We start from the raw sequence: 67,005 nt of genomic DNA, 5'->3' as shown, positions 1-67,005 counted from the left end.
ATACTTGGATAAACTGTAGATGTAGTTTTACAGTTGGTGTTCTGATCAAACACAGTGTTCATCCTTCACTAGAGGTTTTTAGTGTTTCTTTCTCAGACTGAAAAGATAAAAGAAAAGCTCTCAGTTTAACCAAAGCCTTCATTCACCTTCTTTTACAACTGGTGAAGTGGGAGGTAAAGAGGTGGGGCATGCATTTCCCTCCTACTTCTCATGTGAGTGAAAACCTCCATTGCTGTCTGATAAGATAAAGGCTTAGCATGTGAATGAGAGGAGTCCCCACTGCTCATTCACCTCAAGGTTCCTGTCATAAAATGATTAAAGGCTCTTTGCTGTCTGCTCATCCCCCTGTGTGCGTGTATGGCACTGTGTTACACTAGCTTTAAAGAGGAGAGGGGATCTCAGGGCTTAGTTTAGGTAAATGTCCTTGTCCTCACAGTGCCACCACTCTCCAGGGCCTTATGCCGTGGAGACATTTGTCTACCAAAGTGCAATTCCTTTTTTTAGAGATTTAACTTTATTTGCTAGAGGTGAAAGCCAGTTTTCAGACTTGCAGCTCTTACTCATTTTTGTTTTTCAGTTGTCTGTTTCCGATGATGCATATAGAGAGATGTCATTGTTCTGTGCAGCCGTTGCAACTGAAATAGTTTGACTATACACAGGAAATTGATGCCTGATTAATCATAATGCAAACCAAAACATGAGTTCAACTGGGTGTGGAAACTCAGTTTGGTAGAAGGAATGGGTGGTTTTACTAGAGGTATAATGCCAACTGCCATTATATGCAGCTTGAAAATCCAATCCAATGTCCAAGCTTGTTTCTGTATGTCATGAAAACAAGTTGATTATTGCTCCAGATACTCAAATTGAGAGAGCGATAAGTTGTAATGCTCACAGCTTTACGGAAACAATAACCTCACACTGTGCTTTTTTTTTCACAAGAAATGCGTAACCAATGACTTGGTTCCCTTTCTGTCAGTAGAAAAGGTAGCGACGTGTGTGTCAATGATGGATGTATAGGGGTTATGGCAATGTAAAAGGACTCAGCCCTAAAATTAGTGGCGGTGTGTCAAGGAAAATTAACTCCGAGGGTCCACTGGCCTTTGTGCAGGTGGATAATAGAGCCACGCATCCGAATGAAGCACCCCTCGGCCGTGACCGAGCCCCTCTTTGTCTCAGCAGCAGTCCTGCTATTGTCCCTCAGTGCTCTGATGTCTTTCTCTGCTTCACGTGGCTTCCAGACACATTCTGGACAGAGTTTGCAGTAGACCCCACTAATAATAACACCTCAACATCAGATCCTTGAAGTTAAAGGCCCCACCCTGATCTGTACCTGTATCTGCGTGTGTGGATAAACTGATGTGGGCATGTGGCTGGTGAGAGTTTGTTATGGGGGTTGGGATGGTCACATATGGGAGAGGAAGTGGGTTAACGGTCACCAGGGCAGAGAGGCCTGATAGGATTGGGGCTCTGTGGACGTCCATGTTGCCACTCAAATGTCATGGCTAACCAATTGTGTTGCTCACGAGCTTGCAGCAGATGCTCAACTGTGAGTCACAGGATTAGACAATATGGTGCTTTTGTTTTTATCATTGCAGAGGTAGTTTTCAGCTCACTAGAACGATTACTTGTATCCCTTAATTGATAACCTGTTCTAAAGGATTCTACTGTTGGATTTGGTTTGAAGCAGACTCAAGACTTCCTTCACAACAAACCGTGTGCTTTCAGAAGCTCGGATCCGTGGTGGTTTTGGTGTTTGGTGAACTGTTGTTCATAATTAACAGATAGATGGGCCTCTACTCAAAAATAAAGAAAATGGGATTAATGTCTGTCAACCTGCTACATCATGAATCTTTCTTATGTCAACAGTCTGCTATAGTTGTGACAAGTTAATCTCACAGTCCCACCGAGGGAATTTTAGAGAGGGGTTTCCCATGTTGTGTTAGCCAGTCTCTGGCTTTTATCCTTAAAACCGCACCACACCTTCCCTTCCCTTCCCTTCACCTTCCCTTCCCTTCATCACGAAACATTTCAGGCAAGGCAAGTAGAAGAACCTCCTCAAAGCTTCAGGTGAACGTAGTTTCATTGAATATGTAGCTAAGCAGGAGGCTAAGTTAGTGTTTATTCTCAGCATATTCAAACCTTTCCGTCGCTGATTAAGCTAACACACCTCTCCAATATTGCTGTTCATCAGACATTCTCCAAAATGAAATCATGTTTCTTTCACAAAAAAGATGTCACGTATTCAAGCACTGCTATCAAAGGGAGATATCAATCATTTGTGCTTTCCCTCAACTTTTATCTTCCACGTCTTTCTGCCAAACAACTATCCAAGGAATGTCTCCCTGACCCCCAACCTCCCAGAGAAGCAATGCTGCCTTCTCACCCCACCCCCAACTACAGCACTAACCCCTGCATCCTGCAGTTTAGGGTTAGTGGTGGTCAGTGTGTTAGTGGAGCTTTGTGATGTGGGTGGGAAAAGGGATTGGGTTGGGGCAGCAGTGTGGAATGCTGTTCCTCTGGAGGGGGGATGGGTTGAAGGTTATCCTCGTCAGGTTTACCTCTCAAACACAGCAAAAAGACAAAGCAGCATTACGACCACGGTGCCTTTTTAAGCAGGCCAGTATGTGTGCAACACATCAGTAGAGTGGGAACAGCAAGCTTTGTAGTGCTTGTTTGTTTATCAGGTGAGACATAATGATCACCATAAATGCCTGATAAGTCCTATTGGGCTCTGATGGTATCACACAGTGAGTGTGGGTGGGGGGATGTTCTCAAGCGTCAAGGTATCCACCGGTTCAATGTGGGGGTGATTTGGTTACTGGTCGTTCAATATGGCAGATTTTGAAAGACACATTTTCACTATATATCCTACTAAGAATTATCTGCTGTATTTCTGTGATGAGGGGAAAAATTGAAACATTCACTCACCCCTTTGAGTCTTCCTGACATACCAATTAGGGGCTTCACAAAAACCTAAGTCACCATAAGAATGGAGTTCCCCAAAATTGATGCTGACTCCTCTTTCTATGTCATCTTTCAGAGTAAGTTGCACATGGAGGGTTTCCGTAGCCTAAAGGAAGGTGAGGCAGTTGAGTTTACCTTCAAGAAGTCATCAAAGGGCCTGGAGTCGCAGAGAGTTACCGGACCAGACGGCATCCACTGTGTGGGCAGTGAAAGGAGACCCAAAGGCAAGAAGGTCCAGAAGCGACGTTTAAAGGGAGATAGGTAAGAAGGGATGATCTGGGGAAGAGAAGAAAAAGCATTTAATGAATTCTAGCAGTGCAATTTTCTAAACCTGTAAAGAAAGACTTTTCAGTTAATCTAAAACCTAATTCAAAATGAATCACCAAATTTGGAGATACATTGTTTTAATTGGAAAGCGGAGGATTATGCACATTTACATTACAGACCCTTAGAGGCTTTATTTCTCAGGAGTCCACAAACGGTCATTGTTGTGTCCAGTTTGGATCAGATACACAATGGTGTTTTAGTTTTTCCCCATTTTCCTTCCTCTTCCTCAATCCCAACCCCCACCTCCAGCCCTAGCAAGGGTCACACCAGCAGGCTTGACGTGTGACCTGGATCAATAACTGTTTAAATCTGCTGGCCCCCAGTGAATTCACACCCACTGACACTCTCTCTTCCTAAACCATCCTTTACCACCAATGTGATAGTCATTCCTCATTACCTTAAAAGAAGTGATTTTATATTTTCGTTTGATCTGAATCTCTACAAAAAAGTAGTTTTGAGTTCAGGTCCTGTGAAAGTTATAAAAAGCCACAAAAAAACGTAATGATCAATCTACAAATATATTTTTATTCATGAAACGTTTCTTCTGAAGATTCAAGGGTTCCATGCAAAGGCAACAGTGTCTCTCCAAGTGAAAGAAAGAAAAGCCAAGGAGGCCTTGATTTTTGGGTCATTCTTTGAATATCAATACAGCATAGGGTTAGAGGTGTATCAATTTCACCCCCTTGTCAGTTGTGATTAGAACCAGAGAGTAGTCAGTGTGAGAACAGAGATCATTACCGCCTCAAAGAGTCCTGGGAGGCCTGCTGTAGCTTAATAACTCTCCGTAGACCACACTGATCCATGGATAAGATATCATTCCCCTCTAGCATATTGTATTATGCAACACTAGATGGTGTTTCATGTATGTATGATTGATTGATGAACCAATGTTTTGCCACCAAAGGGGGTGTGTGTGTGTGTGTGTGTGTGTGTGTGTGTGTGTGTGTGTGTGTGTGTGTGTGTGTACCATTTAATTGATAACAGATGTAAGAGCCCGGGCAAGGGGGTGAAAGGTCACTGTTGTCATGGCAACAATGTATGAGTAAATGCGAGAGGGCTGGGATTGGATTGGGGGTTAGAGAACTGAGGTGAGGGCAGGGTTCAGAGGTCATTACTGCAGCTTTTTTAGACAAAGAGACCACTTCCCCTTGCCTCCTGGTGGATGCTGATGTAGGGAGCTTCTGTGATGTGAAGCTATAGACCTTGACACCACCCCAACGGCCACACTGACCCCTCGGCAGCCGCCCTGTTTAAATGTCATCTGCTGCTACAATGGTGGCAGGGGGTCCACAGTGGCACAGAGTGACTGCCCCACGCCCACCACCCATCTGTCTTCCGCCCCTGCACGCGTGGCCATTCTATAGATTATGTACGAACAGAGGTGTCTGATGGCACCCGTAATGGCTCCAGCTGACCCCTTATGGTGTTCATTTCTAAAGTTCAATGCCGATTAAGCGATGTCTTACTTTGACACGATAGAGTCCAAGGGAAGCTATTGGCAGTGCCAAACTGACAAATAGGGCAAGCTCTTCATGATACAGTGAGATAATAAGTCATGGTGATCATACCAGGTCCATGGAAAAATAGGAGCCCTGCCACTTCATTCTTGCAGTTAGTATTAGTCCACTTCAAGTCCTTTCAGAAACTCCTGCTTGCTCAAAGGTTGCTAATAAAATTTAATACATTTTTGTTGTAATTTGTGACCATCTATGAAACAATGACATGTTTTGAGATGTTCCAACCTGGTGTGCTCCTCCACAAAGCAATGTAGTGTGACCTGGAATGCCCTTGAAAGATTTATGACCAAATGCAAACTGAAGTCATTCCAGGTGAAATGTTTCCATCTAGTGGCAAACAGGTGTAACTTAAAGTCCCCCTTCACTCAAAAGTGCTTTGGTTATTGTTACTTCATTAGACTGTTTTACCTTCACTGTCCAGGATTGTGTATGTGCATGGGTTTCACACTATAGGGATGTGTGTTTTATTTTATTTATTTATTTTTTTTTTTTAAGATTATTTTTTGGGCTTTTCCGTCTTTAATTGATAGGACAGCTAGGTGAGAAAGGGGAGATAGAGAGGGGGAAGACATGCAGGAAATCGTCTGAGGTCGGACTCGAATCCTGGACCTCTGCATCGAGGCATAAGCCTCTCAGTATATGTGCGCCTGCTCTACCCACTGATTCAACCCGGCCACACAAGCATGGTTTTGTGACATCACAACTAGTTCATAAGCTTTGCATCCAGTGGTTAAAGTTTTGAAATTTTGGATTTTTCAATGAGGGTAAAGGAGTAGATGTGTACAAATTTAATAGAATGTGTGACCAAATGCTCTCTGCCCTTGTAGGTGCTACAACTGCGGAGGCCTGGACCACCATGCTAAAGAGTGCAAGCTACCACCCCAGCCCAAGAAGTGCCATTTCTGCCAGAGCATCGACCACATGGTTGCAAACTGCCCAATCAAAGCACAACAGTCCTCACCGGGTTCTCAGGGAAAACCGTCCTTCTTGAAAGGTGACGAGGAGGAGCACAGCCTTTCGGCCCCGCCACCCGAGACCTCCGATTAAGCTATAAATTGGGCAACACTGACGACGGGGAAGCACAGAGGCCAATCAAACTGCTTTGATGGAGAGACGGGACACATGGATCCCCTTCCACCTGTTGAAGCTGCTTTTGGAACTACCTCAGGTTAAAAAAAATTGCTGATGAAGAATGTTGCTAACGTTTTGTTTGTTTGTTTTCAGTTGGTGTAACACACAGGAATACTGCTGTATTATTGCACTGAGGACGCTTTCTAAATGTTTGAATCACTGCTGTTTAAGAGGTTTGAGATTGTAGTGAGCAATGCCATATGACCGATTATCTTGATGAATTTGTAGAATGTTTTCTTTTATGTGAAACTGTGCCCCTTCTGTGGGCATTATACCTCTTCTGTTTTTGCGCAATACTCAGTGTGTTTAGTATAGAGTTACACTTTTGCTGCCTTACCATTAAGTCTTCTTCCTGACTGTTACACCTCACTATCCGACAAGGCAGAGACGTGACAGTTTGTACCTCTGTAATGAATGTTAGTTTGCATATCGCATGGGGAAGGGGAGGGTTTGTGAAAACATGGGACGGGTTTTAGGGTATCGCTACAGGCAATGTATTGGCATTTGCCGATATTGCAATTGACCATCCAGTTTTCCTGGGGCCAAATGAATGTCAGACCATAAGTGGTTTCCAGCTTTTGGTCAGTTAACTTTCTTATTACATTATTTTCATCCAGAATTTTGCTGGCTGTCTAAAGGTGCACGGTCTACCTCATTGTTGCTTGTCTGCTACTAAACTCATGTCATTCTAACCGCTGATGGTAAACCAAATGGAATACAGCTTTGGAGATTGTGACTTAAATTGGGATTAAGTCAAATCCTTTTTGCACTACAGTATTTACACAGCATTGCCATTAGTTGTAATAGACCCCATTAAAGAGTAACTTAACACTTCCTGAAAATGGTTAATGACAGTTTCGGAAAAAACTTGAGAAATTTTCTAACACATCCCCTCCAATTCTGACGACTTAGGTATGGGGAGAAGGTGTTTCAATAGCTGATGGAGTAGACTGGCCATTAAAATCTCTTGAAACTCTGACCAGACCCCACCTGGATGTGGTCAGTTATGCTTTTAAGTCTTGCTTTGCCAGACCTATCTCCACAGCGCTGTGGAGTAAGGTCTGGCTACACCACGTTCTGGGATAGGAGGAAAAAACGCTCTGGGTTGTTTGCATTTCTTTAAACCAATCGCTATGGCCTTGGGCGGCGCTAAGTTCCGGATGCAGCGAGGATGCCTCGGCAAAATCGTCTCAGAAAGGAACTTGTTTTGGTGAAACATTTGCACCCTGCAAAAGTAAAAACCACATACAATATTAAAGTAATACAGTTAATAGTAAACTGACAAAACAACTTGAGCTATTTAAGTTAGTTGGATACATGGTTAAACGTAATTTGCTCTTCCCAGTATATCGTTGTGTGTACTTTGTCCATTGCAATCCCTGCCAATCGGTCCCGAAACGTTCCAGTTAGATAGTAAATGCTGTTAACAGTCTTTGTAAATCTTAAAAATCAGAGGTTGTTCATGTTGTGAAGGGGCTACACACTAGTTGAAATTAGGTGTGTGATGTAGCATGGCACTGCAGCTCCACGCTACATCACAGCTGCTCAGTGTGCCAAAAATCCTATCACCACTGTTTGGCATGGAAAGACTGGGTGTAGTTACTCATTAAAGTCTCAATCAGAGAGGGAAGCAAAATACTGTTTTTTTTTTTTTTTTAGCCTGGTGTTAAGTTACTCGTTAACTATTTTTGGGAGCTTAGTAAACTTTCCATCTACAGTACTCATTGTATTGGCTGCTGTGTAGGAATACTGCTGTTTTACAATTCCCCCAACTTGGATTTGATAGAATTCCAAACAATATGATACTAAACCTAATACATCATCACTTCTAATAAGATACTTGACCTGGACTGAGTTACTGAAGGGTCCAGCTAGCTCTCCTCTTGATACTTGAATAAAATGAGGCAGAATCAGACATGATGTTGCCAGTGGCAAGGCTGGTGTTTTTGTTTATATCTAGTGTGATCCATTTCTAGGTTGTTCTTTAAGACGTTACCTCCCTATAACCCTTAGTAGGGTAATAGTTAAGTAACACCAAGCCTGCACGGAGGAGCATGTAGAACTAGCTAGCTAATCAGCATTTTACTCCCGTTTTACAGGAGAAGCTGACACGACTTTTACACCCAATTAATATATATGTAAAATTATTCTAAAGCCTTTAAAAAAAAAAAAAAAAAAATCATACTAATTTATTTTCATCCAGTGCTGCCGATTCTCCTTCTGCTCCAGTTGAAGCCTCTCAGCAATGAATGTTCTAGTAGACATCAAACAACTGTCATTCAAAGCTATATATGACTTGAGAATATATTTGGGTAACACATTTTTAACACCGTTACTCGTATTACTTTGTACATATATGCTTGTTTATTCACTGTCATTGTCCTTATCAATAATTCAATGCCGTATATATACAGTGTAACAGTAATATATTTCAACACACGAGTAACAGTATACAGTTACATACTGTACAGGTACATAGTATTATGAGGACTGATGTAAACTGTGAGTTTTATTTCCTTTTTGCCTTTTGTATTTTTTTATTCTTTTTTGTTCACAATGAGCCTTTCAGAAGAGAGGCCCATTGTTATTCCTATCTATGCCAAAACCAATGCAATGTTACTCTGCACTAATCATGTGTAAGATGCATTATTTTTTTATATTCAGTTTAATCTCTCTTTGAATATATGTTCTATATTTTATATTGTATCTTTTAGATTTTTATTTACCACAGTCAGTCGCTGGTTGGAAAAAAACAACTCCCCTCTTAGGCTCATCTCAGGAATTGCCAATCTGAAAACTCAGGGAATACTTCAGATTGATTGGAAGGAGTCAAGGAGTGTTTATTCAAAACAAAGTAGAGACTGCGTAGGACAAAGATGCCAAGTAAAATGGGTTTGAGAATGTCTTGGCGCAACATTTCTTAAACTAAGATTGTGACCAAAAAAAAAGCAATGATTACAAATGATGTGAAAAATTAAGATTCACAAGCTTTTTGACTCTTACACTTTGTCGACTTTCCATGCACCCAGGGTGATGATGTTCTTTATATTTTCTCCTCTTTGACATAAATTGCCATGATATAACATGATATGAAGAAATTTGTCCGCTATTGTATTTCTTTCCTCTATAATCGTTGTAGATGGGGATGTAGTAGAATATTGTTAAAGGGATTGGGGCTAGTAGTATATAATCCAGGGTTGTCTCACCTCAACACATAGCCAATACTTGGTGTTTTCAGACTATCAATGCTTAAGACAAAAAGAATGTGTCATGGATTACTTAACAAATACTGTTTCATACTCTGCTGTTACGTGGTGTTTATATAAGTTTAATTATTTAAAAAAAAAAAACTTTTGATAATTACACTCAGGATATGAAAGGATGGAAAGATTGTTAAAGTGCTCTGATGAGATGGAATGGTTTACTTTTCTGTGTATTTTTAATGTTGGATTTACCACTTATGATTGCAGTGACAGTATATCCTAATCCTATCCTCCTTTCCCTCGATTTAAAAGGACACACATGGGGAACTTTTATCAATCTCTGTAATGAACTTTCTTAAAAGTCCTTGAAACCACTGACTAACTGATCTGTTAAACTCTTAATTGGATTGTGACACCCACGATTTAGATAAAGGTTGAATAAAAGTGTTGTGTTGTAATGTTTGCAACATTCTGCTATACTTTAGCGATGTTTTCAAAGTATCATTTGGAAACTAAAGTCCATGAAAGACATTCTGATTGAAACAACCTTGAAAATCCAAAGACTTGTAAGACTGTGTGCTCAGGGCAACATTTGAGGCACATCAAAGCATTCTGTATCACAGTATGTGTGCTTTTCATGGTACAACTTGTTTGTGATCATCAGCCATTTAATTGGTGGTGGTGTGTCTTATCAGGTAAATGCCTGAGCTACTTCCAAAAAATGTGCATTAATTACTGATGAATGTTTCAATGTTTACTGCCATAAAACTACATTTATCTTGATCCATCTTGATTTAATGGCTAGTTTGTCAATGATGAGCAGCATGTAGGCTTTTCAAAGTGTTACTGTGATTATGTTTCTATATGTAAAGATCTGCTCCATTTCCTAATAAATGTCATATTCATGTCTTGAGTGCTTATTTCCTGCTCTTACAACAAAGATTGTAAATAACTAAAATTCTTGCATTCAAAATCTTAATTAAATTATGTATTATCAGCAATGTTTACTGTAGTATCAAAAGTAAAAGTACTCATGCACAATGGCTGCTTACAAAGAAGGATATACCAGCCAAATGGATGTCTGGTGTACAATGTCACACAATACAATACATTAGTTTTTAATGCATATTGTCAACGTTTATTTTCAAGTTTTATTTTGAGGGTCTTTTAAAGTTATTACATGCTGTCTCAGCTAGCAGTTAGCCGACTTAGCTGTTAGCTAAACTAACGTTAGCTTGGCTGTCGACCGGAAGCGTGGAACAGATCGTGCAGTGTCGTAAATCCTCGTACAACCGCGCATGCGCGAACATTTTGCGCATGTGCAGAACGGATCGTGCAGGCAGAACGGATCGTGTAGCGACAGGAGGTTCGCGGTCCGAGGAGAGGTGTCGGTACACGATCCGTTCTGCACATGCGCAAAATGTTCGCGCATGCGCGGTTGTACGATGATTTACGACACTGCACGATCTGTTCCACGCTTCCGGTCGACAGCCAAGCTAACGTTAGTTTAGCTAACAGCTAATTCGGCTAACCGCTAGCTGACAGCTAGACTCAGTCTAAAATAACGTTATCTCAACTGCCGTTAGCCTCCACAGGCAAGCTAACGTTAGTTTAGCTAACAGCTAATTCGGCTAACTGCTAGCTGAGACAGCATGTAATAACTTTAAAAGACCCTCAAAATAAAACTTGAAAATAAACGTTGACATATATAACAAACACCTAACATATATAACAGCTGTTACGTCAGTTCTACTTTACTTGTGCTCATTTAAAATACAATCACTCAATACTTGTCTTTATTGTTATTACTGTGAAGTTTTACTGTAGCTGTAGCCTGCTTTTCCCATTACGTTTGAGTTAACGTTATTTTAGACTGAATCTAACTGTCAGCTAGCGGTTAGCCGAATTAGCTGTTAGCTAAACTAACGTTAGCTTCCCGGTGGAGGCTAGCCATAGGCTAGCGTGGAACAGATCGTGCAGGTCGTATGGATACGTAAAACAGTATTATCTGTTATTTTAGACTGAATCTAGCTGTCAACTAGCGGTTAGCCGAATTAGCTGTTAGCTAAACTAACGTTAGCTTCCCGGTGGAGGCTAGCCATAGGCTAGCGTGGAACAGATCGTGCAGGTCGTATAGATACTGTCGGTACACGATCCGTTCTGCCTGCACGATCCGTTCTGCACATGCGCAAAATGTTCGCGCATGCGCGGTTGTACGAGGATTTACGACACTGCACGATCTGTTCCACGCTTCCGGTCGACAGCCAAGCTAACGTTAGTTTAGCTAACAGCTAATTCGGCTAACTGCTAGCTGAGACAGCATGTAATAACTTTAAAAGACCCTCAAAATAAAACTTGAAAATAAACGTTGACATATATAACAAACACCTAACATATATAACAGCTGTTACGTCAGTTCTACTTTACTTCTTTATTGTTATTACTGTGAAGTCTTAATTTAGCTGTAGCCTGCTTTTCCCATTACGTTTGAGTTAACGTTATTTTAGACTAAATCTAGCTGTCAGCTAGCGGTTAGCCGAATTAGCTGTTAGCTAAACTAACGTTAGCTTCCCGGTGGAGGCTAGCCATAGGCTAGCGTGGAACAGATCGTGCAGGTCGTATGGATACGTAAAACAGTATTATCTGTTATTTTAGACTGAATCTAGCTGTCAACTAGCGGTTAGCCGAATTAGCTGTTAGCTAAACTAACGTTAGCTTCCCGGTGGAGGCTAGCCATAGGCTAGCGTGGAACAGATCGTGCAGGTCGTATAGATACTGTCGGTACACGATCCGTTCTGCCTGCACGATCCGTTCTGCACATGCGCAAAATGTTCGCGCATGCGCGGTTGTACGAGGATTTACGACACTGCACGATCTGTTCCACGCTTCCGGTCGACAGCCAAGCTAACGTTAGTTTAGCTAACAGCTAATTCGGCTAACTGCTAGCTGAGACAGCATGTAATAACTTTAAAAGACCCTCAAAATAAAACTTGAAAATAAACGTTGACATATATAACAAACACCTAACATATATAACAGCTGTTACGTCAGTTCTACTTTACTTCTTTATTGTTATTACTGTGAAGTCTTAATTTAGCTGTAGCCTGCTTTTCCCATTACGTTTGAGTTAACGTTATTTTAGACTGAATCTAGCTGTCAGCTAGCGGTTAGCCGAATTAGCTGTTAGCTAAACTAACGTTAGCTTCCCGGTGGAGGCTAGCCATAGGCTAGCGTGGAACAGATCGTGCAGGTCGTATGGATACGTAAAACAGTATTATCTTGCGCATGTGCAGAACGGATCGTGCAGGCAGAACGGATCGTGTACCGACAGATACGTAAAACAGTATTATCTTGCGCATGTGCAGAACGGATCGTGTACCGACAAGAGGCTTACCCCCTTGATTGTACCAAAGAATCCGTAGACGGGCTTTGATTGTACCATGTATCTACAGTAACAAATAGCAGGGAATTACTGAGTTTATCCACCAGAGGCGCTTTTCTCTATTTATATTTTCAATGACACAATCTCATAGGTAAAATCCAATATGGCCGTGCAGGGAGAAGAATGCTAGCAAAACTCACCCTTCAGATGACAAATATTACTTCATAGTGGTATTGTTTTAATATGGTAAAGTGAACTCGTGAGTCGCAATGTGGCTGCCATTTCGCATAGTCTGTTTAAGAAGCCAGACAGTTTGCAGAAGAAGCTTTGCTGCTGCTCTTTTAAAATGTTCAAGGCACAAGGATAACGGTAACGTTACTGCTAACGTTTCTCTCTTCAGTCATTCAGCTGGACTTGCAGCACAGCCATGCAAGGCTCTTCTGTTCCGAAAACATGGAAACCCTTCTCAAGTCGTTCAGTAAGCCTTTTAAAATAAACATATCGTTTTATTTGTTTGTGTGACCATGCAAATGCAATAGCATACAGTCAATATGTGGCTAAATATGCTCTTTAACGGAGGTGCGGTCGTTAACCAAACGTTAATTTGCCAAAGCAACCAGTTGGTCTTCTTTATTGAAGTATTTTCTCTTGTAAATTTTTTTAAATACTGTTAAAAACACTTCTGATAAAGTATAAATCTTATCTTTGTGTCGCTTGTCCAAGTAAGTTTTCAAGTGGAACTTCTTCTTCGCCTTTTCGTGGTGTGCGATGATGGACTCATTCATTGCTGCCCCGTCAGCTCGGAGGGCAAAAATACACCTACTGGTACTTTACGGTTAATCAGAACCGCAGTTGTAGTGGCTGTTTTCCCCTAATGGCCACAAGGGGCAACAATAAGCACATTCCACACTCGAAAACACAATATATACTTATACAGTCTATGATATATAGCTACACATATATGCTTTATCGGAAGTGTTTTCAAACAAACAGTAAGACGATGAGTAAAAAATGGTATGGTGGTGCAATGCAATGGTTGGGAATTACCTTTAACCTCGTTAAACTATTATTAGCTTCCTGAGTAGAATGTTGAATACTTGTTTAAAAATGGCATAACAAGTTGGAAAAATGTCAATCAAAATTTCGCACACCCCAAGATGTCATATGCAATTGCTTGTAATGTTCTACCAACAGTCTTAATCCCAGTGCTGATCAATTGACAACAGATGAAAGCAACAAATTCCCATATTGAGAAGCTGGAACAAACAGATTAATATTTCAAACAATTAATTGATTTTTAAAATGGTTATTGCTTTTCTGTTAATTGACTAATTGAATTAATTATCTATCTGTGATAGTCTGATGTGCTGTATTTAATACATTAGAATGCTGTCAACAAACCAAAAAACAATATGGAGTATACATATGCTTTTGTATATGTGAGTTTATTTGGTTGCCAGGTTGGAAGGTGTAGATCTGCCCCCCATGGGTGCGAAGGATGTCCTGGTTAAAATGCTGGCAGCTCCAATCAACTCATCTGACATTAACATGATTCAAGGTATTTGTTTTTTTGGTTACCTCTACACTAAACAGCAGCACCCAAACAGTAGCTCAATTTGAAAGCAGCTCTACCAACACAGTATTTATGTTTTTAGGTGTTAAGATTAGTGGTTTATCTGACATTGTTCATCAGGTACTTATGCTATCCTGCCTGACCTCCCAGCAGTTGGGGGCAACGAAGGAGTGGCCCAGGTCATAGAGGTGGGTTGCCAGGTGAAGTCCCTCAAAACAGGAGACTGGGTCATTCCAAAAGATGCTGGTCTAGGTAAAAAAAAAAAAAAAGAAAAAAGCTTGAATTACATAAATGAGTCCACACATTCACAATTATGTCTCCCAACATGAGCTCTTAAGAGTTTTATACGTTTGTGTGAACAGGGACGTGGAGGACAGAGGCAGTTCTAGCAGAGGATGATGTCATCTCGCTGTCGAATGACATTCCCTTGTTGTCTGCTGCCACACTGGGGGTGAATCCCTGCACTGCCTTCAGGATGCTCTCCGACTTTGAAGATCTCAAGCCAGGTAATCATTTCCACACACAGGGTCAGAACATTATTTTTCTTGCATAGAACCATAAGCCCCTGGATTACACATACAGGGGTAGACATAGAAGGAGTCCCTTTATTTTACTCATTATGTTCCACTTTCAAAAGAAAATGTTGGTTAAATTGCTCTTTTAGCAAGCAGATTGATGATCTGCCCCCTGGTTGCAGAGACTATCAGTAATAATGTAACAACCAATATTTTAAAAGAAAAGAAAGTTTTTTTTGTTAGCATGTGTGTTTCAAAATACCACTAAAGCACAGGTGACTTACATGAGTAGTCCTCACTTCGGTCAGTGAAGTTAAAGCCACTTCCTTGGTCAAGTTTATGGGCTGGTATTTGCAGCGTGACCTTGCATAGGAAGGAATCCTGCACCTTCAAAGTTCCATGAGTGTCCATTAACCAACAAGCAAGCTAGTAGACACATGACGGGAACAACGAGACCAATTTAGGTGCTGATAATATACAGATCTAAATGGAGATTTGAGGATGCAGTATTTCTGCCTACGTTATCTCTGAAAACATGACATGCTGTGCAGTAGTTTTAGCCATCATGTGACAGTTTCCCCCAACCTGCTGTCCTTGCAGGGGATTCTGTGATCCAGAATGCAGCCAACAGTGGAGTTGGGCAGGCTGTAATACAGATTGCTGCTGCGAGGGGAATAAACACTATCAACGTCGTCAGAGACAGGTAAACAAGTATATTAAGTCTTTTCAGGAGAGGAAACTTCTCAGTCCTAATCATTGGCTCAGGTAATCAGTTCACCTGACTGTGAGATAATGGGTCTAACGGTAACGGAGGGAGAGTTTTGTGTGCTAGAATTTATGACTAATGCACTTGTTCATTGATTCTTCCTTTTCAAAGGCCAGAGTTCACACAGCTCAGTGATAGGCTGAAGGCCATGGGAGGAACTCATGTGATCAAAGAAGAGGCACTGAGGCGGCCTGAGATGAAGGAACTGTTCAAGGTCTGAAGACATCCTAAAAAATAGGATCATGTGGCTTTAGCTATTGGTGAAGAAGCACATTCATAATTATGTTTTTTTTTCTTTTAAAAAGACCTGCCCAAAGCCTAAACTGGCACTGAATGGAGTCGGAGGCAAGAGCGCAACAGAACTGCTACGTCATCTACAGTGAGGATATTGAATCATCTTTGCTGACACGATCTAATATCTTTCACTGAAGAGAAAATCTGATCGGAACATGACATAATTCCCATATATTCCAGGTTTGGAGGATCTATGGTGACATATGGAGGGATGGCCAAACAGCCAGTTACTGTCCCTGTGGTAAGATGAAGTCTCCCATTACATTTCACAGAGATACTTTTCTCTCAGCACGCTTACTTAACTTGTTCTCTCCAGAGTGCTCTTATTTTCAAGGATGTGAAGGTTCGGGGATTTTGGGTCACACAGTGGAAGAGAGATCACTCAAGCGGTGAGTCGGCATGGGGTTTCCTCTTTCATCAAAAAAGTCTCTTAAAATGAATTTAATGCGAAATTATACAAACTTTCTCTTTAGATGGGAGGGCATTCAGAGCCATGCTAGATGAACTGTGCCACCTCATTCAGCAGGGAAAGCTGACAGCTCCTGTCTGCACCGAGGTGGGCCTCCGAGACTACAACAAAGCTCTGGACACAGCTATGCAGCCTTTCACCTCAGCTAAACAGGTCCTGATCATGTGAACAGACTCATCAACTAATCAATACACTGTCATGACCAAAGTGTATGAACTGAATTGTAACCCCAGGACTGCAACATTATTGTTTGTGTCAATCAAATACACTGCTCAAGCACATACTCAATAAATGTGTCTTCACAGCAGGTGCAAAGTCCAGCATCTGTCACATTATGACATTTTGAATTCTGCTACGTTTACTGACAGTAATTAAATAGACATTAAATCTTTATATAGTGATATGGGATAACAGGAAGCATGATATAACCCAGATAATGCAGCTTTATCTGATATGTTTAGTAACAAGTTGGATTGTTTTTAAGTTATATAGGCATGAGTAATTGCAATTTGATATTAATCAACAGATTTACAGTCGCGATAATACTGATACTTGCGTATTAATTCTTGCTGCTAAAATAACATTCAACCAATAAACAACTGTTTTAGCCATTTCTGGTTTTATTAAATAGATACAGCAGAGTTTGACAGTTAAAGCTTGGGGGAAATAAACATTTGACAAAAGTCTACTTTAGCCTCTTGAGCCACATAAATACCACATCATTTTTTTTTCTATTGACTGGGAATACAGTATTAAACCCAGCACCAATAAACCAACGTCAAGAGGCCACATCAAAGATTGCTGAAGCCAAAGGTTGTTGTTTCCCTGCTTATGTACAGCCAGTGCATGACTCACTTACATTATAGATGGCATATGATTTAAAAGAGGAAAACCTGTGATGTTTACTGTTAAATATTTACAGGACCACAGTGATCCGTGATAGATGATCACTACCAATTGGCAAACACCAAACTTACAGCCATGGAGAGGACCGGTAGAAACACACCATAAATGGCAGCGGTCCCTTCTTTTTCCAGACAGTGTTCATACCTGTCAAAGTCTACCTCTCTGGCTGCACACACGTGGTCAACACGGCAGTCACTGTTACACTCTGTCAGATCATAGCTGACAGAGTTGAACTCATAGTACTTTTGTAGGTAGCAGCGGCTACTAGCAATGCGCTCCAGAGCCTGATGCATGGAGGCTGGGGAGGCGTCTGGCACTCTGAAGCTCTCTGTGAGTCGATACTCTTTCTCCCAGCGTCCACGTGCTGCATTAGCACGAGTGAGGTTCAAATAATGGGTCACCACATCCTGAGTGTTCAAAGATGTGGTTTAAGAAACAGAAACTGGAACAATAAAAGTGCTAGGTGCTTATGTGGAGACTGTATATTGCAGCTTAGAAAGGGTCCTAAACATATTTAAATAGAATTTATACAGACTGGTCCTGACCTACTTTGACTAGGAGTGTTTGGGTGTCATATTCAAAGACACGAATCCCAGGGTTGTTGGCTCCATCCGTGACTCCAGGAAGTGATGTTTTCCACGGTGTGACACCTGGGCTCAGGAACATCGTACTGATAGGAGAGCCTGTAGAAACAGAAGGGCCATCACCTCTGATTACCACAGTATTATGTGCCAAAAGGTAACATTTGGACACTTAATGTGAGAAGCACTGTGCGACGCAGTCCAGAAATTAAAAAGTAAATCACTTAAATACCAACCAAACACCCCAATGCAAAACAAGGAAAACCAATAGTACTACAACAGTCTAGCCTTACCCTCTGAGTTGTAGAACATTCGGAAGCTATCAGTATGATGATGACCAAAGAACTGTCCAAGTATGACTGAATGATGCTTCTGAATTAAATCCAAGTATAGCTTGTTGAATGAAGGCATGAACCATGGCTTATTTCTCTTCTTCTCAAAGAAACCCGGGGGAACATGGCCAATGATGTACACCTAGTAAAGAAACCAATGTAGAGTTAGCAAAAATGATCTATTTTCATTCCCTGTAGTCAGAGTTTTACTATTTCAATTCATCTTTTTGCAAGGCATGAGTTAAATTGGGCTGGAGCACCTTCAGATTTAGGGAGTGTTTTGGTTGTAAAAATGTTGATATCTTTTCCAGGAGATAATCATTCATATAGGGGATGTAAACTGAAAGTATTCTTCCTGTTAACTATGGTAACCAGCGTTAAAAAGAACGATGAGGTATTCATTACTCACTGATAGATTTATTGATCTCTAAGCAGTAATTCAAACATGACATTAAATCCAATTTAACCACTGTTGCAAAGCACAGATAGACAAGATGCTTTGCCTTTTCTTTGTTGTTGGCAGCCTCTGTAAGAACCTGATCCGCCCAGCTAAACTGGCCAGCTGGGTCGTCCATGTCCTGGGTTGCCTTGTTCTGGTCATAGTAGAGATTAGTGTTGAGGACCAGCATCCTGAACCCTGTTCGATTCAGCAGCTTTTCTGTGTAATATCCACCTATGTAAAGAAAAATATTGAAGAAAATGCATGACACAATTGGACGTGTGCTTTCATATGTATAATGCCATGCGTCACAAGGTGTTTTAGTGATTCTTAGAAAAGCAATTGTGTTAATATCAAAATAACATCCAAGTATCACAGGAGACTCCAACCAACCTTTTTTAAATGTTCCACGGGACTCTGGATCCAACCAGCCTTGCCACATTTCTGCTGTTTGGTCATAGATGTAGTTTGGCCCTGCAGGAAGCTGGCTCTTAGGGTGGTAGTCATGGTTGCCCAGGGCAGGGTAAACTTTAGTGTCTAAAGAAGGTTTTATCAATAACACGAGTTCGTCAATACTGCAACACTACAGTTAATGTTGATCTCATGTTTTCTCCCTTAAATACACAGGATGTCTCTTGACCTCACACTTACTTGGAAACACCTGATTTATAATGTGGGTAAGACTGCTGATAATGTGGAGCACTGCTTCTTCTCCCAGATCCTCATTGGGTACATGTGGTGTGTCGTCTCTGAGAAGCAAAACAATAACTAGTAGATAGTTTTAGGATTACATGCTAAACGGGTAAAGTGATTATATTTTGGACCCCACAGTTGATGAGGGTTTACTAAAGCAGAGTCTGAATATAATTTACAAAGGAGGCCCACAGGCAATATACTGTCACTTGAAATACTTCCAAGCTGTGTCCCTATAGTGCATGATATCTGGTTAAAAACAGTACGAAGCTGCACATGCATTTCTCTCTGGAGATGGACTTGGGACTCAACAAGCCAGCAATAAAGTTACAATCAACCCTAAAATGGATACATACCCTGTCCATAAAATAAAGTCCGGGTCTGGTAGAATATTCTTCATGGCGTACACAGAGGAGTTTATAAGGAGCCATGGTGAGTCACAAGCATAGTCTCCAAATTTCCCCGCATTGGCCGCAGGGCGTGTGCCACTTGATGCGCACACAAGTTCAGGATTATCGGTCAGATTGTATGTTGGGTCCCAGTGCAGATCCGTGATGTGCCAGAAGTTTCCTGGATAAAAACGAATCGCAATACGCACATGATGTTGTCCCTGCACGATAGAGTTATTCAAGAAACATCTAGCCTAATTTTATACAACAATAACCAAGCTACATACCTGACATTGCAACGACCTCTTTTAAAAGTAGACAAGATAGGAGCAGCCTTACTGTGGACATGTTGAACTCTTTGAGGAAAGCAAACAAAAAAAAAAAACGTCAAGGTATGAGAGGTAAGTCTTTAAAGGGCAAAACAAGATAAGATACAGCTATTCATGACGTGTCTTTGGTCTGAAGGTGGTACGTTTATTTGGCTACTCATAAGACACTTTATATTGTGTTCCCTCCATTGTTAAAACTTTAAATGTAAAACGAAGATTATCCACCTACCTCTGAATAGCCCAATGTGTAGGCTACTACACCTGTATGGCGTATAATTAAGAAGTTTAAACGTCAATATGCATTTTTCTGAAAGGAAAAATAGCCGCAAGATTAACTGATTTTGGCAGCAGTCCCAAAACACACCTACTGTAGGCCAACTAGGCTGTAACCGGTAGATATGAAGCAACATAGGCTACAAATACTCCAAAGATTTTTATTTAGATATTGATACAGTGTAAAGACTAGACCAATATATATTTATAGGCTTATTTGAGAATGCCATAAAAAGGCATGAGATCCGGGTTCTTGAGTGCCGAATCCCATGTGGGATAAAAATAAAATATCAAAGCCCTACTTAAGTTGCCTTTTATGGCGTGCATTTCTTGTTACACTGTAAATGTAACATTTCATTGAATATAAAAAAGGCAGAATTATGTGAGATGGGGTTGTAATTTAACGGTAGATAATTAATTTCTTTGAAATTGGAATTGGAATAGGCCTATATTTCAATGTCGACAGTAAGATATTACTCCAGAAGAAGAGTTGTAACGTTAGGTAGTTCTCTTAATACATAGGCTACATGATATAGACGTAGTATAGGCCTAAATATACATTAAGCCACCTAACGTTTACTAGCTAACTGAGAAAAGTAATCAAGTAGGCTAAATGAGACTTTGAAGTTTAGTGTTTCGGATACGTTCATACAACAGTTGACACGGATGCAGCGATAGCAAAAGTTATTGTTGGACATTCATAGTAGGCTACAATCATGGATGTATTAAGAGAACAACAATCAATATTTCCAGCAGGACGAGAAGGCAGCACAGGCTTGGATGACAGCGCAATACTATTTATCCCCGACCCATGCCTTTCAGGCACTCTTTTCTCCGAGGCTGTATACCGCCCCCAACAAGCTATATCAACCGAGGTTTGTAATTACACGCTTACGGTATGGGTAGGGCCATTGTTGATTGTTGGAACCGCTACAAATACGGCATTTGTCCTCCAGAGAAGAACAACTGTCTGACAAGCCAGAATCAGGGCTAAAAACATCCTGGGTGACAGCCAACCGTTGGGTAGATTTCGCGGGACTTCTGCTACGCGCATGCGCGGTGTATTGAGTGTTTGGCGCGCGGGACTACACAAGGAAATCTACAGCGTGCGGTTGTCCCTGCTACACAGTGTTAATAACATTTCAGTTTAGCTTTTATTGATTTAATAACAAGGAACCAACATGTGGAACCAGGGTAAGTTTTATATGCGCACTGTTGCGTTCATAAAGTGGTCGAGTCGGCTTGTTGACGTTGTCTGGCTGCGGCTAACGTTAGGTTGACTAACTTGCCTCTTTGTTGTTGTGACTTTGATGGTAACGTAAACGTGAGTTGATGAAAACGACTGTTCTAGCTGAATGGGAAGAGAAAACCGCTCCTTATATCAGCTGTCTATGCCTGTCTTGCTTTTTCAGGAGGGCACAGTGAGAGTATGGGCGGAGGTTACACTCAGTCTCCAGGAGGCTTTGCATCACCTGCCCTATCCCAGGGAGGAGAGAAGAAAGGGGTTTGTAACGATACTGAAGACTACACTACAACTTCTTTTAATTCCAATCTAAACTTGAAACAGATGTAGAGCCATACAATTGTGCTTAACATCAATCAAAATAACGTTATCCCAAAAGTTGCAAATTCACATTTTAAATAGATTAGGTTTATCTTATCAGAAACATAGCCTTTCTTTCCCATTTAAATATTTGTTGACATACTTCTGTGTAATTATGGAAACACTGACTGTGTGTATATGTTTTGCAGAGAACCCGTGCCACACAGATAATCCCCTGCACAGTGTCTCAGATGATGTCTGCTTCCCAGGCTGATGAAGCCTTCAAAGTAGGAGATGTGGAAGTTTCCCAGGTAAGCTGAAGCAAAGCAGTGACTGCATGGTGGCAGAACATAACTATTTTGTTCAATAGTGTCTGATGGTGTTATTGCATAAGGCTGAAAGAGTACTACATTCATCAGTTGATCTCTATTGTTTATTATATCATGTTATCAAACGTTTTGGCTTCTATATGGGGACATGACATGACATTGATGATGTCATTAATTACCTTTTTTGTCCAACCACAGTCTAAAACTCAAAGATATTCAATATACAACAATACAAAAAAGAGTAAGTAAGCAGTAAATCCTGATTTGAAAGCTAGAACTAGTAAATGTCTGGCATTTTTTGTTTGGGAAATTACTTAAAGGGATACTTAATCTTGGGCTCTGGGAAAATATAATGGGCACTTTTCTCTATTTTGTGACATTTTTATAGAGAACGACGATTAATCAATCAAGAAAATAAGCGTCAGATCAGTCAATAATGAAAGGGATTGTTAGCAGCAGCATCCCTAGTTGTCAAAATTATTGGTTTGGAAATTAGGCAAAATTATCATTCTTCAAGAATTCTCAACATTAGATTAAGTCATCTGGTATCGTCGGGCATCTGGTAAGGATGCCCCCTGGGCGCCTCCCTAGGGAGGTGTTCCAGGCACGTCCAGCTGGGAGGAGGCCTCGGGGAAGACCCAGGACTAGGTGGAGGGATTATATCTCCAACCTGGCCTGGGAATGCCTCGGGATCCGCCAATCGGAGCTGGTGAATGTGGCTCGGGAAAGGGAAGTTTGGGGTCCCCTGCTGGAGCTGCTACCCCCACGACCCGAGACCGGATAAGCGGACGAAGATGGATGGATGGATGGATGGATAGATTAAGTCATTGTGCAAGTTACAACCTCCCTCCTAAAGTTTCACTCTGGATGAAATAGGCGGGTACGTTTCACCTGCTCAACAGTGTGGGTCAACAGTGACGAGGACCACAATGCTGCCAGAATAAACCATTAGATATTGTTGGAGAAAGAGGAAAATTGCCCCAAAACCCCCCACATTTTTTGGGGACAAATTATGCATTGTTTGGTGCATCATGTACTTACTCAAGAGATGCTACACTACAGCATGTTGACTACTGAAATGTTAACCTTCTTGATCTCACTGTTGGATAACAGTTCATGTTTTATGTCATAGGTTACCATTTTGGGTATTATCAGGAGCACAGACAAATCCATGACGAACATCCAGTATAAGATCGACGACATGACGGGTGCTCCCATGGATGTGAAGCAGTGGGTAGACACAGAGGTCAGCGACGGTGCTTTTATCCTTGCTCAAACAATTACAAAATATTCCGCTGTTTTATTTCATCTCAGTGACTGAGAGAATCATGAATCACTTGTCTGTTTAAATATTAAAACCCAATACCAATAGTGATGACACGCAAGCATTAGTGTGCATAAAAGTCACATAAGTGTAAAATGTGCAATATATACATGAGTAAAGATTAAAGCTAGGTTAGAGACACTCATACCATTATGAATTAAGATTGAAAAGGCCAAGACCAAATGTAACATGATATTACGTGCTGTGGCAATAATCCCACACTTTTTGCCACAAGAATGCACTAACTCAACATATTCCTGTTGGAAAAACTAAACATTGTTTTATTCTTGCTTGTTCAGAAGCTGTAGCATATCTTTCGTTGGTAAACTACTCAAATTCAGCCCCTTAGCAACCCTGTTATCTTGGTTTGTGTAGGATCCCGGTGTAGACAGCACCGTCCTGCCTCCGGGCACGTATGTCAAAGTCTCTGGCAATCTGCGCTCCTTTCAGGTGAGTTTACCGTCCTAACGTCCTTGCGCGGCCACGTGACCATGTGACCTTTACGTTGCTGGTAGATATAAGCTTGTTTCATGAGCAGCTGTATTGTACTGAACATTTTATGTTTTGAAAGTGTTATTCTAATGTATAGCATAGTACAGTATGCACAGAATTCAGCGTTACTGAATCTTTGTCTTCCTGTTTCAGAACCACCGATCTATCGTGGCATTCAGTGTCAGGCCCGTTGAGGACATGAATGAGATCACCTCGCATATGCTGGAGGTTGTCCAAGCGCACATGGCACTCGGCAAATCTCAGACCATGGTGAGAACTCCTACGCTTAAACCTCATCAGTCTGTATTGTTTGCTGCTGCAAACCCATAATTCAAGGAGGTCGGGTTAGCTATCAGTTCTTCTTAATAAATAAATAGTACCTATGTTAAAGAATGCTTTGCTAAAGTTAGTACTGGACAAATCGGCTAAGTTTAAACATGTCATCATTTAAAAAGATACTGATAATCTGACATAAACAAATCAATGTGATGCTGAAAAGCGGTGCTATTATTAAAAGGCTGTTTGTCGGACAACTTGTATCTGAGGAGAGTATACTGTGCCTGGTTTCAGCATGCATCAACACTGGTGTGTAGTCAATTTAGCTTTTCTCAGCGTTTTTAACACCAGGGGACATGTTTACAACAATTTAGTTCTGTTTCTCTTTCAGACGGGTGCCGGAGGAAGAATGAGCAGTGACGTCATGCCCATGTCGCGACCGGGCAACCTGGGAAACACGGGAAGCATGGGAGGGGGCTATGCAGGTGCTACCGACATGACTAACAATGGGTTAAGCACAAACCAGAATCAGGTGAGCTTAAATCATGTATCAATAGTAGAATTTTAAAATATACTAGTTTCAGAAAGGTTTGCTCCATTATTATATATGTAAACACAGAGGGACCACTCAGTCAGTGTGTCCTGGATGCTGACCCAACACTGACAATGAAAGCCTAAATTGTCGTCAGTGTACTTGACATTTACTGTTAATTTGTTAATTAAAGTGCCCATATTATGAAAAAAACACTTTTTCTGGGATTTGGGGTGTTATGTTGTGTCCCTGGTGCTTCCAAACACATACAAACTTTGAAAAAAATCCATCCATGCTGTTTAGAGTGAGATACAGTTTCTGAATGTGTCCTGCCTTCAGTCTCTGGGTGAGCTGTTCAAAATCGGCACGGCTTGTGACGTCACAAGCCGAAACGAGCAGGCTAACCGCAACCATTAGCTCATAGCATGCTAATGCTAACGCTAGCATGCTACCTCGTTCTCAATAGCAATGCACTGCTACAACACACACAAGTTCACCATAATCTACAAAAGAAGTACTTACATGTGCGCCCTCATTTAGAAGTCTCCCAGCTAATCCTACCTTGTAACTGACTGAAGTTGTAGAAACAGCCTTTCTTTTACTGTCTATGGAGCTAGCTAGCTGACATGATCTACATCTGAGCTACTGGGCATGTGCAGTGCAATCAAAGATAGTACAGAAGAAGAAGAAGAAAAGCGGTCTCACTCTGTAGCTAAAACAGAGACCAGGTGAAAAGAGGATCTGCAAGCAGTGAGAGAGAGCACTGCAGTACAACACAAATATGGTGTTTTTTGAAAATTAAACCATGTAAACCTATTCTGGTACAACCTTAAAATACAATTATGAACCTGAAAATGAGCATAATATGGCTGCTTTAAATATATTTTTAAGCTTTACAAACACACGAAAAAAGCCGTTTAACAATGATCTGTGAACATAAATATGTGACAGTCTTCATCAAAGCAAGCTGTTTGCTAATAAAAAACTAATGTGAACAAGAACATAAACTGTCAGTGTTTTTGTCAGTCCTAATGCACCGAGAAAAACGTTGCACTACACAATGCTAAGTTTCTCATACTTCCTCTCCCTCTTAACTGTAACTACTGTCACAATGACATAAGAATAGCTTACTCAGAAAAAAAGTAATGGATTCACAAATAGAAGTTTCTATAATTGAAGGATGCTTCTGTATTTGCAGTTTGACGCTATGTGCATGTTTTAATGTCTTTTCATCTCACAAGGTTCTGAGTTTGATAAGAGGCTGCCCAGACCCGCAGGGCATCAGCATTCAGGACCTAAAGCAGAGACTCAATGTCATGAGTCTGGCTGTCATAAAGTAAGAAAAGTTTAGTTCTCTTTTCTTAGCTAGCTTGACCACGGATGTCTTAAGTGTGCATTCTCACGCCATCTGAAGGCATGAGAATAATCTGAAAAAAATGATCTGTTGCAGTAAGGGGTGTTAAAAGGGGTGTAAAACCTAAACCTATTCCAGGAATCTCCCCGCTATTGACATCTATGGAAACCTTGTAGCTGTTCTTTTTGTCCAGCTTTAAAGGTCCAGTGTGTAACATGTTTAGTTGTTCATTCTCAAAAATTTGTGTTGCCAGTTCACAAACTTCTCCTTTTTCAAGAATATTTACCACCACCATCAATTCCAAGTATTCCTCTTGGCTTGAAATTTTACATTTGCGTTTGCATGAACTGGGGTAGACGCTCCATATTCATGCGCCATCTTGAAATACGTTAGCCGGTAAGGGACATACAGGACATGCTGCTCTGCCTCTCGCGTTTTCGCTGTCACATGATAAACTGAGAGGTGCTGCTAATGGGTAACGTTGTTTCCCGGCCCTGGCAAGTTTGAAGAAGGAAACGTGGAGGACCACATGTAATCAAAATCCAGATTTCAGGAACAAGAGTCTTCTTCTTCACCCAGAAAAAGAAAAAGGATATTGAAAAGAGCAAGAGACCGGCGTCATCAGAAAAAAGCGTGAAGGCTACCGTAGCTGTAATACGTACTTTGAACTGCGTGGTGTGAGAGAGTTGATTGCGATATATGATCTCAACGCTAGATGGGAGAAATTCCTACACATTGGACCTTTTAAAGACTATATGTGACCTGGCTTTAAAATGACCAGTGAGGACCACTGCCAGGTTGTTTGAGGCCAGCAGTCCAATTTTTTTTTATTTCTTCTTCAAACTTTGTTTTGCTGTCAAACCTTTCAAAAAAAAGAAGCTACATCTTTATAAATAGAGTGGAAATCAGAAGCTGCAGGCCGTTTTAAGTTGAAAAGTTGTATGTGCTTTGCTTGAAGTTTATATAAAAAAAGGGCTTCAAAATATTCATATTTCTCTTTGTGCTCTAACAGGCAAGCAGTGGAATTCCTAAGCAACGAAGGTCACATCTTTTCCACCATCGATGAAGATCACTACAAATCAACAGACAATGATGATTAGATTGCTTCACCTTTTGGCACCAGTTATTTGAGTTAAACCTGATAGAAGTCATTTGGTTTTTAAAACTCATAGCTAACAACTAACTCACAATAACGCAGAACTGAGTGACATTTTTAGAATCCTTCTCTGTTTAGGTACTGTGGTGGGTGTTAGTTGAACAACAAATGGTTTAGGTTTGGGGAGATCTTTCGGTTTACACATATTCCTGAGGTTGCTTCTGCTATTTTGCAAGTCCCAGAGGTGTTGCTGTTGAAGAAGCCGTTGTTGGCAGTTAATACTGTTATTCTGTATTTTCCGCCTCCATTGTAAAGCATTTTTTTGTAATTTTAAAGATTTGGAAAGCAAGTATTCAATTTATTTTTGTCTATGTAACTTACTTTTGCCAAAATTAAAGATTATACTAAATACAGTTGGGTCATCTACCAGGAACTCTTTTGTTTTATAATTTACACAGACACATTTGAAATATTTTTCTAACCGTTCCAATATAGTCTGTAAAGTGGGCTTTATTATTCAGGCCCTTTCACCTTTCCACATTTTGTTGCATTAAACCTTAATTGTAAAAAAATCCCATCCATACACAAGCCCAAAATGATGAAGCAGTTTGTGCAAATTTATTAAGATGTAAATACAGAAATTACTCTTTTACATGGACATTTACACAACCAGATTTTTGCATATTGTATTTCAAGGTTACACTTTTGGTGTTTGTCTTTACTTTAAGTCCACCTGTGGGGTGTGGGGGCACTGTGTGATGCAAAAATGTAGACCAACACATCTGTCGATACGGTTCCTCTGGTTCACACAGTAAACAGGTTTTATCAAAATTTGAATAAACCAAGTAAGTCTAAGTGCATTTTGTAGCCACTGTTTTATGATGATAGATGTCTAAAGTACAAAAAAAGTCCAGACAAATCTACAGTATGTTTGTACCTCAAAAGAACTAGAGAGGTTACACAACATTACCTTATTTTGTTATTTCTGTGGCAGTGAGTCAACACCTCCAGAGAGTAATTTCAATGAAATAAAAACTACAACAAAAGCAGGATTTGATAAAACGTGGCACCTTCTTGTTCTCTCACATAGTTTGCTGTGACCGCTGGGAGAGCTTCTGCTATTGCATTACTGTTACATGAGCCAATAAGTAGCTACAGAGCTGCAATTTTGTGGGGTTTTTTAAGGTTAAGACTGCTTCCTAATAAAGACTGTATACTACATATATATATATATATATATATGTATACTGCAGGAGGTTCCCATATACATTAAATGCCTGTACAATAAAAATGTATACTATTACGACCTCTGTGAAGCTTATAAATATGCATTTTTGCAATTTGTTTTAGACAATGTATTTTTAAGGCTGTTTTTGTGGTGTTGTATTAAAACTGGGTGTTGCTGTTGAATACAAAAATACAAGCTACAGCCCCCAGAACTACCATATGGTTAGATCAATGCTCTGCTAACAAGTTTGAACAAAAAGCACAAAGGTGCTGTATTAAATACTACAACAATAAATACTACAAGGGTACTGTTTTTTCAATCAAAGTTTGTGGGTGTTATACCGTACAAGCACGGCAACAGCCACTTACAACCTTGAAGAGGATGAAGTGGGTTGAGCATAAAAATGAATGGACGAAGAATGAAAGTTCTGTTGACCACATAAAAAGCAGGGGTGTTGGATGTTGTCTCGACACCAAACTATCTCACAGGTCCTCACAGATGCAATATACTGTCAGGAGTTTATTGCTGAATAATGTAATACTTAACTGAAATATCTAACCTTGTGTTAAACTCATTATTATCAGCATGAAATGAAATCACAATATTTAGGATTCAATGGACAGGTTGCTTGGTCTGACTGCAAAGTCTTTGAATATAAATCTATGCCTTGGTACATTGCCATAAAATTATTAAAGATAAGGGCGCCCACTGCCCATATGAGATATTTTGCTGTTGCGGTAATATTTAGTAAAACATGACGTTCTCTTGTGCTTTCTTCATCATCGTCGTAAAAGTTTCGTCTACAGTTTCATAGTCATGGTCGCTGTCCACATCTGCTGCAACGTCACACAGTGGCACTGGGGGGTAAGAGGGGTACGGTTTATTGATCAATAATATTCACAATATTTTATATTTTTTCACTGTCAGCATATATAACTAAAAGACAAACAAGACTAGGTCAAAATCAGTATATGGCTGGACCGTGTATGGTCAATATTCTTAATTGTGGCCAAATTGTTACAGGAATAGTCAGCGGTTGTGTCTATGAATATAGATAGGCCTATTAAATGTTCATCTGTAGTAGTGCTGACCCATAGTATTTTCATGTCATTGCGATATGGACATGTGTGAATGAATAAGGAAAATCAGTTTATTTAGGGATGGGTACAGAAACCCAGTACTTTAGGCTACGGGCCCTGGGGCTTATATATTGACATTACTGTTGCTGCTAAGTCAAATTTAAGTTCAACTGGCAAAGATATTTTTACTTTCTCCTTACATGTGTAGGCCTACTCCTTTTTGTTATTTGAGTAGTTTATCTGTTAGCGGTCCGCAATTTTGCTGTTGCAGCAATAGTCTATATTATTGCAAGAAAACACACTGATAATCTATAATAAACAATATAGAAGACACATTATATATGAATTCAATGATCTGATTCTGATAAATGATCAAATGTGCTTCCCCTGCTTGCCAACCCTTTTGTTTTTCCTGCCACTCTCCTCGCTGTTCAAAATGCACTATTTGCTCCTGCTCTACTAGTATTTGCTACAAACTTCAGAGCCCCTCTGTTTCAATATGGTCTCTGTTTTAATAACTATATATTCGTGACCTGTTTATAAATGTTTACATCTTCAGTTGGAACAAATAGGCATTGGGTTGAGTGCCACAGACAGAGAGGGCAAGTTAAAAGGTATTGTTGGTTTTGATCTTTTTGTGATATTTGTTTAAAATAATAAAAACTAATTCTATAAAAATATAGAATACCATCAGAATTAGTGTTGCCAGTATGGTTGAAACCTAGGCAATAGAATATGCAGAAAGAGCTTCACCTTGAGTCTTACCCTCCCTTTGCACATAAGTGTTTGGCAGAGCCTTGCCTGTTGTCATTTCAGCCGCTGTCTGCTTTCGGGCTACGACTGGTGGAGGTTGATCATCCAAGATACCCTAAGAGGAAGTCAGAAATATTCAGCGTTAATGCACGCTTGACTTCTTTATTACAAAGAAAAGTGGAAGTATGATGTGTTTGCATAGTCTGTGTCTGCTTCTGACCAGTTTGAGATTTCCTGAAAGTCAAATAGTGAGAAAATGTTTTTGCCAAAGACAGAAGTCAGGATGTGCTGTGTTTCAAAGAATAGCTTGAGACATATGACAGGAAGACCTTGTAAAAATGACAGCTCAACCACAATATATTCTAAATATCTCTAGGGACTGTAAAACGTGCATGTAAAGCCATACTGACCGGAGGAGGGGGAGCTGGGGGCCTTTTTTTGCTGTTTAAAGTCAAATCTGCTAACTCCTTGGTTGGAATGCTTTTGCCTGGTTTGGATTTGCCTGCTTTGGATGACTTCCCCGAGGATTTTGATGATTTTTTTGAAGACTTTGAAGATGACAGATTTCGCTTTGGTGGTCGAGGTGGCGGAGCTGCATCTGAGTTGCCGTGTTTGCTAAATTCATAAAAGAATGTGTTCGTCACCTCGGTAAGGCTATCCACATGGCACTTAGGTGGTTGACCTTTGGGCCATGGCAGGGGGTCCTTGGTAAAAAAGACAGACATAGAAAGCCACTGGGTTGGGATCTCGAAGCAGTGGTCTGGCGTTTGTGGAAAGCTCGCCTGGATGGTGGGCTCTAGCATAGCCCCCTCTATTCTGAGACTTGGAAACCCAACTAGTGGATCAGTCTCGAGTTCAGTATCCCGGCTCACTACTTTAACATCCAGCGGCAAATTAAACTCTTTACCCAAGTCCCTGAGTCTGTACTTCTTGTTATCAGAGAGTACCTCCACAAAGTGGCCCTGCATGTACAGAGGCATGAGAATATCCTCTCTCTCATCCTGCTGCTTGACCTCCTCTTCATCATCATCATCGTCGTCATCATCTGGCTCTTGGAGGCGCTGACACAAAAGAGCCTCAAAGGACTGCTTCTGTCCCTTGCTGCTTTCACAAGGCAACTCCATAATTTCGCAGCGAACAACCTCCAGCTGTTCGCCCACACTGAGGGCAGGCAGGCCCTCCTCCTCAACTCCTTCACAGCTCCTTGTTACGCTGACCTTCAGGCCTGGTGCCTGGATCGAAGCAACATACAGCTCATACACTGAATTAAACTCTCTTGGCCGCCTACGAAATCGTCCACCATATTGCTGAGATGCCAGGAAGTACTGCTGTGCCTTTCGGCTCTTCAGGTTGGATAATAAAACCATAGCTGAGGTTCCTACCTTGTGGAAAATTAGCTGGCTGCTCTTACTAAGTTTTGGTAGCCAGCTGCACTTGAACAGAGAGCTGTTCTCTGCTCCTTCCAATATCTCTACTACTGTAGGGAAAGAGTTATCTGGCTGGGCGTGGACCTCCGTCAGACTGAGCGGGGTCACAAAATGTACATCCTTACACGTCTCAGTGACATCGATCACATCCACCTCTAAGCTGGAGGGAAACTTCAACACGTTCTTCCTCACTGTACAGGAAATGAGAAAAATTATGTCAGAAAAAGTAATAGAGGCACTTGATGAAATTAAATTAACCAGAGTACAGTATGTTGTATCAATGATGGAAGACGTATTCAGAACCTTTACCAGAAGCAAAAGTACTACTAGTAAAAGTAGCAGTACAGTGTAATATAAAAGTAAATATTGTAAATATAAAAGTACAGCTATATTATCACCAGCAAAATGTAGTGAAAGTCTCACAAGTAATTGTGTGGGGAAATGGTCCATGGGAGTGTTATATTATATTACAGTAGGCTATATTATATTACTGGCCGCTAATTTTAACTACTTTATTTACTGTTGGGTAATGTTATCTATAACAATGCATCATATTTAATGAGATGATAATTGGTTTTGTAAAATCTTCATCTGCCCATAACTAGCCTATAAACTGGGAGAAAAATGTAGTGGTATAAAGTACAGTATTTGCCTCTCAGGTGTAGGTGAGGAATAAAGTAGCATTCAGTGGAAACACTCAAGTAAAAGTACTTCAAATTCATATTTGAGTGCAATACAATGTGGATTATAAACAGAAATGTGAAAATAATAACCATTCTGTAGGCGTAAGATGTAGATAACTTAATAACTTATTTTTAAATAAAAATGAAAAAGTACGAAATTCTCACAGTTCATGATGGCGTGGACCTGGTATATTGGACTGAGGACAAGGGTTCGTTCACCCTTGGTGGTGTTGATTAAGTGAAACTTTCGACTACGCAGGCAGGGCGAGGCCATGATCTCCTGCAGGGTGAAGCGCTCCTCACTTTCACACTCCCTGAACTCCCCTTGGGAAGAAAGTGGTATACACACTTCCGCAGAGGCTTCCTGTTGTCCTTGAACATGGCAGCGCACATAATCCTCCTCACCCTCATGCCGCTCAATGGAGAGCACTGTCAAAGCTCTGTCGGCTCCCAGTGTGTAATTGCCAATGGTAATCTTGAAGCGGCTGGTAAAAGTGAAGGGAAGGCAGGACTCCAGGCCCACAGGCCTCAGGCTCAACATCTCCTCGATACTACTGTATGGCATCTCCTCCGGAACAACTTTGAACAAACCTGAGAAACAGCAACAAGTGTCAGTGGTCAGCTACAAAACAAAAGTAGCTGTTCTCACGAGAATCTTGTCTATAGCTCAGACAAACCTGTGTGGTTGATAGGCAGCTCAAACTGCTCATTGTTGCTGATGTCGTCACAGCAAACGGATAGGAGCTCAATGTTAAGGACCTTTATTAGATCCCCAGTAGAAAAGCACACTTCACTTCCAGAAATTTCATATATAGAACCTGAATCGGAGAGTGAGCAATAGAGCAAAGAAGGAACTAAATCATAAGATCAACATTCCACAATGAGCAGACATATCAAGCATAAATAGCATGTTTTCTTATTTGTTTCAACTGTGACACAATCTTAATTTAATTACTTAATTACCAACCATGAACAATAAAAACATTTCAACTAAAACAAATGCTCACTATCTTATTTGCTTACAATAACGTCTGATTTGGGGCTGGCAAGAAAGGAAACATGTATAATATATAGATATAAATGTATGCAATAGATACAAACAGACACAAAACAAAAATCCAGACAGTTTATGATTTGTAGCAATCTAATCGGTTCATATATTCTCTTATCTTTTCAGCTTTGACTTCATCTACCCTCACAATTTCAGTTCACAATGAATAAAACAAACAAATGCCTACCTTGGAAATACACTCCAGAGCAAACTTGTAGAATTTTTGGCAGACAAGTGTTGTCCAATGAAGCAATTAATTGCTGAAGTGGCAAAGCAGTCGTGCCTGCCATCACTGTTGCCTCAGTGTGCTGCTATCAAAACTGAAGGCACAACAGCAAATGACATGCAAAGCATAAAAGGAGGTTGCTTTCACAGTCAAAAACCACAAAAGTGAATGAGGAAGTTACAAGAGCCGTTTGCACAATGCTTGCATTTACAGGCAGAGAACAAGTAATATGACTTATGTATTATTATACTGTAAAGTGAAAGATGTCTGAGTTATCAAGCCTGATTGCAGTGTAAAGCCTTGCTATCACTAATAGACCAAGATACTCTACGATATATACCTTTATAAGGAAATGTGTCACAATGTGCATGTGTGTGTGTGTGTGTGTGTGTGTGTGTGTGTGTGAGTGAGCGAATGTGGAAACTGCAAACTTATTGCAATGTGCACACATAACATCCCAAGGGATAATGTACTCCACTCAAATGGACAAAATCAACTATTTATGAAAATTGTTTCAAGGTCTAAATGATCCAAAACACCTCATCTTTTTTTGCATGTCAAGCAGATGAACAACCCAGCTGAGCCAGAAAAGGGTTACCTGAGCTCTTGATCAAATGTCATTTTAATCACTGTACCAACCACATCCAAATACATCCTGGTTCCAGTGGCCCTTCAAAGTGCCACATGACATATCAATGCAGGGAATTTAACCTACCGTCTCTTAAACTACCTCAGACACATAGTAGACAACACACTCACTTCCTTTTGCTACTCTGCGCTGTGGAATAAACCAAGCATATTCCCACCTTGTGACATGACAAGACAGCCCCCTCACAGCATTTTACAAAACCCACAACACTTTCCAAATTAAGCACTCAAAGCTCAGCCTGGTCTGTTGGTTGAACCTCTTAAGGGGTTTCCCCCCACCCCCCACCACCCCCCCCCCCTTTCCATGGTCCAACTTGGTACAGTCACTTATCAAATGCTACATTGACTAACAAATACTTGTGTAAAGAAAATTGAGGTAGCCTATGTTATTTTCAGAAACCAGAGAAGACACAACCCCTACCACAGTCCTTGCAACAAAATTATGACATCTGAGCAACTAGTCTTTTTCAGCTTCTCAAAGACTAGCTTCCCACAACTACATGAATCATATACATTTCAAAAACATTTTACTGAAGCATACCTAGCTTGTGTCAGAAATTTGGGACCTGAGGACCCCTAGTGGATCTTGAGGAGAATAAAAGTTGTTCTTTACTGTAATTTCCTTCACTAAATGTTAGCACAGTGAGAGTATAATCATGATACCCAAGCCCAATTTCAATTGAAAGTATGGACATGATACATTTCAGTAAATATATTTGGTGGTCTAGTTTGGATGTAATATGATAGAATTGTAAGACTACAACTCCCAGTAACCCAAAATGACGTTTACCCAACATGCAGCTTGGCTATGAGAAGATAAGGCAAGATGGCGACTAAAATAATCAAAGAAAGTGCTCCTCCTTTTGATTGTCCAACATGGTGAGAAAATGCACATGCCGAAGTTGTAACTGTTTCTTTGTAATGCAATACCAGATGCAAATGAGCAAAGCAGCATTCACTCATTTATATAACTGATCTTTTACTGAGAGAGAAGCTTGTAGTTACTGTAGCTAACGTTAGCAGCCAAGCTAGCATGCAAGCTAACCTATTAACGCTGCCATTAACTTGGCGTTGGGTGGTGTTTTTTTTTCTTTTTTTCAAGAAGATGCTGCATATGTTTGATTTTAAGAGTGTCAGTTATGAACAGGCGTCCAATCACATAGAAAGGACATTTTAACATGTCTTAGCCTTTGCCTTGTTCTGTGATAGCATTGCTCCTGCATGACGACCGCTATAAACGTTTCCATGAGCTAACGTTACACACTGTATTAACAATAAACCTTTAACAATGACAAGAGAAACAAAGCTAGGATATTCATGTATTGCTTGTAATGATCAACGTTGCACAAATGGCCGTAGTGTAGACTATATAAATGTTGAACATGTTCACCACACCAACTGTTTTCTTTCAGGGCAGGCAAGCCGCCCCAAGGGCTACATCTAGATGTGATGAAGGGAGACAAACTGATGGAGGTAACTTAAAAATGTTTTACTTCAGGTCACGGTGGCCTTGCCATCAGCTAACTGTTGTTGTAAACTCGTGTTACACCATGTAATGGATCACATTGTGGGTTGTAAGTTAGTTGAATGCACCAGATACGCGCCTGACAGTCCACTTTGTCCCAGATGTGTTGCACACTGGAATTTTCTATGGCTGCATGGCTACAAACGGTGCAAGAGCAGCATCAGCTCTGAGATTTAAGCTTTTCAGTGGGAAGCATCAGTGTTAAGTTATGGCTCAGAGGCACAGAGACATTTCAGACTGTTTACAGATAGTTTAAGCAGTTGTTTGAATGACCATGATTCACTGAAACTGTCTCTCGCTGTAGAAACTGATCATCGATGAAAAGAAGTACTACTTGTTTGGGAGGAACCCCGACTGGTGTGACTTCACCATCGACCATCAGTCATGCTCCCGTGTCCACGCTGCCCTGGTCTACCACAAACACCTGAAAAGGGTCTTTCTCATAGACCTCAACAGCAGTAAGACATCATTCACAATCACAGTCACACTTTATATGTGGAACCAGAGTCTGGAATGGTTTGACATACACATGCTAAGGGCTGAAAAACTAACAAAACTGACCTGTAAAGATACTTTTTTTTTGTGATCGATTTGTCGTTGGCAAGAAAATGAATTGGCTATTTTGATAATTGATTAATTCTTTAAGTAATTTTTCAAGTAAAAATGCTAAACATCGTCTTATTCCAGCTTTGTTTTCTTATGTCCCTGTAAATGAAATATTTTTCAGTTTGGACTTGGACGAACAAAAAACATACGCATTTGAATATTTTTCTTTTGGTAATGGGTTTACTTTTCTTTCTTTTTTTATACAATTTTCTGACATTTTATAGACATATCAATGAATCACTGTGCAGCACATTACATTGCCACCAGAAGTGAATCATATTTAATTCAGTTTCACAAGAATGTAAACTATGAATAATCTGTCTTAACATAAGCAAACGTCTTTGTGTGATTGTCCCTGTATTAGCACATGGTACTTTCCTTGGACACATCCGTCTGGAGGCACACAAACCTCAGCAAGTTCCCATAGACTCTACAATATCTTTTGGGGCCTCAACAAGGACCTACACCATCAGAGAGAAGCCTCAAACCCAAGGCCCGGCTGGCACAGGAGACAGTAAGACAGGAGAGGATGAGGAGCTGAAAGGACTGCTTGGGCTTCCAGAGGAAGAGACGGAGCTAGAGGTACATTAGTTTCTCGATAACAATATTCTCAAACATGAACTACATAGAAGAGAAAGAAAATGGCTGTGTCGTGTATCTTAATTATCACATTTTCTTGCCCACAAATAGCAGTTCTCGGTAGACTGCTAATAGACCATAGACTATAAAAATAATGGACGTGGCGTCAGTGACGTCACCCACCCCTGCCGGGCTGAGCTGACGCGAGTAAACGGGGACCTTCACACTGGCGCCCTTCCATCTGCATGTACGGCAGACGGAGCTGGTTGAAAACCGTCAAAACTTACGGTTTTGACGTAAGTTAAAGCTAGCTAGCTTTGGTTGGCGAGGTGCTACCAAATGCTAAACAAGACATTTTTTTAGACAACCAACACACAGTGAGAGGGTTAGTTTTATGATGAAAACAAAGACAACACCCCAAAACAAGTTCACAGCTATTTTTTATAATTCTACCTGTTATTATCCTGCTCAGTCTGGTTACTGTTGTGTTGTAAAGTAGTAATATCTTGATATCAATGCAACCACATTACACACTTTTTTTCTGCATCCTGCCAGAATCTGACAGAGTTTAACACGGCTCACAACAAGCGCATCTCCCTACTGACCATTGAGGAGGGTAATCTGGAAATCCAGAGGCCAAAGAGGAAACGCAGGAATTCCAGGGTTACCTTCAATGAGGAGGACTCCATCATTAACCCAGGTACGAGTCAGAGTAAAGGCGATATTGAAGTAAACACAAAGAACCACTCATACCTAATAAACAACTCCCAAACCATTTTTTTTTGTGATCGATTGCTCTCCATTTTAAACATTCATTTTGTAAATTCTTTTAAGATTCTTGTTTTGAAGTTTTACAGCAAAAAAAGAAGATTAGTTTAGAGGATTTGACTTTTGATCTCAGCTAAGACTTTTACGAACAGTAAATGTGATTTGAAGGGTTTTGCAGTGAGGGAGCTCAGAAATGCACTCCGCAATAAATTGTAACACTTGTATTATCATTTACAGAGGATATAGACCCCTCGGTGGGACGTTTTAGAAACATGGTGCAGACTGCTGTCGTCCCCATCAAGGTAAGCTTTGGTTTGGTCAATTAATAATGCCTAATCCAGTTTTATTCATTTAAGTTGACAGGCTACGAAGTATTAATGTGTGTTGAGCAGTTTGCTCACTCAGCACTTTAACAGTGCTATGTTTAGGCTTGTAAAGTAAACCCTCTGTCATCCCTGCTGCAGAAACGAAGATCAGAGGGTCACAACACTCTGGGTCTTGATGAACTGACTTCAAAGCGCATCCATGGCTACAGCTTGGGCGGTGGTCTGTATGGGGACTTGCCTCCCACCAGTCATGAGAACCAGCCAACAGGAGCTCCAGGAGGTGCTTCTATGCAGGGAGGGCTTCCTCTGCCCTTCCCTAATCCAGCACCAGAGGTGGACCTGGCCCCAGAGGCTCCCCAGCCCCCTGTCACACTCAACCCCACCCCTGTCACAGCCCCCTACCTACCAGAGACCCACAATGAGCCACGCAAAAAGAAGTATGCCAAAGAAGCATGGCCGGGCAAGAAACCCACCCCTTCACTACTCATCTAACCAGTTTCTTAAATCTGCTGACTCTCAGGTTGCCAGCAGATACATCAGGGACTGTGATATGGCAGAGGTGGAGTCATTAACTTCGCAATCTTCCTTTTTTTTGTTTGTTGTGCTACTCATCATCATCACAAAAAGAACCATACCATTTCCTTGTGGTCTGTCACAAAATATCATCTTCATTGCCAAGTCAGCAGTTGATAAGTTGGCCAGAACATGGCAGAAGACAATTAACGTAAATTTACAAGACTTGGCAGTCAGCATTTGAGCCTCAGAGTGGCAGTTAGATGTTTGTCTGCGAGTGACAGGACACATGGATATGATGGTTCCTGAGTTATGTTTTGGATGTAAAGTTGGATTTTTTTTTATTTTCTACTAAACACGTTTCAACATTTTTTTTCACTCCAGTGTTTTGATAATGCTGTTAAACAAATGGCAAAGTACTTTTATATAAAATATTTTACTGCGAGAAGTCAGATAATCCAGACAGTAAGTTTCTATCAAAACAGGGCTGCTTTTTATTTTGAAAACCCATTGATATGTGAAACTTTTCCGTTACATGTATTAGACCAATATGACATCAACTAAAGTGTTTTTTTGTTTTTTTTTTGTCTAACAAGCCACTAGATGGCGACTTGTGCAAAATGGTCAAAGTTTTTAGTGAGGTTTGGCTGCAGACTTGCAGGTCATTGCTTATTGCCTGCTGCACTAACCTTAACCTTGTCCAAAATCTATATGTGGCATCCCATTAAGTGGTGTTGCAAGCTTCTTGTTATGAATTTGGATTCTTCTGCAGATAAAAAAACATTTGCCCTGTCCAAACAGTATGTTGATCATATTTGTCCGTTGGCTTTTTCCAGTTTGAGTTTCAAATGGTTTGTTGCCCATTTTTTTCAGTATGCTATAAATACAAGAATTTTATAGTTTTCTACATTGGTCATTGGACTGTTGTTAAGTACAGTAGTAACAGAATACAGCAGAATTGGAACTGCAGCACAGTAAGAAATAACTTTGCTGCATAAATAAAAAAGGTAGTAAAAACAGGTTTGGATTTAGTATGTATAATGGCGTTAATATATTTTACATGCAACAGAGTATAGTGCAGTTTATACAATACAAAACTTATACACAACTTTTGCCCTTAACTGACTTGAGACATAGGAACTGTCTTTGCATAGTAGCGGAAAAACAGTTATGTCAAACTGGTGAAACACTATATAATTGGTTTATACGCAGGGCTGGGTATTGTTTAAAAGAATTACGATACCAGTACCAATATCAGTACCCGATTACTGATACCGATATCCAGAGAGTACTTCATTTGATACCTTTTTTGTCTGTACTTCATTCGATCATGTAAATGTAAGCATACAGTTGCATAAAATGCCATTGCCACTCCTCATCCACATGATTTTTACACTAATATGTTTTATAAGTGTTCAAATGCACATTACCTTTCCCCCCTCCCCCCCTCACATGTCGCGATTGGCTGCGAGCAAAACCTTACAAAAAATCTTTTTTTTTCCTAGATCTGGGTACAAAAAGGATCAATGGCAGGTATCGTTTGACTGGAGACATTTGGATACTACTTGGTATTGGGCTACCTTAAAGGTATTGAGTACCAATACCCAGCCCTCTCTATACAGAATGTACTCCGTGTGTAAAGGTCCCATGAAATGGTATCCTTTCTTTTTGGGGGCATTTTTGCATTTATTCAAAGATGGACCATAGGCAAGTGACAAGAATTTAAGGGGGGGGAGAAAGACAGTGACCTGCAATGAAAGTCCTCAAACGTAATCACACCCAAGACATTGTGGTCACAGTATATGGTGTGCATCTTAACCACAAGGCTGCCAAGACACCGCTTTGTATTTTCCTTTGAAAGAGGTTGTTGTGGGGACCATAAGCTATCAATCTTACTGTAAACAAAGGGGCTAGTAGTTATGGTAAGAAAGGCAGGTAGAGTTGGATCAAACATGTAGAAAGATCAGATGGCCTTAATGATTGGACTTTTTAAGTTCTCCTTTGGTACAGCATGAGGTCACCACTAAAGATGTACTGTTTTTTTTTTAGGAAGTTCAAGTGGCCCTTTCATGGGATCTTATAAGTGAAAGGTTGGAGATCAGAGATCAACAAAAGACAAAGTGTTTCACTTTTACTAACTGTGCTAGTGACTTTTTGTCCTTGTCGGAGTGTGGATTTTGTAATCATAGGACTGTAAATAAAAAATGAATTACTTTTGACTCAACTTTCTGCAGTGTTTTCAACTGTGATTAATTAATGTTGCATTGCAATTGCTCTGATATTAACAAGGCAAGCATAGGCAAGGCAGTTGTATTTGTACAGCACATTTCAGCAAGAGGGAAATTCGTAGACAGAGCACAAAGGTGATCCAGGTGTATTGTGTCTATTGTATTGCTTGCTACACCTTCCTGAAACGTTATTCTGAAAGTAAACTTTGACCAGATGCTTCAGGAGTACTTTAGACCTTTAAATGAGTTAACACATCCTAGAAAAAAAAAAATCACTTTCATGACAGGCAATAACACATCTTAACATAGAGGCAGTAAACTGTGTTAATGTATAAGTACGGTTTATAGAAATTATGGAACTTTCACAATACTGCACAAAGACTAGTGTGTAAAAGTTCACACTACCTTTTTCATGAACACAAAAAAGGCAGACATATTGTGTCTTTTAATGGGCTCTATTAAAATGCTAAGCTAAACCTTTTGCTGCTTTGACCTGGTCCTAACAGCCATCAACCACTACTAAAACAGAACCACTACATATAGTTGATAATGCCGTTACAAATAAACAAAATTTCACTGATTTGGTGCAAATATCCTACCACAATATAGGTCATATATCCTTTTCACATATAAAGTGCAACACTTAAATTGTTCGTGTGAGAAAATTATTCTAAAATACAAATGCAACTTATTTTTCAGCAAGTAATTCCCCCTTAAAACATGTTCAACCACTAAATAATACAGTGCACCAGTAGTGTCATCATTTCATTATTATCTGTTTGTGAATGCATGTCAGTGTAAAGGTTAAGTCAAATATTACAATGAAAATACTTCAGCTCCTCAAAATGTTCCCTGTATTTTCTAGGTTAAAAGCATTTCCTACAGTTACTTCCCTTTACTCCTGTGGGTCTACAGGTTTGATCTTGATGTGGATGCCATTGAGTGAGCGAAGCACCAGTCTAGGAATTAACATGGGTTTCTGAGCGGGATCCTCTATCAGCTGGTATCTCTTCAGTGTCAGGGCGGTTGCCACTTTCAGCTCATTCATGGCAAAGGTCTGACCAATGCAGTTTCTGAGTGAGGAAAACAGCAACAACTTGAGAATTATGATGATAAATGAAATGCTTTTAAGCAATAACACAAGATGACAGAAACATGTCATGAGAGCAGCACCTTTACCCTTTTCACAAAGAAGGGTTGTTTTATGGTCAAGGAAATCAAATTAACAGTCACTACCAAAATTATAATAATTTTCTTTTATGTGGACATAATATTAAAGTAGTGGCGACAAAAAGTTATAAAAATAGCCCTGCAGTGTGGATATGATGAAGCTCATTTTTTTTGGGGTTCATAAATCCCAGTACGTTTAACTAGTGCAATTTTTTTCTGTTGGTAACAAGAATTGTTAACTAAAATCCAAAGATTAGCATGACGTATTTCATTTTGGGGTTTCTGCATTGTTCTAAATGGGATTAATCCTAGGTTTCAGAGTTCTCCTTATCTGTTGTTTACTCTAACCCCTAAGAGAACTTAACAGTTTGTATTGTGTTGGTAAAAGGGGGGGGACACGCAACAAAAATGCAGTTGGCCTGTGGCGAAAAGTTGAGACTGACTCAACTTTTGGAGAAACGCAACCCCACGTCCCAGATCTATAAGCGATCTGACCAAAAACAGTAATTGTGAAATATAAAGTCTACGTGTGCAACATTGCGGACTACAAAGAACACAACAGGACGTCACACAAATGGGTCGTTTCAGTGACACTCTCACCGCACAACCCTGCAGAAAATCGCCGGATCGCTTTTTTGGTGTAAATGCAACCTTAGTGAGCCAGTCACATGGTATCAGGTGAGGACAAACCTTGGCCCAGCAGAGAAGGGCACAAATGCATGAGGGGACCTCGTGGAAACATTCTCTGGTAGGAAACGCAGTGGGTCAAAGACCTGTGTTGACACAAGATGAAAAAAACAAAACAATTTAGAGTTTGATAGAGTTTGAGAGAATAACCTGCAGCTCCTAGGGGTCTAGTTTGTGATATGCTGACATCTGGGACCAGAGGACTGTAAGGTTTGCATTAATTGTGCACCAATTTGATAACTATCACTTCTATTATTTGAGCCATTTTGTCTAGAAGCAGTATGCTGGGCCACCACAGCAAACAGGGATCATACGTTTACTTTTACCATTGATTCTATTAATCATGTACACCATGTAGTGAGTGAGCACAGGTGAGCTTTCACTTGACAAAAATTTGCTCAGAATGATCATCTTGACTTACATTAGGGTTTTCCCAGACAGCTGCATTCCTGTGAATCCCATACACACTCGTTCCAACATGACTTCCTACAAATAAAAATGAAAAAAAGGTGTATTTTGGTTTAGGATTGTGCACGGACTGTACAACAAAGTGTATGAATACAAATAAACAAACATTTAATATATTTAGGTGTGAGACACATTATTGCAAACCTGCTACTACCATTTAAAGATGTAGGTTAAAGGGTTAATATGTGATGCATGTTGTGCAAGGCTGACTTTGCAAAACAAAACTAAGGCCAAAAAACCAATCGGAGACAAAACCATTACAAGTTAATATTTTATCTTTTTCCAAAGGGGATACAAGTTAGTCCCTCCAGGGATTGCAACAATTCACGCAAATTCAACCAATCACCGTGAATTTGGTGTGACTCGCAATTTTGACCAATCACCGCAACTTTTCTGCAAATTTGACCAATAACTAGAGTTTCCCACGACTTCAACCAATCCCAGCAGTCCCAATTGCCAGACTTTGTATCAGAATGTGACTCTGAGAGCCACTGACCAAGCGGGAGTGAGAACAGGATGACGTAACACACGCACATCGCCAAATTCATTTCCTTGTTTCTGTGAAGACGTGTGTCTCGAACATCTCTGCCAACCTGTATACATTTCAACATCAATGTAAGCTGTAACATTTTTTCTCTCTAAAGTTGCTGAAAGCTGCTGCTGTTTCAATCCTGTTGCCCCCCCCCCCCGCACACACACACACACAGTGGATGCAGGAAAAACCGGAGAGGAGACGCAATGTAAAGATCAACAAGCCACTGACACATATGTTCAAATTTGATTCATTCAATAAATTATTATTTTTTGTCTTAACTCCACCAGCCATTTTCATATTATACCAACATTAGCAGCATCCTGAGCCTTTTTGGTAAGGTTACTAGGAAAACTCAGCCCAGAGTAGTTTTATTCTCCCCAAAACAAGTTTCCTTTTTATTTTTAAAGAACTATAAAAAACCTTTTTTTTTTGCAACTTTCATTGTCTCTCACAACTTCATTGCAACAAACATACAAAAGACAAAATCAGGCATTTTGGGCTGCAACAATCTCAAAAAAAAGGCAGCGAAATCCTGGAGGGACTGTATTATGTATGTATGTATGTATGTAACAGTATGCGGTTTTACCTATATGAACTTTCCAAGAACATTGACAACTTACCTTTTGGCAAAGTCCTTCCATCAAAAAAAGTCATGGGTTTGGTGATCTTTCTGGACATCCCTGGTACAGGAGGGTAAAGGCGGAGGGATTCTTTTATGCACATTGTTGTGTATGGAATTTTACTGAGATCCTCCCTTAAAATAAAACGTGCGACATGTATTAGTTGTCAATATTCTCCACATAGTGACAGCCTAAAGCTCACCTAATCCAGCTGTTGTGTTTCATCGCATATGGCAATGTTTTCAACGTATAAGCCTACCACTCCATGGTGTCCTTCCCATCCATGGCTTGAATGATCTCCTCCCTGCAAATCTTCTGGTGTTCTGGGTGGCAGGCCAGAGAGTAGAGGATAAAAGAAATGCCACTTGCTGTGGTGTCATGGCCCTCAAACATGAATGTGTCCACTTCTGCTCGTATATCTTCATCTGACAGACCCTGCTGCTTCTCATCCTGATAAATAAAAGACAAAAATATAAAAAATATGAATGAGAATTAAAATGTACTAAAACAAATAATATAGTTTACAATAAAAGAATATACAATTCAAAGATAAAGGATAATGGCAGTCTCGTTAGTGCTGAGTATTAGAAAGCAAGGCAACTTAAATAAAGTTAGTTATAGCACATTTCAGCAACAAGGCAATTCAAAGTGATTTACATGAAACACCAAAAGCATCGAGACAAAGTGCATAAGTACATCACTACAGAAATACATTTAAATACAATTAAAAGTCAAAGAGCAAGAGAATAGAAAACACTAAAATGAAAAAGCATAACATACAAGAATAAAAGTTAAAGTGTAGTATAAGAAATTAACAATTTCAAAAGGCAGCGTCAAACGTAAAAAAGAAAGTAAAAGAACTGAGAGTGGCAGCGGACCTGCTGTTCGCTGGGAGTTTGTTCCAGATATGTGGAGCATAAAAAGTGAATGCTGCTTTTCCATATTTAGTTTTGGCTCTGGGGACAGAAAGCAGACCTGTCCCAGATGACCTGAGAGGGTTGATGGTCTGAAGGGTTCATAGAGTAGCAGAAGATAAGAAATGTGTTTTGGCCCTAAACCATGCAGTGCTTTATAAACCAGCACTAGTATTTTCAGAATCAATCCTCTAAAAAAATAGGAAGCCAGCGTAAAGGAGGGTTTGTTAGCCTGTCGACAGTAGCAAACAAGGCACATGCATTGTTATTTTTTTTGCCGATAATGTCATAGAATAAGGACCGCCTTGCATTTCTCGGTTCCAAATTATAAATAAAGTCTCTCTTTATAGATGTCATAATGAACCTGGAGATTTATTTTTTCGCCACTTTTGTTCAGCTTTTCGACACTCTTTTTTCCTGTTCTTACCAGTGTGGCTTTTCTCCAGTGAGATCTTTTCTTACCAGAGACAGCCTTCACCTTAGTGGTTGCAATGGCATCAATAACATTTGTAAGATTGAAATGATCTTCGAGCTCATTGACTGAGACCCAAAAGAGGGCAGGTGTGGAGGAGAAAAGCTGAATGAATGTTTCACTGGTGTTTTCAGTGATATACCATTTTGTTATTACCTCTGTTTGAACAGTTGTATGCCCCGAGATAGTACTGTCAAAGTAAACACAGGAATGATCAGATCAGAGCAACCTAAGTCATATAACCTTGGTCACGGAGATAGCACGTCTGTTGGCTCCTTCACCAGGTCAAAGGTGGAGTTAGGCAGTCTAGTGTGTGTGGACAGTGGAGATTAATTAAAATAATCTTAGGTACTATTGGGTGGGAAGCAGCAATGGTACAAATAAAACAAATCCTCTGGCACTCCCAGATAAGTCGTCTTATTTAATGACAAGCAGCAATTTTCAACCACTTTACCTGAGTTACAGAGGTGTTATTGGTAACCTTTTGTGTCTCATTGAGAATATTAGCATTACAAAAATTGATAGAAATCAGTTCTATCAGCATATCATCATTCTTTCAGCATTCAGGGCACTCTGGCAAAAAAAACGCGAGGTGCTCAGCAATGCAAAAGCAGCGAGCAAAACGCTTAACTCTGATTGAAAACAATTACAAAAAGCTGCCACAGGCTGCTCAAACGCGCTCTGTCCGATTGGGGCATTACTCTACCTCTACAGTGACTGATATCTTTGGTAAGAAACCAAGCTGGTAGAGCACTACATAAATTATAAGCCAAGTCAGGCACTGGCAGCTCAGAGATGTTTACAGCAAACAGAAGTTTTGTACAGCCAACATTGTCTTATATTGTCTGAAACGCCTGACCATTGATATGCTGAACATGAGGTTTATGCAGAAGCCTTCTGTGTTTCCTTTGCACTGGGATTTTGCTACTTGCAGGTGATACTTGCACATAATGCCAAATCATTGCCTATATGTCAGGTTTTACATGACTTATTGTTTTTTTAATTGTATTCCTGCGTCACTGTTTTTACTGTTTCACAGTGCTCTTTCTTCTTTTTTTAAATTATTCTACACGTTTGTGTGGTTGTCCTTAAGTCTTGTTAGTTTTAAACCTTGACTGAACATCAAACCTTCTTCTAGTTACTTTGAACTTAAAATGATGTATGCCTTAATGCTTTTGTTTTTAAGTTTGATTGCTGCTACTTTAAGGCAAAAGTGAGAATCTCTAATTTTCTAAATTCAGTAGTTTCGAGATGATATAACATACTCTTGCTAAGAGAAGGATGTCCAGGAAGTCCAAGTTCCTCTTGGCCTGTACCCGGTCCAGCTCCTTCTCCTCCTTGAGTGCTTCTTTCCTCTTTCTTATGACTTCCTCTTCAAAAGACAAAATAGTAAATTACTATTTGCAGACTAACTCTTTAAATACAGCAACATGCAAAATAGATCAACCATATATACCCAAAGCTTAGTGTATGGGTATGCTATATTGCAAATTGATAAAATCCAGTATAATTGATATTTGCCAATTGTTTTGGCAGATTGTCATTAATTTTTTTTTTTATTATTTAACCTTTATTTAACCAGGTAGGCCGTTGAGAACAGGTTCTCATTTGCAATGGTGACCTGGCTAAGAAAGCATGAGCGTGCGAGACAACATACAGAATCTAATTATGTGTGAAGATCTTACCTGTATGACTGTAAGCCACTTTGCATGCTTTTCTGTATCTAAAGCCATGTGGGCTGAGGTAGAAAATGAGATCATTGTGGTATGGAAACGTCCTGAACCGCAGGTTAATCAGATTACTGAGCTCATACACTGCTTTGATGTATGCATTTGTTCCACTGCAATGAGAACATAGGCAAACACGTATAGCTCAATTTCTAACAGCTCAATCAGAAAACAACTGAGCACATAGAGTAGACCTGAATTTGTAAATGGCGGGAAAAGGTTTGTATGGACTCACCTATCGGTCTGACAGTTGCTGTTGTCGCTGAAGGCACACTTCAAGATGCTGTCTAGTGTCATAAGGCTCACGTGTTTGAACAATTCAAAGGACTCATTGGTGTTTGCATAACTTTCCCATTTGTCCTGGAAACAGTGAGAGAACAGATGTGACATCTCTGCAGGAGATGGACAAAACTCCAACACACTTATTAGCTCAACCAGCTTTGACATAAAGTATGTCATGTAGACAGCCCAAGCCTATACTTTCTTAACATTACTTTGTTTACTTATTATGAATTGTGATTTACACAACTAAACTGTCATTTACATACCAGCATAGTTTTTGCAGAGTCTGACACCAGTTTTACGTATGGTTTCAACACATCATAATGAAAACCTGGGGTCAAGAGCCTTCTGTGCCGTAACCACTTCTGACCTTTTGAAACTAATAAGCCTTCGCCTGAAGACAGAGACAGACAGAATGTGTGTCAGTGAGTAAAGCAACAACATCTCTGTAATGAACCAAAGTATTCTGTGGCAGAAAGGGAAAGCAGTCTTACCAAGCCATGACTCAATAAACTTGTATGACAGATCATCTTTTGGCTCTGTTAGGAAACAAACAAATCAAAAATCCTGTAACATTGACCTTTGGTTGTAAAAAATGTAGCCAATTTCCCTGTAGGAGATTATAAAAGCACTGAACTGACAACATCGTTATAATGGTGTATAATTTTAGTACAGATAATTAAAAAAAAATCGCTCACACACCTGTTGATATCAGTAACGTTTTCACATAATCCGGATGGTGAATGTTCATGAAACAGACAAAGGGTCCAAACCACATTGGGAAAGCATAAGGGTACTTTTGTCCCCATTTCACAAACTTGTCCAAGTCTGTCCCATCTTGTTTAAACTGAAAGAAGAATTAATACATAGGAAGGCTTATTAAATATATATATATATATATATATATATATATATATATATATATATATATATATATATATATGGATGAATGAAACAGTTTTCTCCGAGTGCAATGATGATAGACAGACTTCCTTAGGTCAAAACATAGAGCATGTTAACCTCCTTCTATCAGCCAAATAGGCTATCTTTCTGTTATTTACTTTTATCACGGAGTTACAGGCGATAAACTTCATTAGCGGTTACATTTTTTTCGATTATTAATGAGTGTTTTTGATTTAAAGGTTCGACTACGTGCTTATTCAGTAGACCATTTAGTGTTCTCCACAATCCCAGACTTTCATACTGCATGCTTGTTTACATGGAAAGCAAAACAAGCTATAATGGCATATGTCTATGTCGGGACGGTTAGGTGTTTCAACCGTCACCGACCAGGCTGTAACTCCATGTATTTTAAAGCAGCCATATTATGCTCATTTTCAGGTTCATAATTGTATTTTAAGGTTGTACCAGAATAGGTTTACATGGTTTAATATTCAAAAAACACCATATTTGTGTTGTACTGCAGTGCTCTCTCTCACTGCTGCAGATCCTCTTTTCAGCTGGTCTCTGTTTTAGCTACAGAGTGAGACCTCTTTTCTTCTTCTTCTTCTGTACTATCTTTGATTGCACTGCACATGCCCAGTAGCTCAGATGTAGATCATGTCAGCTAGCTAGCTCCATAGACAGTAAAAGAAAGGCTGTTTCTACAACTTCAGTCAGTTACAAGGTAGGATTAGCTGGGAGACTTCTAAATGAGGGCGCACATGGAAGTAGTTCTTTTGTAGATTATGGTGAACTTGTGTGTGTTGTAGCAGTGCTTTGCTACTGAGAACGAGGTAGCATGCTAGCGTTAGCATGCTAGCGTTAGCATTAGCGTTAGCATGCTAACGCTACGAGCTAATGGTTGCTGTTAGCCTGCTCGTTTCGACTTGTGATGTCACAAGCCGTGCCGATTTTGAACAGCTCACCCAGAGACTGAAGGCAGGACACATTCAGAAACTGTATCTCACCCTAAACAGCATGGATGGATTTATTTCAAAGTTTGTATGTGTGTGGAAGCACCAGAGACACAACATAACACCCCAAATCCCAGAAAAAGTTATTTTTTCATAATATGGGCACTTTAAGAAAATGCACAAATGGAGGGGAGACATGGAAAGGCAGTTTTAGAAAGATGAAATCCAGGCCCATCAAGTATAGGGAGTCGAGTTTCCCAATGTTATTTCCTGAATTCCTGAACGGTTTTGTTCAAAGCTGAAAATGCAACTGTATTTGACAGATGACAGGTGTAGGTTGCTAGTGACAAAATATTAGCTTTCAGTGCGATACGATCGCTTTGTAAATTACGTTTAATTAAAAAGTGTTTCAACTGTCCCGGCTCTCCTACTGCAATGCAAGCTGTGAGGCCTTCATAAATTATTGAATTATAGCCTACTTACAACCCTTATTCCAACTCTCTTTTTTTCCCCAGGTGCACAAAGTTGCAGAGGCTGCAACGTTACTGAACCTTACTCGTGTCTGAATTACCTCCTTCACATGTCCAAAAAGCCAGTGTGCAGGTGGTCCTGGAAAAGCTTCAAAGTTTCGAAACGCATCCCTTCTTTCGGCGAGCAACATTGTTAATTTGACGACGGCAACAAGACAAAGTAGAGCAAACAAGTGATGCATTTGAGGCCAGCCCAACTGAAATGTCACGAAAGCTTCAGTTGACTCCATTCCGGTTGATGTCTCGCTGGAGGATGAGAAAACCCAAGTGAGGTGGCAAAACAAACCGGAAAGTAGGCTATGCGCAGATAAACACTTGGTCACTGCTGTTCATTGGAGCGATACGTCGACGCGGCCGCCTTATTGGGACGGAGTAGCAGTGCCTCCTCCTTATGACTGCGGTCAAGCCAGCCGACACTCGGATCTCCGTGGTCAACTCAGCCGACACTAAACTTGTAATGCGCTCTTATTCCGGCACGCGTGGTAAATGCATTCAAACGGCCGAGATCGAGTAGCGAAGTTGGCGAGATGATACACATTGGACTACTTCCGGTTTTCAAAATAAGATGTTAATACAAAGTACATATAAAAACTAGTAATGGATTATATTCACCAGAAGTAAAATACATGTAACCTGTGTCTGTCCATTATACAAAACAAATGAGTGAATTGTGAAAGGAATGTATAGTTTGAGTTTACAAGAATACAACAATAATTCCAGACTGATTTATTTCAGGGGACACCTCTGACTACACCCATATTTAAAATCAGGCAATTAAACGGTATCAATTTGGGGATTTCTGGAAGCAAAGTCCCATACTTCTGCTGTAAAATGACTCAAAATATGAATTTGGAGGTGCTATAAAAGGACTTTGGTCCATAGTTCCAGGCAATGGCTGACATATTTGAGTACAGGGCATCACTTAATACTGTCATACTGAAAATCAAACAATTTTACTGTATAATTTTGAAGATTTTTGGAAGCAAAGTCCCATACTTCTGCTGTAAAATGACTCAAAAATATGAAACTGGAGGTGCTATAAAAAGACTTTGGTCCATAGTTCCAGGGCAATGACTGACATATTTGAGTACAGGGCATCACTTAGTACTGTCATACTGTAAATCAAACATTTTTACTGTATAATTTTGGAGATTTCTGGAAGCAAAGTCCCATACATCTGCTGTAAATGACTCAAAAAATGAAACTGGAGGTGATATAAAAAGACTTTGGTCCATAGTTCCAGGCAATGACTGACATATTTGAGTACAGGGCATCACTTAGTACTGTCATACTGTAAATCAAACATTTTTACAGCAGAAGTTTTGGAGATTTGCTTCGAAGCAAAGTCTCAAAACTTCTGCAGTAAAGTGACTTTTCAGTATGACATATAAGTGAGTGCCTATAAAAAGACTTTGGTCCATATTACCAGGCAATGGACCAAAGTCCTTTTGAGTACAGGGCATCACTAATATGTCATACTTTTGAAATCAAACATTTTACAGCAGAAGTATGGGACTTTGCTTCCAGAAATCTCCAAAATTATACAGTAAAATTGTTTGATTTTCAGTATGACAGTATTAAGTGATGCCCTGTACTCAAATATGTCAGTCATTGCCTGGAACTATGGACCAAAGTCTTTTTATAGCACCTCCAGTTTCATATTTTGAGTCATTTTACAGCAGAAGTATGGGACTTTGCTTCCAAAAATCCCCAAATTGATACCGTTTAATTGCCTGATTTTAAATATGGGTGTAGTCAGAGGTGTCCCCTGAAATAAATCAGTCTGGAATTATTGTTGTATTCTTGTAAACTCAAACTATACATTCCTTTCACAATTCACTCATTTGTTTTGTATAATGGACAGACACAGGTTACATGTATTTTACTTCTGGTGAATATAATCCATTACTAGTTTTTATATGTACTTTGTATTAACATCTTATTTTGAAAACCGGAAGTAGTCCAATGTGTATCATCTCGCCAACTTCGCTACTCGATCTCGGCCGTTTGAATGCATTTACCACGCGTGCCGGAATAAGAGCGCATTACAAGTTTAGTGTCGGCTGAGTTGACCACGGAGATCCGAGTGTCGGCTGGCTTGACCGCAGTTCCTTATGTAGGCTATGTCTATCGAGGTAGGTCTGTTACAAATACCAGACATGTAGGCTATTTGAGACAGGCTTGGTTAAATTAAAATTACGGGGTGATATACAAAATCTAGGCTACCTTGTCTCGTGTAAATAGGCGACTTTAAGCATTGATTAGGCTCTATAACCCCCTTCACAATTGTCATGAAGGGTTACATTTGCTATAAAGACCAAACAGTTTTTTTTTTTACCAGGCTGTATTTTTATTTCTTTCTGCTGCTGCTGTGAAATTGATAGTGCATATGTTTCCTCCATGAGGAATTAACAAAACTGTCTGCGCGTCCACATGTTACAAGCCTTCCATCACCGTAGTTAGTTTTATAAGTCTTACTTACTGGATCTTTAATATTAATTTTACAGTCAATGGTTAACGTTGACGTAATATAAACGTTGGAGGCCATTAATCGGCGCGCAAAGTCCTTGAAATCCATTCTGCAGTTAGCATCATATAGCCATGGAAAAAAGAAAACAAGGCAGTTTAATTGAGCAAAGTCACACTTGGCCATTGACTGCATCCATTGTTTTCAGGTTATAGGCAATTCCAGGTGCAACTCCCAAGACACTTTTGTTTGCAGAGTAAAGTTGAAGCTAAAACGGAACATGTTAGAGACCGTCCCCTGTAGGGAGAACACGAATTAACTAAAACCTAAGTGTGCTGAAAGGCCTCAGGTAATAGGACTGTAACTACAGTCTGCACACGCACTGTGGACACAGCACTTTGTTCAAATCATAGATATAGAACAATAGATGTGACATGACGTCATAACAAATGGCATAACTGTCCGCCATCTTACTAGGGTACTGTTTACAATTGTCACCTATGGCAGCAAGTATGGTTATCAGCTGTGCAGCACCTAACTGCTTTACCAGAAGGACCGAAGAGACCCAGGAGGCTGGCATCACTTTCCACATGTCAGTAGGAGTAGATAAAGTATTTTTTCTCTACTTTTTTTGACTATAAATACAGAAAAGTTGGTGAACTAGCTAGCTAGCTAGTTACGTTACCTAGCAACTGTTAACGGACCTGCTGAGATGTCAGTTATTGGTGATTGTTAGCTAGCTCTTAACAGCATTTATGAACAGCAAACATTGTTTTAGTTGATTGATTTTTGACCTCAAATAAGACATTTAGTAACGTTAACGTTATAACAGTTTTTTTTAACAAGTCGTTAATATTACCCCTACATTGACTGCTGCGGCTGATTTCACTCAATCTGTGTTAAGTTTTCAGTTAAATTAAAGTTAACGACAAGTACTCTTCTTTACTCCTAAATCTCATTTTATAATATCTCAAGACAAATCCAGCAAGCTAACGGTACGTTAAAATGTAATGTTACACATAGAGTAACGTTACGTTACACAAATCAACATTAGCCACACCCAGCAACACGGAGCCCTAACCGACCAGCCGCACTTAACGTTACATTTTCACCAGCTAACGTTAGCTCCCCAAACATTAGCCATGTTGAATCCTGCTGTCACTCATCATATATTAACATCTAGTGTTGTCAGCTTACCTCATGCCTTTACACGATTTTTCTTTCAGTAAAGCAAATTAAAACTTAATAATCCATGTCTTGATGAGGTAAAGTAACTTCAATCCAGAAAGGATTCCTACTTCAGCAGCAAAGTCTCCGCATTACTATCGTAAATGTAATTTCCATAACGTTAGCGCAATGAAAATTGCGACAAGTCCATCAGCAGTTCTGGTGAAGTCATTATAGTCTTTATCAACAAAAACTCATTGAAGCTAGCGAGGCTCTTCAACTACTCCACTCATCGTCAAAACTAACTCCATGCCGGCCGGTTGACAGGAAGAAAACAAACACTAAACAGGAAGTAGCGGGGTTGATGGGAAATGTGGTCTTATAGTTGAGATAAAATCTACACACATAAATAAATGTATTAATAAATTATAGTTGGATGTTTCTCTCATGTGTCTTATCGTAACTACCGCTCTATAGACCATAATACTGAATCTGTTTAGGATTTCTACGTTAAAAAATATTGTTTAATGTATATTAGCCATTCAGAATACCAAAGACAGTTTTTACATATTAAGTTCAGGCAAAATTGAAAAAATAAAATTATTACCTGCAGTATAAATGCAAAATTATGAGATTATCTTTATAATTGAACGAATTACTTGTTCTCTTGGAGCTATATCAATCAAAATTCCACCCAAATCTCTATTTTTTGTTTCTTTCTAGAAAGGCACAGTTGTCTTACAGTCATTACTTTGAATTAAAACCACTATTGATGTATTGGTAGAAAAATATAAGGATTATAAAGACAACATGAGCCTCTTTCCCCATTGATTCTAATTGAAGCAATTCTAAAACTTAACCCTGGTAAGATGGCCGCCAAGTGGTTCCATCCTGGAATGGCAAGTCAGAATTACATGTCATATCTATTGTTCTATATCTATGGTTCAAATGCTAACACGCTGCTGGCATTCTGGCAAAACGGTTAAGGTTGGAAGCTTGGGGTGCGTCGCTTAGGCCTAATTGAACGGAGGAATTATTCTTCGGTAGCCCGAGTAACTTTAATCATTGTTCATGTGAAATCTCAAAGACAGCCTGATACTTTGTTGATAGGCTATTTGTGAGTGGCTGTTTGTTGTTTGACCTATCAATTCCTGTCGATAAAGTATAATAGGGTAAATCATGTATAGTGCATACACTTGTAGTTGTTATGTAGGCTATCTTTGTAAGTCATTTGAAGTCGCAAGCGCACAAAAAGTGGGCTCCCCCAAAGGCCACGGTATAGTTGAACACTGTTTGTAGCAACTCATTTGGCAATGGCTTGAATGTAACAGACATTCATTAATATAAAAAAAAAAAGTTATGCACTAAAGATTTAACATGGTTGCCACCCAAGTGCAGTTCAGCTCCCCGGAGCATGGCTACTGAAAAACATAATTGTTAACATCTTACTCGATAGGCTAATAGTAAAAAATACTTTACCTGACATAGCGTTAGCTTAATTTAGTGTCATGACAGCACAACAGTATGTTGGCTTAAAGGGACTCTGATATTAAATTCAACACGTTCTTAACAGTAAAATGTTATAAAACACTTTTTATGGTCAGAACCGAACGGGTCAGACGTCCGTCCCAAGATGGCGCCTGAAGAAACGCATCTCACTTTAGCACAAGGGGGTAAGCTTCGCTTCAGAGCTCGAATCTCCTATGGCGCCATTTTGATGCTACAAAGCGATCACCCGACGTTAGCATTCCATTGACTGCCATTCATTTTGACGTCACTTTGACAGCGAATAACTTTACATCTGAAGCGTTTAAAGACTTTATTTGTCCATTGTTTATTTCTAAAGAAACACAACAATGTATAAAAGGCTCCATTACCTTGTACCTCACGTTATGGCTCCGTAGCAGACGTTTTTGTAAAAATAGGCTAACGATTGTGTCATAACCACGCGACTTACTGTCGCATAGTAGATGAATTACTGTATAGTACAGGAGAAGCTCGCAGGCAGTTTGGACTTACATTAGCTGTTTAAGTTTAATTACTTATGTTAACTAGCATTTTAGTTAGCAATAATTAGCCTGTGTCTATGTTATCTCCTTACATATACCTACGCTCTCCGTCTCTGCAAGATTGGGAATTATTGAGATTTCTCTTGGCACAGCTACCAGAAGACTTAGAACTTTCAGACACGTTGCTCACGTCACATTTACGTTGTTTCTCTCAGTTGGAGGCTGCGCAGTAACGCTCAGCGCTCACCGGAAAAGTGCTTCTAAAGGCCTTCACTTGTCTCCGTCCAGAGCAACGGGATCTGTTGGTCCATTCTTATATACAGTCTATGCTTTAGCAGTGGTTCAACATGCCCTCGTTCACGTGCCCTAAGCACTTGCCCTCGGGGGAACCCCCGCCGGCAGCTTAAGTGTCTGAAAAATTGAAGTAAACTTGGTGAGATCGACCCTCAGAGGGCTGAGGGAGCGGGTGAACAACATCCATGAAAATACATTCATGGTTAGGTGGCAGTAATGTACAACCGCTAAAACTTCTGTTGCTGGCCACCAAAGGAAAAGAAGATGAATAAATACATTTCAACTTTTAGTTTCCTCATTGTTAGATTAATATTTTACTGAAACATGTAATATAGGCTAACTGATGTCAATATTTACTGTATAGGCCTACGTTTTATTTTGTATGTGTGATTTCTTTATTTCCAACATTATCTGTAAAAGCATTGAGGAAATTCTGTTTTTGCGAGATGTAAGCATTAATATGATTAATCATGATACAGATCACACATTTCTAAATCTGAAACTCATGCAGCTGATTACCAACCCTCATTGAAATGAGTCTGCAGGTATTTATGATGTGTAAAAAGCAGTAATACTTTTTATAAATAATATCTGTATTGCGCCTTTTCATACAAGAAATAGACCTACTGTACAATAAGGAAATTGCATGATATATCAGACATAGAATGAACATAAAACCGGGATAGAATGCAATAATGAATACAAAAAAAATATGAATAATAAAATTCACTTGAAGCAGTAACACATATCATATCCATATAGTTTGGGCTGAGGGGAAGTGAAGGAGGGCATGTTGAAAAACTAGTGAAACGCAGCCACGATCTCACAGCACAGTTGGATTTTCCCCTCCAATTCTTTATCGTACAAAAGTTCAGAATCAGAATCAGCTTTATTTGCCAGGTATGAGGACACATACGAGGAATCTTGCTTTGGATTATACATTGCTCACAATGTGCTTACTCATACAAAACAAACAACAAAAACAAACAATATATACACACTATGAACAGAAACAATATAGACAGGTTGAGGCAGTAATGCAATGAAGAGTGCAAAGTGTGCAGGAGTAAATTATTTTTGTGATAAATTATTATTATTTTAATTATGGAGCATAGTGCAAAGGATGCTGGAATAAATAAGTATGATGTTATTATATAAGTATTATTATTTATATGGTACACACAGATGCATAGAATAGACATTACAAAACAGAAACAAAAGAAAAGAAAATACCATAAAAAATGCATTTACATTTCATAATGCCAGAGCATGTGTCATATCATTTCATGTTATATTCATTTAATAACTTAAAGGTCTTAATGGCTTTTTTTTTTGTTTTTAATATTAAATAAATTGGTGCTATATAGCTGAAATTCAATAATAAAGTGCAGGAAAGTTGGCTTAGTTCCTGACCATTTTTTCTTATGGATATGGAATTTTCCAAAAATAATAAATAGTTGTATAATATACATCATGTTATTTTCAATCTTATCTTGACAAACAATTAGCATCACATCAAACATATTTATTTCAATATTTATCTTAACTTTCTTTTTTAGAAAAATGTGTCTACCTCTATCCAGAACATTCTATTCAGTGAAAAAAATGGGAAATACTCTTCTAATACTTCTTCTAGTCCACAGAAATTACACATATATTCAATGTTCAGTCTGAATCTTTGTTACACAAGTTTCACTGGGTAAATTCTATGTAATATCTTAAACGACACTTCCTTAAGCTTGTAATTGATACAGTATAACAAATTGCCATTTGTTTGATTGTCGTGTTGTCCCTGAATCCATCAAAGGGGACGTAAAAAATAACAATGGATGCGGTAGGCTTTGTTTTTACTTTCGCCATAACGTCAATTATATCTCAAATTCTCAATTAAATCTGTATTTAAACGGGCAAAACTCAATTTCAGTTTCAAAGTAGGAAGCTATGACATTACGCATGGGAATGGCCCATTTTACGCACGGCTTCCACTTCAAAAACTTAAAACTATTTATTTAGTTAGTTTAAATTGAACCATATTTCTTACATATATATCATTTTAATATAAAGTTTGGTAGGCTATACATATCTATGAGTTGATGGGAATTACGTAATCATCAGTGGGTGGGTAGAGAACATGGTGAAGTATCTGTCAATGATGACTTCACGTGCTGTGAAATAATAATATTTGAGATTTTGGGAATATTCAGTTTTTGTTGTGTATTTTAAGGAAGAACATTTATTTATTTACGATACATTATTCATTCACAAATAAAATTGGTGTCCTTAAAGATTGGATTTTTCCTCATTTTTTTTTAATTAAGGCATTAAGATCAATTTGCAAAAATGATTTTCTTATTCCTCTTTTTAGTCAACTTTAGCATGGGTGTCCTAATCTTTTCACATGACTGTATGCTGCTGCAAAAAAGGGAATACATGTTTTATTAAGTAAAGTAAGAGTCATTGCAAGAAACTCCAGATAAGTTTAAGATTGGCAGATGAGTAAAATAAATTGACAGCACAATTGGCTTTTGTTTTACTCAAATAAATTACAAATGATCTTATATTGTAGACGTATTAAGCGGCAGTGAGAACAAACAGTTTGACACCTTCATGTGACAAATTACACTTGTTATTGATGCACATATTGCATCAACACCTATGCTAGTGCAAACAGTGGAATAAATGCCTCACCATCAGAAAACAGTGTGGGTGAAAGCTACGGTATATTTCCTCTGTATTGGCTGTTGGACCACTTCCGATGTGTCAACATGAATTTAGTCTAGTCTTTGATGCCATGCAGAGTTTCTTAACTGTGTTTTGATGAGTGAGCAATAAAAGCGCAACCACTGAGGGGGTGTTTCATCTGTTCAGTTTTTTTTTGTTGAAGAGATTTGAGTGCCTCAGGCACCATGCAAAAAGGCATTATTTTTCTTCTGGTTATTTGGAACTCATCCCCTTTCTCCTCAGAACATTGTAAGTAACTTACTTAATCATTGGTATTACACTGTATTTAAATTACAATTCTGGGAAGTTAGTGTTGTCTGGTAATACATTATTCATAGTTTACATTTGTCAAACTATTATTAAGTGTTTAACAGAAAACTTATCTTTTAGCAGCCACAAATCACCTTCACTTCCCACTGGGATGTCAAGCTGTGATACCTTGCCAACATTACAGAAGTGATTTAAACTCTTTAACATGGAATTACAAGAAAGATGAACATCATCAACCAATCCAGATATATTTTCAAGATAAAAATGGAGTACAACGCCATCATCCACTCTTGCGCTCCAGAATGAAGGTGTCACGCAACGGTTCCTTGGTCATTGATTCTCTCACAGAGGATGATCAAGGCCTTTACTGGTGTGAGAAACCACACAGTGACATAGTCATCAGCGTGAAGAAAGGTCAGAACTATTGTGATTGTTATCATTTGTTCTCTTTAAACTGAATATGTAGTACCCAACTGCTTCGTGTATCCAGTTATATACATTTGCCAAAGCCCATCCTCTATTCAAACAAACAATTTTTTTTTTTTTTTCAGAAATTCTGAAAGAAACTGGTAAGACAGTCTACGTTATTGTAGGCAGAGTTTTTACTCATGCATGTCCGGGTGAATGGACTAACTTAAAATGGACATTTAAAGCAAGTAACATGACATCAGAATCAGACTTTGTGACTTCCAACAAGTCTATACACATTGCAAATGTCAAAAGAGCAGACGCAGGGAAATATACCTGCTGGAAAATTGGATGTAATAGACACAGGCAGAAGCTGCTTACAATCAACTTGTGTGTAATAACAGGTGAGAAAATAACACACACACACACAGGCTTTTGTCAAAATGGAATGCTTTAACTTAGAATATGTTTTGCTTTATTACAGTAAACCACAGTGATGATTCATCTGTTTGTTGTACTGTGATGTGTGACATGGAATTCAGTAAAATCAAACTAAACAACACACTCAATGTGGAGACAGGCACAAGGACAATACCAGTGCTTGTAGATACAAATGGAATAAATTGCAGTGCAAAGCAGATGTCTGATGGATGCAGTTCAGTTAACAGCACTCGTGGACCATCAGGTGGGTGTTTTGCTGTATCTCTCTTTAAGGAGGTCATAGCCCGAAGCAAAGGAATTTCAATTCTTATGTTTTTTGGTTTTACAGATATACCTACAGAGCTTGAATATCTGATTCCAGTTGTTTATGGAACATCGGCAGCCCTTACATGTATTATTTTAATGGCACTTTTAATTTGCTACCTCAGACAAAGATTGCGGGCAGGTAGGACATGCAGCTCTTTGTCGTATTGAACTTCCTGTTTATTGTTTGTATATTGGTATGTTGCCTTGAAAGAGAAGTAGATGTTTGACAATTGGCTAGGCACGTATGTCCCCCCTGATTCTGTTTCTATCTCTTCAAAGCGTTTCCTGTTCACCTTTGTTGCTGGGGCTTGAATGGCAGGGTAAGTATTTATATAATTATGGTGATCATGATGTCATAACCTAATAATATCTACCATGCTGCAATGAGCAAGCATGTGTGTGTTGTTTTGTTCATGTAATGGATTTTTTTTTACTTCGTATTGCAGGTGGAAGAGGAGACTTCAGTGGTTTATTCATCAATTATCATCAGGAGACCTGCTAAGACCACAAACAATCATATGAGCAGTGACAGTAGTTGTGTGTATAGTGAAATAAAAGTACAGAGAACAATTCCATAAATTCCACTGTTATAAAGATAGTTCCCATAGTCTTTCATGAGAAAACGTGTTTGTAACTTCACCCACGCGGTTCAAAAGGGGAATTTTGAAGCTTTGGGTCGGATTAGGAAGTTTCCTAACTGGGTGAAATGATCCAAGTGGCACCTGCGGGAGCGGGTTGTATTCTCTACACAATAAAAAAGTAATGTATATTTACTGATATTGTAGCTGCAGCGCATACAGAGGTGGAAAAGAAAGAATGTGGAAAGAATACTCATATTTATGCATGCACTGTATGCACATTTATGGGATATTATACTTTACTTTTACATTACATGTCATTTAGCTGACGCTTTTATCCAAAGCGACTTACACGCCTCTGGAGCAACTAGAGGTTAAGTGTCTTGCTCAGGGACACATTGGTTGATGTATCGCAGTGGGAATTGAACCCAGATCTCCCACACCAAAGGCATGTGTCATATCCACTGCGCCATCACCACCAAATACTTGAGTATTTACATGCATTGGCCAGGGAGATATATTGTACCCTTTAACTCCACTACATTAATTTGACAAGTCTAGTCACCTTGGAGATTAAACATTATTATTAGCTTGTTCAAATCATCTCCACCTCGACCAGCTATATCTTAATCATTGCAATTATATATTTAATACTTTGTTGAAGACAAAAGTTGCAAGTCTAAGCTTTTATCTGGACTTTCCAAATGTGTCATATCATAGAAAAATTCAGTAACAGGATATCAGATGTGAGCCAACTAACTGTGTTTCTGTCCTTACTGTATATAAAGTTCAATTTTTTTTTTTCGACCTAACTCAGATCTTTTCATGAAATAAAGATATTATGTTCCACCATCTCAGCCTCCTAATAAATTATTTGATTCATCTTCGGCACTATGATCTACCAATGCACTTTAAGGAAATATTTTGTATGCAGCACTTTTAATTTAAGATTTGGAATAGTAATAAAGTACTTTATCTGAGTAGTTCTTCCACCACTGCTCACACGTCAATGCATCAATAATGAGAATCTAGTAATATAATGTTAACTGAAATCAGAATCAGCTTCAATGGCCCGTAAGTGTTAACGAATTTGACTCTTACATATACAGAAATAGATATACGGCTAAAAACAAGGACAACAAAGCTGAACAAGGTAAACATAAACATTTAAATAACGTTACAGATATAGCCTAAGTATGTAGCCTTTGTTAAAAACTGTAGGCTTATAGGCTACATATTACATACCCATGCAATGCATAATGCATACGTTGCTATCATGACCCTGATGCACAATTGAATAACGATAAAGTTTATTTTTTAAACTGAAGTAGGTCTACATTTAGTGATTGTGCTTTTAGCTTCTACTTGAGGAGAATTTTGTATTGTTTTTTATTACTAACGTTATATTTCCGTTACTCCAGTAGGTGGCTGTAATGCGCCTCAAAGTTGGATGCCAAGTACCGCGGCGAAAAAAGCCGAATAAGAAATATGGTTTTCATTCAGTGTGCCAGCTGAGTTTATTTTTTCTCTGAGAATAAACCGAGCAGTTTGCCTTTTTTGTTTTCCTCGGGTCTTGGTTTCCACAGATAGACATTTGTAATCCCATTCAAGTGACTTAACGTTGAAACTCTTAGCACGGTGACCTGCGTTACAGAGTTTACATTGTAGCTAGCTAACTGATGCTATCTTTGCTAGCTAGCTAGCTGGGTAGCTTCTAGTTATATGTTCATAGAACAAACACGGTGAGGCCTACCGGATCCTCAGTCTTTACTGTGGAGGCTCTGCCGAAGACGACCACACCAACCTCTTTTCCTACGTTCCCCAACAAGTGAATAGCTGCATTTTGTTGTTCGGGGTTTCTCAGGTAACGTTAACGGTAACGTTAATAAAGCAAACTAACACATATTTGCGTTAGCTGTTAACTAACTAACGTTACGTTAGGTAATTGGCTAGCTAACTAGCGAGTTCGCTATATTTAGTTAACAGCATAAACTGTATAAAATAGGGTTGACATTAGCAAAAGTTAAGCGTTTGAAATTGACAACTCAGTTAACGGTCTAACCCTAGCTAATGTAGACGGTAACGTTACTTGTACGCCACCGATTCAACGCTAGCTAATAACATGATCCTCCTTCAGATTCAGTAACAACGACTTGCCTGAGAAAAGATGGAAGCTCCTCCTGTTACAGTGATGCCTGTCACCGGGGGCACGATCAATATGATGGAATACCTGCTGCAAGGTGAGCTAGCTACACCCGAAACATCTGAAGGCAGAAAATGAAACATCTCTATAGACTATTAACTATCCACAAGTATTAAACATGGCCTATAGGACTGAATGATACAAAGAAAATATGCGATGAGTGGCAGGTTTACAGTTAAGTTACTACTATGGTGTTATAAGATGTCAACTTCATGTGTAGCTAACGTTTGAAAGTGCTGTAAATATAGATCCTAAATCATAATTTCTTATTTTAAGATAACAACCACATGATGTTCTGTATCACTATAATGCATAAAACAGGAAATGTCAAATGAGAATAAGAACAGTTAGTGGTGTATATAGATGGGTAACAAATAAAAAAAAAACTGCCAGAACTTTTTTGACATAAGCTACATGCTCTGGTACTCTAGTGGTGGGATGAACACCTTCGAAAATTTCCTCAGTTGTTTTGATGATCTAGTCTGCCCTCATTGATATAACGTTCTAGTATCTTGTCCACCCAGGACAACATATTGGAAACTTACTAAAATACAATGGAATCAACATTACCAAACGAAAGTCTTTAAAACAGTTTAATCAAAAACTGATTATAATGTCTTTCGTGAAGGTAGCATGTATTGATGTTGTATTACAATGTTGTATGAGACTGCAGCATTGCCAGCATGGCAATAGTGACAACAGATCTTTAACCTTAAAGCTACATTGTGTAATAATTTCTCCCATCTAGCGATGAAATTGTATATGACAACCAACTGAATATTACTTTCTAGGCCCCCCCATTCCGAGGGCGTTTAAACTCCTACGCTGGCCTAACTCCAAATTAGCAACTTCGTCCGTGAGTGTTCCTTCCAGTGTAATAATAGTTTTATGTTATTTTGGTACCATTTCATTGCTAACATCAGCTATCAGGTTCCCAAACATATGCAAGCTAATGTTAGTAAAGGATCAGTACTATCGTTATTCTGTATATTCAAGATTAATAGTGTAAGGCAATGTTTACAGCGTAGGAGAGAAGCAACGGAGGTTTGTGTTTTTAATATTTTTCTGAGCAGTATGAACAATGTCAATGAAACCGAAATTAGCTCTTAGTATCTCCATCGTTTACACGCAGCTGTTCTAGCTGTAGCCTAGTCTGTGTTACAACTGCACATGACGTGAGCTGCCAGGGAAATCACGACACATATGATTATGTTTATGTTACAAGATAGACAATCCTTTTTCATCATTGACGGGAGGAAAAGTATCCTAGACGTCGTTCTAGCGTTATGCACAACCATGCTATAGTTAGCCAAGCAAGTAGCAACTATAAAACTTTGAATTTACACAAATAGGCAGAATTACCTGTCGAGAAGAAAGCAGGCAACTTCGGTGTCCCTTTTTAAAATCCTTGCTCCTTATGAGCACTTTCCATCTTGGAAAAGCCACTCCAATATTAACTTTGGTCTTGTTGCTTTGCCTGTCGCGTTGTCGTTTTAATTCTCTTTTTAACTTCCTTCAAATCTGCCGGCAGTCACAAGTAATCTTCTCCCCCTCCCTCCCTGGCATTCGTCAGTCAGTGCCACTGAGTGAAAAGTGTGAAATGCGGTGGTATGTCCCTCTTTGGCTAATGTTTTTTAAAGATGGAGGCGCTACATGGCAGCCGTCATTCGCGCCAGAAGAATCAAACAAAGAAACAAAGTTTTTTTTTGCTAAAAATATACTAAAAAAATTACACAATGGAGCTTTAACTGACAACTGACAACAGAATATCTGCCGTCTTTCACGGTCTTTGTTAGGGGTGTCACGATACCAAAAATTCAATAGTCAGTGCCAATACCAGTAAAATGACACGATTCTCGATGTTGATTTCGATACCACGGTAAAAAAAAAAGGATTTTCTAAGATTCCATGTACTTTAACTTGAAACATGATCTTCTTTATTAAAATATTTGAAAAATATCAAAATGTCATAACAAGAGCATAGAACAACATAATAAAGTGCAATTAATGGTCATTGTGCAACAGCTAGTGTCCCCAGACACATTCCAGACTTCCAGGCATCTTTTCAAAAGGTACTGTGCAAAAACAACAACAGTTTTTCTAACAGTTGCGTAACCAGAGACGTTACAAACCCCGGGTAAATATTGGAGATGTATTTGAAAGATGGAGACAGCTAATTTCTTCCTGAACAGGTAGCTAAGCATTAGCTTCAGGCTAATTTATCACGGCTACAAGGGACGGGCATTTTATGTCATTTCAACATGTGTGTACTCACATTGAATTACATAGCTACCCGAGTTGGTTACTCGCAAAAAGAATTGAGACACTGCCAGTAAAGTGATCCCGAGTTGACGCTTGTTCGTATTTTTTCAAAAGATGTGTACCGGAAGTAGAAGGACGTGACTTTGGCCACTTGTTTGTGACCTCGACTGGAGCACTCTGAAGCGTATACTGCCCCCATCAGTTCCGGAAGAGGCGCAGTACCGATGCTGCTAACACTGGCATTGTCGCTAACGGTGCCTACGGTGCTTCAAAAAATGGGCATCGTCGGTGTTTTGTCATTTTAGAACTGGAAGGTGTCGGTAGTATCGGTTCTTGTGACATCCCTAGTCTTTGTGACAAAGGTCTATTTCGTTTCTGTCTCAGCTCTTCTCTGTCTTTAGGAATCTCAGCTGATGTAATGTTGGAGAAGTGTTTATTGTGTAAATCTATATCAAAACTACAGTGTTAAGTACAATATATTGTGCAGCCCAGATCATCACACCACATTGTTTATATGTTGTTTACTATTTATGCATCTGCTTCTCTCTACCCTTTATTAATGCAGGCAGCGTGTTAGACCAAGCCCTGGAAAGCCTATTGCATCGTCTTCGAGGTCTGTGTGACAACATGGAACCTGAGACCTTTACAGATCATGAACTGGTTTATCTTCTGAAAGGCCAACAAGGGAACCCTTTCATTCTTCGTGCCCGGCGCTCCCTCTCCCACCCCACATCACCGTGGCACCTACGCTACCTAGGCCAACCTGAAGTGGGAGACAAGAGCCGCCATGCGCTGGTGCGCAATTGTGTTGACGTGGCTGCCTCTCACAGCCTGCCGGAGTTCCTTAATGAGATGGGCTTCCGCATGGACCATGAGTTTGTGGCCAATGGGCACATTTTCCGCAAAGGTGCTATGAAAGTTGTGGTTAGCAAGCTGTCACGCATCCTGGTACCGGGGAACACAGAGAACACAGAACGTCTATCACTTTCATTCTTGGTGGAGCTGAGTGTGTCGGCTCCCGCCGGCCAGGACACTGTGTCAGAGGACATGCGCAGCTTTGCTGAGCAACTCAAGCCCCTGGTTCACCTGGAGAAGATTGACCCCAGCAAACAGAGACATTAAATGACATTTAGTGGCTCAAGACATCTCTGACTGCCATGATGTGGACAAATTAGACCTATTTTTTTTTTTTTAAATACTGTTTACATTTGAACTCAAATTAAATACAGTTCAACTTTGACTTAATGGTTACACTTCTGGTCAATTTGTTATTGGAAAATGTCTCCACAATTACTACAAAACATTACTTATTTCCACCAAAGCGTGGTTTTGACATGGTAATCTTATCACTTTTTCATCAATTGATACTGTACGGTCTGGGTTAAACTCATTGCTAGGTCAGTTTTTGCAATTGTAGTACATCCATAAGGAAGCTCCTGCAGAAAAATCCTCTATTGCACAGTGGTGTTCACTATGTTTAGAAGAAACAATAGTGATGTGTTTGGGAATAAATAGAAGAAGTGTAAAAAGCCAGTGTGATGCAGTAAAATAAGTAAGTATTGCTAAAAACACCTAGGTCAAGTGATATGTGTCATAATAATAGTAGATCTTACAACATGACAGTTCTGTAGGTGGCTTCTGGACATTTTATTTCTTTAATTGGTTTAAGTTTAAGTTATTCATTATTTCTCTTTAAAAGGCAGGATTAACACCTAAAAACATTAGGTTTTATATCAGTTTATATTTACATCACAAAACCATAGTGACTGCTGACATAGTGACCCTGAGTATGATGCATGTTGCACTGTGACCTGTAAATTTTCTACTGAAGTGATATTTTTTTAAGTTTAGGCCTTATGTGATTTGTGTTCTATGTTTAAACATATTAGTCTTTATGGCATATGTTGATTATATAGCTTCTTATGAATGTGTTCATTTTATCCCACTAG

The 67,005-nt window shown here is 39.5% G+C and overlaps 9 protein-coding genes and 1 long non-coding RNA gene across 21 annotated transcripts in view; 6 read left to right on the top strand and 4 right to left on the bottom strand.

Moving 5' to 3' along the window:
• si:ch1073-284b18.2 (protein lin-28 homolog A) overlaps window positions 1-6,819 on the top strand; it is an 8,905-nt gene extending 2,086 nt beyond the window's left edge. For both annotated transcript variants that reach the window (XM_031289552.2, XM_031289542.1), the window contains exons 3-4: window positions 3,041-3,225; window positions 5,636-6,819. In XM_031289552.2, the coding sequence (XP_031145412.1) occupies window positions 3,041-3,225; window positions 5,636-5,855 (405 nt within the window). In that variant the 3' untranslated portion in view covers window positions 5,856-6,819. The remainder of the gene's footprint in view (window positions 1-3,040; window positions 3,226-5,635) is intronic.
• Window positions 6,820-12,640: 5,821 nt separating this feature from the next.
• Window positions 12,641-16,740, top strand: mecr (mitochondrial trans-2-enoyl-CoA reductase). 4 transcript variants are annotated; one of them, XM_031289459.2, is made up of 11 exons: window positions 12,647-12,855; window positions 12,901-13,002; window positions 13,985-14,082; window positions 14,218-14,349; window positions 14,460-14,603; window positions 15,213-15,315; window positions 15,490-15,592; window positions 15,684-15,757; window positions 15,853-15,913; window positions 15,989-16,061; window positions 16,146-16,733. In XM_031289459.2, the coding sequence occupies exons 1-11, from the start codon at window positions 12,794-12,796 to the stop codon at window positions 16,307-16,309; spliced, it is 1,116 nt and encodes a 371-aa protein (XP_031145319.1). In that variant the 5' UTR covers window positions 12,647-12,793; the 3' UTR covers window positions 16,310-16,733. The 4 variants fall into 4 exon arrangements, with proteins under 4 accessions (XP_031145305.1, XP_031145311.1, XP_031145319.1 ...); XM_031289465.2 differs by having other exon boundaries at window positions 12,648-12,770; window positions 12,925-13,002; XM_031289445.2 differs by having other exon boundaries at window positions 12,641-13,002; window positions 16,146-16,740.
• Window positions 16,741-16,873: 133 nt separating this feature from the next.
• smpdl3b (sphingomyelin phosphodiesterase acid like 3B) lies at window positions 16,874-20,328 on the bottom strand. Of its 2 annotated transcripts, XM_031289433.2 has the most exons (8): window positions 19,769-20,328; window positions 19,449-19,662; window positions 19,051-19,148; window positions 18,793-18,936; window positions 18,464-18,633; window positions 17,922-18,102; window positions 17,597-17,730; window positions 16,874-17,454 (listed from the first exon to the last, which is right to left on the bottom strand). In XM_031289433.2, the coding sequence occupies exons 1-8, from the start codon at window positions 19,827-19,829 to the stop codon at window positions 17,092-17,094; spliced, it is 1,365 nt and encodes a 454-aa protein (XP_031145293.1). In that variant the 5' UTR covers window positions 19,830-20,328; the 3' UTR covers window positions 16,874-17,091. The 2 variants fall into 2 exon arrangements, with proteins under 2 accessions (XP_031145293.1, XP_031145300.1); XM_031289440.2 differs by lacking the exon at window positions 19,449-19,662 and having other exon boundaries at window positions 19,769-19,867.
• rpa2 (replication protein A2) lies at window positions 19,623-27,442 on the top strand. Of its 2 annotated transcripts, none has more exons than XM_031289476.2 (9): window positions 19,623-19,882; window positions 21,496-21,587; window positions 21,836-21,937; window positions 23,088-23,201; window positions 23,655-23,729; window positions 23,925-24,041; window positions 24,439-24,579; window positions 25,821-25,915; window positions 26,946-27,442. In XM_031289476.2, exons 1-9 carry the CDS (start codon window positions 19,828-19,830, stop codon window positions 27,031-27,033), a joined length of 879 nt encoding a protein of 292 aa, XP_031145336.2. In that variant the 5' UTR covers window positions 19,623-19,827; the 3' UTR covers window positions 27,034-27,442. The 2 variants fall into 2 exon arrangements, with proteins under 2 accessions (XP_031145336.2, XP_031145344.1); XM_031289484.2 differs by lacking the exon at window positions 19,623-19,882 and adding an exon at window positions 21,106-21,277.
• Window positions 27,443-28,011: 569 nt separating this feature from the next.
• themis2 (thymocyte selection associated family member 2) lies at window positions 28,012-33,598 on the bottom strand. Of its 2 annotated transcripts, XM_036006580.1 has the most exons (7): window positions 33,438-33,598; window positions 32,877-33,017; window positions 32,365-32,790; window positions 30,500-31,707; window positions 30,102-30,204; window positions 29,737-29,756; window positions 28,012-29,114 (listed from the first exon to the last, which is right to left on the bottom strand). In XM_036006580.1, the coding sequence occupies exons 1-7, from the start codon at window positions 33,538-33,540 to the stop codon at window positions 29,058-29,060; spliced, it is 2,058 nt and encodes a 685-aa protein (XP_035862473.1). In that variant the 5' UTR covers window positions 33,541-33,598; the 3' UTR covers window positions 28,012-29,057. The 2 variants fall into 2 exon arrangements, with proteins under 2 accessions (XP_035862473.1, XP_031145281.1); XM_031289421.2 differs by lacking the exon at window positions 29,737-29,756 and having other exon boundaries at window positions 30,090-30,204.
• A 1,275-nt stretch (window positions 33,599-34,873) lies between these two features.
• On the top strand, window positions 34,874-39,447 carry ppp1r8b (protein phosphatase 1, regulatory subunit 8b). Its single transcript, XM_031289410.2, has 7 exons — window positions 34,874-35,003; window positions 35,537-35,597; window positions 35,954-36,107; window positions 36,620-36,837; window positions 37,390-37,534; window positions 37,840-37,904; window positions 38,067-39,447. The coding sequence occupies exons 1-7, from the start codon at window positions 34,951-34,953 to the stop codon at window positions 38,418-38,420; spliced, it is 1,050 nt and encodes a 349-aa protein (XP_031145270.1). The 5' UTR covers window positions 34,874-34,950; the 3' UTR covers window positions 38,421-39,447.
• Window positions 39,448-40,485: 1,038 nt separating this feature from the next.
• Window positions 40,486-50,322, bottom strand: LOC116042906 (cytochrome P450 4B1). Of its 3 annotated transcripts, none has more exons than XM_031289396.2 (13): window positions 49,972-50,322; window positions 48,247-48,391; window positions 48,039-48,083; window positions 47,811-47,938; window positions 47,498-47,622; window positions 47,221-47,375; window positions 46,801-46,907; window positions 44,409-44,599; window positions 44,150-44,283; window positions 42,948-43,012; window positions 42,530-42,612; window positions 41,557-41,742; window positions 40,486-41,049 (listed from the first exon to the last, which is right to left on the bottom strand). In XM_031289396.2, exons 1-12 carry the CDS (start codon window positions 50,158-50,160, stop codon window positions 41,565-41,567), a joined length of 1,545 nt encoding a protein of 514 aa, XP_031145256.1. In that variant the 5' UTR covers window positions 50,161-50,322; the 3' UTR covers window positions 40,486-41,049; window positions 41,557-41,564. The 3 variants fall into 3 exon arrangements, with proteins under 3 accessions (XP_031145256.1, XP_031145259.1, XP_031145246.1); XM_031289399.2 differs by having other exon boundaries at window positions 40,486-41,052; window positions 41,560-41,742; XM_031289386.2 differs by having other exon boundaries at window positions 40,486-41,742.
• Window positions 50,323-58,536: 8,214 nt separating this feature from the next.
• Window positions 58,537-60,897, top strand: LOC116042884. Of its 2 annotated transcripts, XM_031289326.2 has the most exons (7): window positions 58,537-58,837; window positions 58,979-59,272; window positions 59,410-59,670; window positions 59,751-59,951; window positions 60,036-60,152; window positions 60,293-60,333; window positions 60,460-60,897. In XM_031289326.2, exons 1-7 carry the CDS (start codon window positions 58,774-58,776, stop codon window positions 60,589-60,591), a joined length of 1,110 nt encoding a protein of 369 aa, XP_031145186.1. In that variant the 5' UTR covers window positions 58,537-58,773; the 3' UTR covers window positions 60,592-60,897. The 2 variants fall into 2 exon arrangements, with proteins under 2 accessions (XP_031145186.1, XP_035862388.1); XM_036006495.1 differs by having other exon boundaries at window positions 59,751-60,152.
• LOC116042897 lies at window positions 59,699-62,445 on the bottom strand. Its single transcript, XR_004103336.2, has 2 exons — window positions 62,345-62,445; window positions 59,699-60,508 (listed from the first exon to the last, which is right to left on the bottom strand). It is a non-coding gene; the product is annotated as an uncharacterized LOC116042897 (long non-coding RNA).
• On the top strand, window positions 62,020-66,305 carry med18 (mediator of RNA polymerase II transcription, subunit 18 homolog (yeast)). Of its 2 annotated transcripts, none has more exons than XM_036006497.1 (3): window positions 62,020-62,201; window positions 62,729-62,831; window positions 65,622-66,305. In XM_036006497.1, exons 2-3 carry the CDS (start codon window positions 62,759-62,761, stop codon window positions 66,176-66,178), a joined length of 630 nt encoding a protein of 209 aa, XP_035862390.1. In that variant the 5' UTR covers window positions 62,020-62,201; window positions 62,729-62,758; the 3' UTR covers window positions 66,179-66,305. The 2 variants fall into 2 exon arrangements, with proteins under 2 accessions (XP_035862390.1, XP_031145222.1); XM_031289362.2 differs by lacking the exon at window positions 62,020-62,201 and adding an exon at window positions 62,252-62,455 and having other exon boundaries at window positions 65,622-66,301.
• The last annotated feature ends 700 nt before the right edge of the window (window positions 66,306-67,005 follow it).

Source organism: Sander lucioperca, chromosome 10 (genome assembly GCF_008315115.2).
Source record: "Sander lucioperca isolate FBNREF2018 chromosome 10, SLUC_FBN_1.2, whole genome shotgun sequence".
Lineage (NCBI taxonomy): Eukaryota > Metazoa > Chordata > Actinopteri > Perciformes > Percidae > Sander > Sander lucioperca.
The sequence above is the reverse complement of the archived record's forward strand: the minus strand, read 5'-3'. Positions and strand labels throughout refer to the sequence as shown.

Excerpts from the sequence above, each read along its gene's own strand:
- themis2 (XM_031289421.2), bottom strand. The coding sequence starts at position 33,540 with ATGGCAGGCACGACTGCTTTGCCACTTCAGCAATTAATTGCTTCATTG. Across the intron at positions 31,708-32,364 it reads GGTCCACGCCATCATGAACT|TGAGGAAGAACGTGTTGAAG; the intron begins GTGAGAATTTCG and ends TTTCCTGTACAG. Across the intron at positions 30,205-30,499 it reads CCCCAGCTCCCCCTCCTCCG|GGTATCTTGGATGATCAACC; the intron begins GTCAGTATGGCT and ends ACTTCCTCTTAG.
- med18 (XM_036006497.1), top strand. The coding sequence starts at position 62,759 with ATGGAAGCTCCTCCTGTTACAGTGATGCCTGTCACCGGGGGCACGATC. Across the intron at positions 62,832-65,621 it reads GATGGAATACCTGCTGCAAG|GCAGCGTGTTAGACCAAGCC; the intron begins GTGAGCTAGCTA and ends TTATTAATGCAG.
- rpa2 (XM_031289476.2), top strand. The coding sequence starts at position 19,828 with ATGTTGAACTCTTTGAGGAAAGCAAACAAAAAAAAAAAACGTCAAGGT. Across the intron at positions 21,588-21,835 it reads AGGGAGGAGAGAAGAAAGGG|AGAACCCGTGCCACACAGAT; the intron begins GTTTGTAACGAT and ends TATGTTTTGCAG. Across the intron at positions 23,202-23,654 it reads AGCAGTGGGTAGACACAGAG|GATCCCGGTGTAGACAGCAC; the intron begins GTCAGCGACGGT and ends TGGTTTGTGTAG.
- LOC116042884 (XM_036006495.1), top strand. The coding sequence starts at position 58,774 with ATGCAAAAAGGCATTATTTTTCTTCTGGTTATTTGGAACTCATCCCCT. Across the intron at positions 58,838-58,978 it reads CCCTTTCTCCTCAGAACATT|CAGCCACAAATCACCTTCAC; the intron begins GTAAGTAACTTA and ends CTTATCTTTTAG. Across the intron at positions 59,273-59,409 it reads AGTCATCAGCGTGAAGAAAG|AAATTCTGAAAGAAACTGGT; the intron begins GTCAGAACTATT and ends TTTTTTTTTCAG.
- smpdl3b (XM_031289433.2), bottom strand. The coding sequence starts at position 19,829 with ATGTCCACAGTAAGGCTGCTCCTATCTTGTCTACTTTTAAAAGAGGTC. Across the intron at positions 19,149-19,448 it reads GACTTTATTTTATGGACAGG|AGACGACACACCACATGTAC; the intron begins GTATGTATCCAT and ends TTTGCTTCTCAG. Across the intron at positions 17,455-17,596 it reads CCCAAACACTCCTAGTCAAA|GATGTGGTGACCCATTATTT; the intron begins GTAGGTCAGGAC and ends TTGAACACTCAG.
- LOC116042906 (XM_031289386.2), bottom strand. The coding sequence starts at position 50,160 with ATGGAGTCAACTGAAGCTTTCGTGACATTTCAGTTGGGCTGGCCTCAA. Across the intron at positions 44,600-46,800 it reads ACATCCTTCTCTTAGCAAGA|GATGAGAAGCAGCAGGGTCT; the intron begins GTATGTTATATC and ends TTTATTTATCAG. Across the intron at positions 43,013-44,149 it reads TGGAAGGACTTTGCCAAAAG|GAAGTCATGTTGGAACGAGT; the intron begins GTAAGTTGTCAA and ends TTTTATTTGTAG.
- ppp1r8b (XM_031289410.2), top strand. The coding sequence starts at position 34,951 with ATGGCGACTAAAATAATCAAAGAAAGTGCTCCTCCTTTTGATTGTCCA. Across the intron at positions 35,004-35,536 it reads CCTTTTGATTGTCCAACATG|GGCAGGCAAGCCGCCCCAAG; the intron begins GTGAGAAAATGC and ends GTTTTCTTTCAG. Across the intron at positions 35,598-35,953 it reads AGGGAGACAAACTGATGGAG|AAACTGATCATCGATGAAAA; the intron begins GTAACTTAAAAA and ends CTCTCGCTGTAG.
- mecr (XM_031289445.2), top strand. The coding sequence starts at position 12,794 with ATGTGGCTGCCATTTCGCATAGTCTGTTTAAGAAGCCAGACAGTTTGC. Across the intron at positions 14,604-15,212 it reads CTTTGAAGATCTCAAGCCAG|GGGATTCTGTGATCCAGAAT; the intron begins GTAATCATTTCC and ends CTGTCCTTGCAG. Across the intron at positions 15,316-15,489 it reads ATCAACGTCGTCAGAGACAG|GCCAGAGTTCACACAGCTCA; the intron begins GTAAACAAGTAT and ends TCCTTTTCAAAG.